Source organism: Anabrus simplex, chromosome X (assembly GCF_040414725.1).
Source record: "Anabrus simplex isolate iqAnaSimp1 chromosome X, ASM4041472v1, whole genome shotgun sequence".
Lineage (NCBI taxonomy): Eukaryota > Metazoa > Arthropoda > Insecta > Orthoptera > Tettigoniidae > Anabrus > Anabrus simplex.
In genome coordinates this window covers 174,603,514-174,675,602 of record NC_090279.1, presented here as the reverse complement: position 1 = coordinate 174,675,602, position 72,089 = coordinate 174,603,514, and the positions used below count along the sequence as shown (strand labels likewise).

The window sequence follows — 72,089 nt, the reverse complement described above, 5'->3', positions numbered from 1 at the left end:
TGTTGTGGTTTTCCTGATACTAAGCCCAAGGTAGGCTGTTTCCCTTTAATTGATTGTACACATCAACACTGGTTCCCTCCTCATGCATCTGAATACGACAGCACTGGAGACGTGGTCAGTCCACAAGATCCGTAACATCCTTCGGAATGTCCACATCTCGAAGGCATTTACTTTCTTAATGATGTTACATTTTAGAGACCATGTTTTAGCGCCATACAGAAGCGCTGTATATACATAGCATCTGACGAGTTATGATGTGTCCCCAACCTTAGGCATCTGCCACACAGTAGATTCCTCCTTTACAGGAAGCTAATACGAGCCAATTCTGTACGTGCACGCGTCTCTAAAACCGGATCTATGTCCTCAGTATTCCAGCTGCCAAGCTGCATAAATTTCCGCAGTAGTTCAACTTGTACCCCATAGATATTCATAAGACTGTGCATGATACCAGTTCTGGAAATTGCCATCACCATGGTCTTGTCGCTATTAATTCTGAGTCCAAGTTTACCCCCTTCGGCTAGGATACCGTCTACCAGACGTTGACGACCTTCGATAACAGTGTCATCTACATACCTCAGATTGTTGGTCAGCCTACAGTTAACTGTTTTCCATCTTACGCCACTTGAAGAGCAGCTCGGAAGTTCTTCTCAGAGTACAGATTAAACAGCAGGAGAAATAATACACATCCTTGCCGTACTCCCTGTTTGATTCTGACAGCGCCTGGCTCGCAGTTTCCGATTCATTCGCAGGCGGCTTAATGTTCATGCAGCTTCGCAGACTTCGTAGGATTTCAGCATGTTTGACACAATCGAATGCTCGGACATAGTCCATGAAGCAGATATATACTGGGCTCTACAACTTTGTAAAAGTGTCAGTCAAGCAGAACAAGGCCTCATATGTTCCAAAGCTCTTACGAAAACCAAATTGTGGTCCAATTCGCATCTTTTATGAATTGTGAAATGTGTTATATTTAGAAAGAATTTTAGAACTTGACTCACGAGGAAAATTAGTCGGTATTGGCTACATCTACTTCCACCATTTAAGCGCTTTATCAAAGTTCCCAGGAAAACTGACTGTCCATTTCACTTTTTAAATTATCTGTTGGTGACCAGAATTGATGAACTCGAAAAACATTTTTGTAGGTGTGAAAATTAATGTATGTTTCTTTTTAGTATCTAGTTTATGTGACGCCTATTCAGACAATTCATAGTGCGACGTACACATTGGGCTGGATAGGAAATGATAGCTATTAAAATGGGAAAACAGGGAGAATCACCTAAACGTCTGCCTATACTGGAGCATCTGCCGAATACAAGCTAACTGTTTCAAAGCTCGATCCACGTAGCCAACACGCTCGGTAATGTGACGTTTATCCTCATTCTTCTGTGTGTCAGTATCAGACTACCGCACTTTGGGTAGCCAGTGAACTGATATTTCTAAAGAATCTTGTCTAAATATTCTTAGTTAAATTTCGCACACAATACATCAATACATCTTCTTGGCAAAAGTTCTGAAATTTCTACCGTTGACTTTGAGGTTACCATAGAATCTGTCTTTGTGAATTTATTCGAAACTAATTCCGTCATTATAATTTCACCTCAATTCATTCAAAAATGTGTGCTAATGTTTCTTATTACTTTTTCACTTAATTTCGTGTTTAATTAGGGGAATAATTTATTCATTTCAAAAAATTAATAAGATGGTCTCGGATGTCTCGAAAATCTTACCCCGTCATCTATCTGTACTAATACATAAAGAGGTAAATTTCGTTTGTATATAATGGCTGATCACCAGAACTACTACATGGATTCTAAAAAATATTTCACTAATAGAAAGATACATTATCCTTCTTGAGTGCTACAGACTGCATTTTATTTTCAAAACAATTCGATGGAGGAGGGGGGTGGCGACGAGGTGAGATATGAAAATACTACGCAAATCTAGGCGGAATATCGGATATGTCGTACAAGGACTAGAAAATATATTCATTTCAAGCCCTTTGACGCAAGGAACAAAACTCGGTAAGCTCTAGGAGCCCGAAGGCCATATTTTAAGACCCTACCAACCGTTATTGAGATATTAGCATCACACTACACTGCTCTAGGAATCGGATAAAGAAATGAACTAGCAGCGTCAACTCCACTATTCTTACAGCTGCGAGATTTTCTACAATGTATCACAAAAGCCTAACATGTTACAGACATGAAAACTGGTATTTGTAATCTCCTTTTAAAATAAAAGAACACAATATTTTTTTTTTCAGAAAATCCACCTAAGGGGTGAACGGGGGAGGAGAGTCAAAAGAAGTGAGGAAGGAGTTGAATTCTTTATATGAGGATACATGTATCTCAGTAACTGAAGATATTACAGACGTTCAAACTGGTACTTGACATTTATTTTAAAAATAAATGAACACACTGTTTTTTTTGGATAATCCACTTAAGGGGATGAAATAATAAAGAAGAAGGTGAATTTTTAAAATGAGTACCCTCTTCTTCTACCGCTTTCCCCGTACCTGTGGGGTCGCGGGTGTGAACTATGACGCACATGTGGATTTGACCCTGTTTTACGGCTGGATAATCTTCCTGACGCCAAGCGCGTGTGTAGAGAGGTAATTAATATTCCATGTTTCTGTTATGGTTGGTAATGTGGTGTGTTGAGTGAATATGAAGAGGAGAGTGTTGGGACAAACACAAAAAACCTGTCCCCGAGACAGATGAATTGATCTCACGCGATTAAAATACCCGACCCAGCCCGGAATCGAACTCGGTACCCTGTGATCCGAAGGCCTCAACGCTGACCAATCAGCCAAGGAGTGGGGTAATTTTTAAAATGAGTATATCTACAGTATATCCATCAATTTAATATTTTGCAGACGTGAAAACTGGTACCTGTAATCACCTTTAAAGATAAAGAAACACGTACTCTTTGTTTTTGGAAGATCATCTTAAGCTGGAGATCGAAAATAAGTTAAGAAGGAGTTGAATTAGAATGGAAATTCTAGGTTCCCTAGGAAGGAATTAGATATTTTTCCACCAATAGAGCATATAAAAAATCAGATCAAAAATTTGATGTATGGCTTTTCAGACGTTTACTATATTAACCAGCGTTTCGCCTTAGGTCTGACACATCCCACTGAAGCTGGGGTGTATGAAGGTGAACTGTGTCTGTCTGTCAAGAAGTTTTCATTCCCCGCCCGTCGGGCGGAGCGGGCCCCCTAGATCGTTACGCGATCTCTCGGGGCGAGGGAAATGAGAAGATATGAGTGGTGTGAGAAATGAAGAAGGTGGGTAATGCGAATCGATATCAGGTGGAGAAGTGATGGGGGTCTCTTTGTTGAGGAGATGTTAGGAGTTAGTTTGGCTGGGGAGATGAAAGGAAGTGGGGATTTATACAGGAGTATCGAGATGGAAGTTGCGAGAGGAAATGAGGTGGTGTAGTGTTGAAGCTATGTGGGAAAGGACAGTCGTGAGTTGTCTTAGATGGTCTAGTATAGGTGGGGGGAGTGAGATATGAACAAAGGGAGTAAGTGGACAGACGTGTTGTCTACGGTGAAAAGGAGGATGATCAAGCCGGGTGGGACGACGAGATGTGGATTGAGGATTTCGAGCGTGGGTAAGAGAACGAGAAGGTTCAACATTGACACCATGGGAGATGAGGTGGTCAACTGCTGCTGCGCTGGTGAGCTGCAGACGGATTAGATAGGTGGGGCCTTGGGTGCTAAAGATGCGAAACGCCCTCCAGATGGGTATGCCTTGACAACGAAGATGATGGTGAACTTCCGTTGGCGAGATGAGGGGATCGACGCCGCGAACGTCGCAGCTGAACAGTACGGGTGGAGTTGATGTCGATGGCGTTCAGCGGTTGGCGGCTGCTGCAATTGGGGTTGAAGATGGTGGTAACAATGTTGATGGCGGTAACGGAGGTTGACGGGCTGTTGCTGGTGACACTGTGGATGGCGGTAACGAAGGTTGACTGGCTGCTGCTGGTGCGGCTGAAGATGGAGTTGGCGTAGACAGTCGGTAGATGCGCTGAGGGTCGTGGAGGAAGGTAGACATAACAAGCGTTGGATGGGAAGATGTAGTAGTGGTGAGGGAATGGGAAGAGTAGGTGTGATAACAGAAGGCTATGGTGGTGGTGATTGTGGTTGTAGGCATGGTGTTAAGGTATTAGGGAGGCTAACATCCAACGAGGAGTCGGCCTATATGCTTTGTTACCTCGGCGCGAGTGAATAGTATAGATGTGTAGCCACCTGGCCGATCAAAAATAGCAGGAGAGTCTTCGGCGACGAGTTGTGTGTCCACTTGAGAGACGTCGATGAAAGACCTCCGAAGGTGAACTTATCAGATGTCCATTATAAGAGGCACAGTCTGATAACTGCATACGGGAGATAAAACTCCACAATGGAATTAATGCCCGCCTAGCAATTCCGAATGGAAATTCTTGATTCCCTTGGAGGGAAATAGATATTTTTCCACCAATAGAGTATATAAAAAATCAGTATGAGGATACTTATATCTCAAAGACCAAGATGTTACAGACGTGAAAATCGGCATTTTTAATCTCCTTTAGAAATAAAGAAACCTTTTCTCCTTTTTCGACTTGAAAGAGGACTGTTTCTCACATTAGAGTTCCTTGTCGCATGTTCCAGATTTAGCTCTGCTCTGCCAGTAGCCTGGACATCTTAGCCCCTAAAGGCAATGCCACAATCGTGGTTTACAAAGAGGTTCTGGGGTAAATGAAATGCAATTTTTCGGTGAGGTTTTATCTTTAGAGATTTCCAGATAATGTCTTAGTGCAGTAAGAGGAACTATTAATTTTTATCAACTTTCCAAATCCTCGCGAGTGAAGTCGCGGGTGACAGCTAGTCTTGAATAAAATATGACCCAATGACAGTTGAATTACTGAATGATTGAGACTGTTTGTTACACAGGTTTGTTTGTCTGGAGTATTAGGATTCATACGTGCTCGAATCCATTTAGAACATACTCTTGAATTAGCTGCGTGTACTATGTCAGCAGCAAACAGCCTCCGATAGTGACACAACTTCATAGTATTTCGCTCAATAATAAACTGTATAAAAAGGCCCGTATTCACGTGATTTCAAAGCATATAATCATAGGTTCGATGTAATTATTTTAACAGAAAGTTGGACAATGAGTAATGTGAATATAAGTAACCATGTCATGTACAAGTTGAATATAATGGGAGGGGGTAGATAAAAGATATGATCGTGTTGTATTATTAGTTTAAAATGGTTAGGACCATGAAATGGTAATTGTTGACTATGATGACTTTAACTTTATCACAGAAGTAAAATTAACTATGATAGCAAGAAAGTAGCTATTACAGGAGTATGTAAATAAAAAACAGCAGCTCCTCGGTGAGTTTTATTATTATATCCTTGCGAGATGCCAAGTTGAAACTGAACTGATAGAAGGGGACACAAAAATAGACCTCGAAAATTCATACGACTGTGAAGAAAATCTCTTAATTTCGCAAGCAAACAATATTCCGTCCTAAATATACCATACCAGCACAGCAACGGTTACAAGTAGAATAATCTGGTCATTTTAATCCTGTCTCCTGCACTCCTTGGCTGAATGGTCAGCGTTGAGGCCTTCGGTTCAGAAGGTCCCGGATTCGATTGCCGGCCGGACGGGTGATTATAATCACGTCTAATTAATTCTTCTGGCTCGGGGACTTGTGTTTGTGTTTGTTCCAACACTTTTCCTTTCATATTCAGACAACACACTACACTTCCAACCACCACATGATCTTGATATAGTGATTACTAGACCTCGGATTTTTAGGTGCTAAAATGTTATTTTAGCTGCCTAAAACAGGCTCTCAAAAAGGCTCTACTGTATTTTTGGGCAGGTACCGTTTATTATTTTAAACACCGTGTTGATTTTGCTAAATTGATAATCATTCGTTATGGGGATATATAAAACATGTTCCACTCACCTCTGTGCTGCAAACGTTGTAGAATATAATTTTACCACCCGATGTGAAACGGGTAAATTCTTGTAAACTGAGGATGAATTGGAACCTGACACTTCAGCTTATTTCACACACTGACAAAATGGGAAAAGGGTATTGTTAAACTACGTCAATCATATTACAATGGTGTACTGTTTCGTACCGTGCTGTAAACAAGGCTCCAGAAATAAAGTTCCTGAAACTAGTTTCCATGAATTCCCTTGCTAAGAGCCAACTAGAGAAGTATGGATTAAAGCAATAGGCAGACAAGGTATGGTACAGTAAATACGCAGACCATGTGACGGCAAAAATTAGGTTACTTACTATTATTGCTCCTGTTCTGATGATAATAATATTATCTTCGATATAAATCTCCTGGCCCGAGAGACGGTGCCACCGTCTAGGAAACCCGCCTCCCTCTTCAAGGCGAGGAATGAAATCATTTACTAGTTACATGATCCGTCATCATTAGCGCATTATTTGGGAAGGTATAAGCAATGCCAGACTCCTTGAGTGCAATGGCAATCGTATTTGGCACAAAAATTGGAGTAGGTACCCCAGGACTTGAAGGCTCTCTCATACTTTCATTATTTCCGTGGTATACTCTACATGAAACTCACATTGAGAATTGCCAGTGTCGAAACTGTGATTTGAACCTTGGAATATTCGAAGAGTGCAGCTGCCCATTCTTATCACGGAGCGTATGTTTAATGTGCTCGTCTATGCAAGAGGAAGAGAGGAATAGTTGTGGAACGTAAAGTGACATAATATGTAAGCAGTTCCATTTTACCTTTCAGTTTTTTTGAAAAATAACCAGAAAGGCATAAGTGGTCTCCTATAAGCATCTAAATGGTATTCTTCTAATTTTTCGGAACAAATTAAATAGAATGTATCTTTCCCAACTTTTGTAACCGTTAGTTAGTGAACAAATCGCACACGCGAATGGACTGGCAGCAACGAATCCTGGATTAGCAAGAAATTTTCAAACACAACTGATAAGGATCGAAAAGGAAGCCGAAGGAGCACGCACCATGGGTTTCGACAGTATATTGAGTGCTGCAATGGCATATATTGAAGGGTATTTGGTAAGAGTTGTCGAAGACCACATGCCATGTCAAGAGTGTGTTGATAAAATGAGAAGTATCCAGAGTCCACCTCCAGTAACGTCATTTATAAAAATCAAAGACAGAGATGATCTCAGGTATTCAAAGCCAAGTTTTGTTTCACTGCTGATGAAACTGGGTCAAGTAACGGACGAAATTAAATCGGTAACGCTGGGCAAACATTAACCGAAATACTGTTGCCACATGTTGCTAAAATCCTATTCTACAGTGTGGGAAAAGTGATCATCCTGTGGAACTAAGCAGAATAATTCTGCAGAATGAAAATTAACAAACAAAATTAGGCCTTTACTGCCTTAAAAAAAATAAAGTATATAACTGAAAGAGTCCAAAGACTTCAATAAAGGTTTGTACAAAATTAGTAGACAGCTGTCTCGCTTATTATTTCACAGAAAATTTGTTTAAGGCTTCATGAATTTATAATAAGCTCAACACGTGGTCAAAGTTGAATTCTGATGAATCTCAGTATTTAAATTAATAACACCAGTAGAAGCTTTAGTGAAAATCGAAATTGATTCCAAAAATGTATTATTATTATTATTATTATTATTATTATTATTATTATTATTATTATTATTATTATTATTAACAATAATCCCTAACCTTGTCTGTGTAACATCTTGCTTTATCATCACACAAACGCATTTTCCAACTAGCGTATTTAACTAAGTAATCCTTATGATAATTATAATTCACATTTAAAAAAATAATTTTTCTTCAATTAATTATTATTACACATTATCACTAGAATTCAAGTCTATTATGTCACTTGTGAACATTTAATTTTATCTTGCATAGCATTCAAAACTTCAAATTATTTTGAAAATATTTCGGAATTTGAATATAATTGTATTGAAAAATTTCTTATCCACGTGTGAGTTAATTGAAAATTAATTTACAAATCGCTTGCCCTTGCGGAAAAATAATGAGACGATCTTTTCCTTAAATCTTAATAAACAGCAAATTAAATTCTATTCTAGTCTTACTTGACTCTAATCTTATTAAACATTTCCTAACGGTGCGCAAAATAAATCTTTATGGGGGCAAACAACGTTGAACAAAATCTGTGCCGTTGCCATAAATGCACGACCAGATTAAATCACATTGAATAATCAAAAGACACGTAAAATATTCATATTTACAACACACACACACACACACACACACACACACACACACGCGCACACACACACACACACACACACACACACACACACACACACACACACACACACACACACACACACACACACACACACACTACATTCATACAAGGTAACGCGTATTTTTTATATACGTTATTTTACAGCGAATCCCGCCCTTTTAACTTTACCCATTATTTTAAGCATGGTCACATCGATGGTTTCCTGAAGACGAATTCGTGTATAAAAATACTCTTTCTCCAATAGTGGCTAGTGATCGAAATTCGTGATATCAGTTAGGTTGAAATATTGCTCAAACAACGATGGAGAATCATTTACATGTCTGAAATTTATTTGAAGATTCCACAATCATCACTATCACATGGGTTACAAGTCGCAACTATCGCGTTCGTGAGCTTCAATCGCATTATTATTATTATTATTCCTTATTCGTGAAATATAAATACACAACGTGTGCTCCACCAATAATAAATCTCATTGTGCTCCCAAAAACACAACAACAAGTTATTCACCAATAATAAATTTTCCACTTAATAAATTACTTAATTATCATCCCGCAGGATAGCCGTATTGCAGGCACATCATGAACTGAGCACATTAAATCTCACACATGAGGAATCTAAGGTAATGTATAGCTCACGACCGTTTAATTCCATTTTAACCCGATCTTTACTTGATTTTATTATTATTCAAGTGATTATTATATCTGTCAATCCTCATGAAATATCGTGAAATTAGATGACTCGATCCTAAAGAATACAAGTGATCTTAAAATGACACTAGGTTCGATCCTATCTCACAAATTTTACACGTCCTTTCAATCCAGATTAATACCAGTATTACAGGTAAATAACTAAAGTTTATCGCATGGTCGGTCATTTTAGATATAAAACTCCTATGTATGGGAACTCCCTCAAAGATAGACTACACATCTAATCTAATAGGTTCCAAATTTCTGTCACACACACGCATGTAACTCGACTACCATGACACCTCAAGAAAATTAAAATGAAATGCTTCTATCTACAACAACTAATAGAGCTACGATTTAAAAATCCTCTAGTTTTACAAAGATGAGAAAGAAAATAAACTTTTAGATGGTATTCACGATGTTGGAGCAACAAGTACACCCCTCCACTGCGCAACGCATAAATATAAAATTTCTTGCTCATGAAGGAGTTACAGCGGCGGAAATTTGCCAGAGATTGACTGCACAGTTCGGTGATCAAACATTTCAAGGACACATGTGTTTACCTGGCATAAAAAGTTTAAGGAAGGACGAGAACATGTGGAAAATCAGCAACAGGATCGCCGTCCTTGGACCAGCGTTACAGACGAAAAAATTCGTGCGGTTGGAGACATTATTGACGCACAATCAATGCTGCTTACTATTGCGAGCTCTTGAACAAGGCGAGGGTTACATATCGCCGCAAAAGCGAAACCAACCGATTCGAAAGGTCAACATCCTCCACGACAATGCGCGGCCCCATACTGCAGCTCTAACTGTCTCCAAGCCACAGGAAACGCACTGGAATACACTTGATCATCCTCCTTACAGCCCTGGCTTATCGCCCTGTGATTCCCATTTGTTCGGACCGCTTAAAAAAGCTCTAGGAGGGCAACGATTTGAAGATGACGAGAATGTGGAAGACGTCGTGCGCAACTGGCTGGTGACACGACCCTGTTCTTTTTACGACGAGGGCATCAAAAAGCTGCTCATACGCTGGGATAAATGCATATCCAAAACAAGAAAATGTGAAGAAAAAAAATTGTAATTGCCATGTGTTTTCCAATAAATAAATTTCAATAAAAATAATATCCCGTTTATATTTGAATCCATCCCACCCCTCGTAATTGACGACCATCGGAAACACGCCCTTCTTCCGCTCCATCCAGTTCTGTAACGTCTCGGGATTCGATTACAGGAATGAGGGATACCGCACAATGGACATCTCACGTCGACGCGAGTGAGTTTCGTTGTATCACCGGTGGATTTGAACGTAGCGAACAAACAAAAGGACACGCATAATCTGCATCGCCATGTAATGGATATGCTCGGGCTTCACTCCGCGTCTGAGTCGTCAACGAATTTCAATCGTAGCCATCATAAACGGAGCTCCGTGCTCGGTCGTGAACGTACGCGGTTCATCGAGGTGGGTACTTGGGAATGAATGCTATTCCGCACCGTTCGTCGTCAACACACTGATCGCTTTACCATGCCGGGTTCGAGTTCTGAATAATTCTCTTCCATCCACAACGGAGTGTTTTCTTTGCGAGAAACAATTTGCGTAGAATTTCGCTGTCGTAGAATTTTGCCTTCTTATAGAAGCGTATATATGGCGCTCCTAACAAGTTGTACTTGGACGACGACAACCGGTTGGCGTGGTTTCAATGGCCTTTGGAAAGCTGACGCCACTACTTCCAGATAGAACCCCAGTCCAGGGGCTTGTCTAAGTTAGAACTCTCCACGTGCCAATTAAACAGAGGAAAAATAATTAACTACATGTTCAAGCAATTTCCTAATCTTTTCTTTTTCTTTCAGCCTTATCGACATATTTGCATGTGCGCCTCTATTAACACTGCACGGACTCGATAACAAGTCTCATGTTGCAATACACATTCAGGAATATATTAATCAGGGGGAGCACCAAGCATCGTCAGAATACGCCTTGTATCAGTATGAGGATCATCGTTGCCTTCTGTGTCCTACTGCTCGTGGTGGTAAGATTTTTAACTTAGTTCCTTGTTTTTCAATTTTCTGGACACTTTTCATAATTTTGCACTGTACTAGCTCCAGTACCCAGTTAACTCCCAAGCTAATTTCGGCCAATATTCAGGCGGGTTGTTTTACTCATCTATAGGAGATGAGTGGCAGCAGAAGAGACAAATCACAACTCAACAAACAATGGTCAATATAAAACTACTGTTGATCAGTTTTATGATATTTCGATATTTTAACCCTAATTCCATTTCACTAGAGCCAAGAAGGGCCTTGGCCTATCAAGCGACCGCTGTTCAGCCCGAAGGCCTGCAGATTACAAGGTGTTGTGTGGTCAGCACGACGAATCATGTTGGCCGTTATTCCTGTCTTTCTAGACTGGGGCCGCCATCTCACCCTCAGATAGCTCCTCAATTCTAATCACGGGAATGGCCGGGAATCAACCCCAGGGCCACCGGCTAAGAGGCAGGCACACTACAACTACACCATGGGGCCGGCTTTCGATATTTTCGGCCTTCACATTTCGTTTCCTTACGACTCCGTGACATTAGGGCTTCTAATACAAAGCGAATCCGTCCTTCATTCATGACTCCCTCCTTGTCTGGTCTTCTCAAGCGATCGTTCCTTTTACGATTTTTTCTCACTTTGTATAATCATATTCACAATTTTCCTTGTCGATACCGACCGATGACCAAACAGTTTTGCACACAATTGAACAGTATTTCGCTGTTGTCCGGCCCCGTGGTGTAGAGGCAACGGGTACTCCTCTCGCTCGGCGGCCCCGGGCTCGACTCCCGGGCGGGTCAGGAGTTTTTAATTGTAAATGATTAATATCCCTGGCCTGGGGACTGGGTGTTTGTGTCGTCCTAAACGGTCCTTTCCTCACATTCAACACTTTACACGTCCGCTATTTCCAAATACACGCAGTTTCCTCACATATGGTGCAGGTAGGGGCAAAAGATGTTTCTAGCATTAAAAAGAAAGCTCGGTGATGATATAGATTGTCGTACGGTAAAAACTGTATAAGTCATAAATGATAAGAAACTTTATTCTCGATACGATGTTCGATACGACCAATAACAAATGTATTCAAAAGATAAATTTTATGGACCCTCCCCTAAACTACCATTTTAGCCAGCGAGTATATAATTATTAATAGCCTAGACTGTACTGCCTTATGCCCCGACTTAACATGCCCATTTTCATTAAATACTGTCCTCACATTTTCTCATAGTTCGGCGGTGATATGGACTTAGTGTCTGACTCGTTGGCTGAACGGTCAGCGTGCTGGCCTTCGGTTCAGAGGGTCCCGGGTTCGATTCGCGGCCGGGTCGGGGATTTGAACTTGAACCTTAATTGGTTAATTCCAATGGCACGGGGGCTGGATGTATCTGTTGTTTTCATCATAATTTCATCCTCATCACGACGCGCAGGTCGCCTGCGGGAGTCAAATAGAAAGATCTGCACCTGGCGAGCCGAACCTGTCCTGGGATATCCCGGCACTAAAAGCCATACGTCATTTCATTTCATGGACTTAGCAACGAAAATTGAATTTTATGAACATCTCTGTTATCATAGACAAAACCGTAAAACTGTATAAGACATAAGTGGTCGAAAGTTTTATTTATTTATTTTTTTATTTATTTATTTATTTATTTATTTATTTTTCATTAGTCTGTACAGAGATTCTCCTCCATATTCAACATACACTATGCGTGTGGCTACATGAATGCATGAATGAGTTAATTAATGAATGATTCCATGACTGAATTGTCATGCATGAATGAATGAATGAATGAACACTTCACGCAGGCACGGATAACCACCAACTGAGGAGAGAGCTTTCGAATCGATGGGTAAATGCATGGGTGGATTTATGACTAAATGCATGAATAACTCTAAAATCTACCTTAGTATGTGACTCCTCATACGGGCGGAAAACTATTCCACACGGAAGGGTCACACCTATAACTACAAGAACTTACCATTTTATGGCTTCATGAATTAATGACGAAAGTTTAATTCTATATAATTAATGTAGTATTTTTCGATAGGATCATTAATAATATAGATATTTGGGAATTACATTTTAGGCCTTTCTCTCAACGATCACTTCACTCAGCCTGAATAAAATTATTTATGGACTAGATTGTAGAGCCTAATTTCCCGATTATACATAACGATCTTCTTCAAATTCTCTTGAGCCATTTTCTCACGATGCGCGTACATATATCCGTACACACAGACAGACAGACAGACAGACATGAAGGAAAATTAAAAAGTGCATTTCCTTGTTACTGTGGACACGACCGATACAGAAATAATAACATTCTTTATAAATTCTGAGCAGTGTACAAACTAAATGTTATTATACATAATTATAAAGATTCATGAGCTCTACCAGTAGAAATGCTGACGAGTCGATAATTTTCCTTGTTATATGAATTCCTCTAGCGGCTAGTTAACGAGTACTGTCTCACTGCAATGCGATTTTGAGTGTTCAAGCACTGAAGAGCTTGTCGATACTTAGAAAACGATTTAACTCCTACAATCGTGTGTTTTAGTTATGTTCTAAATATGGCTATGACAGTATGAACGTTTTCAGGTAGGGGTGGTCTTGAGCAGAACTACGCATTAGTGCTGCAATAGCACTTCTGATCAAGTGAGGAAGCAAAGGGAAACTCTCCTATACCTCATCTTGCCTAGAATACCTCATAGCATAGCCTTAAGAGGTGCTACTTGAGGATCCCCCAGCTACCAGGCTAATAACCTGACAGACACAAAGCTATCAGCAGCTAGTTTAATTTAATACATTACTTAAAGGGAAGGCATCGAATCTAACGCAGCCGAATCTTGAAGCAAATTGCGTTTTGTTATACCCAAAGAGCCAGAGAAAATGGAGAGAGAGCATCCTCCCCTTATAACCAAAAACGATGTAGTTAGAAATAGATCATATTGAAAAATCCAAATACCGCCTAATACTCCCAATAGTAATGATAGCGGGTGAGTTGGCCTTGCGGTTAGGGCTTCGCGGCTGTGAGCTTGCATCCGGGAGGTAGTGGATTCGAACCCCACTGTCGACAACCCTGAAGATGTTTGTCCGTGTTTTCCTATTTTCACACAAGGCAAATGCTGGCGTTATACATTAATTAAGGCCAAGGCCGCTTCCTTCCCGTTTCGATGCTTTACCTATCCCATCGTCGCCATAAGACTTATCTGTGTCCGTGAGACATAAATAAATTTCAATAATAATAATAACAATTTTAATGATAATAATAATAATTATATTACAGTTACTCCAAACGATGTTGTTGGCTATGTTTCTTGAAGCAGAATCCTATTGCGTAGACACAGTCTCGGTCACAAGCAAAATGTGACCGAGAAGGGTCGCAGGTAGTTCTCTGGAAAAGAAAAAAGACACACACTCCACTGACTTCTACGTCTGAATGTGCTATTGCTAACATACCGATGCCTGATGAGGAACGGAAAGGTGTTTCACTTCATTCATTAGAAGAAAGACTTTGCTGAGAAAAGCAATGACAACTGAGAAGTAAGGACGCGCTGTCTGTGACCGAGGGGCAAGTCCACTCAAAAATCAAAACAGAAATCAAAAGTAACTCTGTTTCGCGCTAATCAAACGTCGCGCTGCACGAACAAGTCAAGCTAATTGCTAAATAATGCTGGTGTAACTTTAAAGCATCTCAGTCTATCGAAAATAATTATGTAACATACCCGTAACTAATGCACGCTATTAAAACAAAAGTGACATGTTTCGTCCTAGAACAGCATTCTCAAAATATATCAGATCATATGTATGTATATACACTATTGTATACGTTGGGCGCCTCTACCTCTCAGTTGTTATTACAGCTTCCTCTGTGGATCAGCGGTAGAGTGTCGGCCTCCGCATCCCAAGATGGCGGGTTCAAACCCGGCAGAGATAGTCGGATTTTTGAAGGGCGGAAAAAAAGTCCATTCAACACTTCATGTTGTACGATGTCAGTATGTAAAAGATCTCTGGTGACACATTTGGTGTTTACCCGACAAAATTCATTAAATCTCAGCCACAGACGCCCAGGAGAGCTTCGGTTTACTCCGTCTGCCATCTAGTGGGCCTAGAGTAATACGGAACGTCAAATTGACGAGCAGAGAGCCAGATGGCGTCAAATTGAAATGTCTGCGCACGGTAGCTGAGGCCATACGATTATTATTAAGTTGTCATTGCATTTCTCAGAAAAGTCTTCATTCTATTTAGTGATGAGAAACACCTTTCTCGTTCCTCAGTAGCACGTTGTGTAGATTTGGTGAAATTTTGAGCAAGTAACTGCAACTGTAGAACGGACGCAGTTGCTCAAGGTTACGGACGATTGATCAGCAGCTTGGACAAGAATAGAAGCTTTTCTGTATATAATAAGGTGACAATCTTCTTTTATTATTTATTCATAATATCTTCAACTCTCAATCATTAACAATTTTACGGAACGTACACACACACACACACACACACACACACACGTATATACATGCTAGATTTAAAATGATTTGAAAGAATATGACGACGCTCTAGTGGATGAGACATGCCATTCTTTTAGACATGATACTGTATAGGCGTTTGGGCTTATGCCGTGTCAAGAAATAAGGTGAAATTCTTTGCGTTTCGCAGAGAACTGTGCTCTGCGTCATCAGAAGAAAATCTCGATTGTCCACAAGAAAGGCTTCATAAACATAGTTCTCTGCGAAACGAAAAGAAATTCACCTTATTTTCTTGACAGCCATAAGCCCAAACGCCTATACAGTGTCATGTCTATAAGTACGGGCCGTGAAAGCTGCAATGCAACATGCCATTCTTAGTTTATTAGTGTGTATTTTTACAAGTTTATTATAGTGTTGTATGTGTTACAATGTATTAATTTTTTGTCACAGCCTGAAAACATGTAAAATAACTCTTACAAAGTCGAACTGGAAAATATAGCTTCCTTCTTAACAAAATAATGCTAGAATAATTAAAATGTTCGAAAGGAATTATCGTATCAAAATGTATCGAATTGCAAACACAAAATTGCTAGTGATTCCCATGTCACAGTGGACATTCCTCAAATAAAATACTTACAGCACGTATATATACATACAGAGTAAGTTAGGAGAAGGAAAGCGGCAATGGTACTGTCGTTCATATTTCGAAATTTTTATACCTCTTTTGCTGCCGGTCACTTCAGTTCCAGTTTGCTGGTTTGAACAGATTCTGTCTTAATCGTCTGTTCTTCCAGTCAAGTCGTCTCTTTATTTCTTGGTTTGAAAGATTATTTGTAGTATCTTGTCACTGCAAAATTATTACAAATATTTCTTTGTTTTGATGTTTCAAGCAGTTGCCACGCAGCAGAGTTATGCAAAGCCGGTAAGTACAGTTCCTCAATTATGACAGAAATCGACACATTTCTCAAGCTTTAGTCTATGACACACAATGAACGAAGATCAGATGTGAAGCAGAATATTACCAATGCATGAGGTCAGCTTGTACATACATATTGAAATGCATATACAATGTGAATGTACTTCTGTCAGGACTTATAGCGGTGTTCAGTAGATATTTTCTTAAATATGAACTACGCCCAGAAACGAACTGATCCCATTTCAAGGAACAAACCACTATGTGTTTAAATATATCCCGTCTGCACCATCCATGAGCAGTCCTTCTGCGTCCAGTTACAGGAACATTTTTGCATGGAGACCACCAACTGTACCTACTTGTAGTACCTCGGCACACTCACTGAGAAACACCTGTAATTCCAATATCCGCAACTGCCACAACCCACACTGAGCGTGTAATACTCCGGCACACACATTGAGAAACACCTGTTACTCCAATACCTGACGCTGGCACAACCCACACAGGGCGTGTAATACTCCGGCACACTCACTGAGAAACACCTGTTAGTCCAATATCCACCGGTGCCACAACCGACAAAGGGCGTGTAATACTCCGGCACACTCACTGAGAAACACCTGTTAGTCCAATATCCAGCGGTGCCACAGCCGACAAAGGGCGTGTAATACTCCGGCACACTCACTGAGAAACACCTGTTAGTCCAATATCCACCGGTGCCACAACCCACACAGGGCGTGTAATACTCCGGCATACTCACTGAGAAACCCCTGTTACTCAAACATCCGCCGCTGTCACAACCCACACAGGGTGTGCAATACCCCAGCACACTCGCTGAGAAACACCTGTTACTCCAACATCCGCCACTGCCATAAGTCACACAGGCCGTGTAATAATCCGGCACACTCACTGAGAAAAGCCTGTTACTCCAACATTCGCCACTTCACAACCCACACAGGGTGTATAATACTCCGGCACACTCACTGAGAAACACCTGTTACTCCAACATTTGCCGCTGTCACAACCCACACAGGGGGAACTTCCTCTCCCTCCAGGACGGGAGGTAGACACATGACGTCAGAAGTTGTCTGCTCTACTCACTAAGGCAGAAGACGGGGGATTTTTAGACGTGTGGGTCTGATTCTTTGGTAGCGGCGGTGTGGTACGTTTCATGGTAAGTGCTCGTGGTCAATGAAGTATCTACTCTGTCTTCCGATAAAAATTTAAATTGTGTAATAGGAATTTTAGGGCGTACCTCATATAATTGTAAGGAATGCCACTAAGGATATTCTGAAAGACATAGAGAATATTTGTTTGTAGCAGCGATAACATATGTCTCTTTTAATGAAAATAAGAACATTGGTCCTCAGAGTCGTCCCCTTAAAGTAATAATCAACTTTATTCACCTATTTCTAGGAGGGATGGGTGTTACTTTTGATCTGTGTGCAAATTGCTTCGTTATTCTTCTGTAAATCATTATATCTAATGCTTCCAGTTGCTGTCTTCCATGTTTCTCCGGCGTGCAACTTTAATATCCATGTGAAAGTACGCCCCAAATACAGTATCTACTGTACTTGTTTTAATCTTTAGGTATTTGCCGCCTTGTACATGTTTCCTTGGTTATGGAGGCTTTCTTTTTCTCACTTCATGGATACTTCTGCTGTCAATGGTCAAGGCACTTCCAAGATAATTAAGTTCGCTATCCTGTTCATTTCTCTCATTGCCGTTTTTTACTTGAGTTACATATAACATTGCTTTAGTGTTTACTTTGAGGTTAGAATTAGGGAGGATTTCACCCAATACTCTCTTCATTGCGTTTACATTGTCAGCAACTGTTACAATTTAATTTACTTATCGAAGGCAATCCTCCTGTTTCCCATTCATTTTGTAACTAATTGTATTTTCCACTTCTTGGGTTAGTCCCTCCTGATGCTATAGGATCCTCGCATTTTTATTATTAAATTATCATCAAAATATAAGTCACCTCTCATGTGGATACCAGCCCAGTGGATACGCACAACAAACTTTATATTTACAGGTTCAACTTATACTACAACGTGCGCTAATTAACTTACTGAGCAACTGTACGCTACAACTACTAGCTGCAAAACAATCATATAGAATTTGCAATGTTATTTAAATCCCCACAGCTACTTTCCACCAATATTCAGGCATGTTATTTTACTCGACCCACAGCAGCAATCCCATCTATCGGAGATGAGTGGCAGCAGAAGAGACAAATCGCATCACCACAGTGGTCATTGACATATTACTGTCGATCTGTTTTATGAGCTCTCGTTAACATTTCGTTTTCTTTTGACTGTGTTATATTAGGGCATCTAATGTAAAGGCTGTCCTTCCTTCTTTGACGACTCTCTCTTGTATTATTCTTCAAGCGATCGTTCCGTTACTATTTTTCTCATTTTAATATTCATTTTCACACTTTCCCTTGTCTACACTATACGGACCGATGACCAAGCGGTTTTACGCCTTAAGATAATCACGACAAAGATCATCGCCAATTAACATGACTGAACAATATTTCCATGTTAGCAATGCTCGGAGCTGATACGGACTAACCAACAAACGTCTAAATTCATTGTATTATCATAGTTGGTATATTAAAACTGTACGAGATATAAATGATCGGAACATAATATATTCTCTAGAACTTTTGTTACGGTAGTAATACCTTTCAATAGGACCAATAGCATACGTTTAAAAAAATTAAATTTTAGGCACCTTCCCCTAAATTACTTTTTCACCCGGCGTAAATAAAATTATTTATAGCCTAAACTCTAGTACCTTATTTCAAGGCTTTACATCCCAAATTTCATTAAATTCTATTCTCCCTTTTTTCTCGTGGTTCGTCCTTGATATGGACTTAGAAACAAATAAATAAATTCATTAATATCTCTGTTATCATAGCCGGTATGTATAAGACATAAATGATCAGAAATATAATTATAGGTAACCGTAGTAAATTAATATTTACTGATAGGCCCACTAATAACATAAATATTTGAGAATTACATTTTAGGCATTTACCTAAATTACCATTTCACTCAGCATGAATAACATTACTTTTATCGTATATTCCAGTGCATAATTTTCCGACTTTAGATACCGATTTTCATTACAATTCCCTTCACCCATTTTCGCATGATATCCGAACATACATACATACGTACAGACAGACATATGACGGAAAATTAAAAAGTGCATTTCCTTGTTAATGCGTACACGGTCGATACAGCAATTTTGATTAATGTACAGAAACAGATTTTATTTTATATTTATAAGGAATTAAGGTGACAGCCTTCCGGAGTATCCTTGTTTTGGTACGTTCTTTGCATCAGATATTTTTAGTTTCAGTTTTCTGTTGTTTGCACGCATTCAGTACAAATCATCTGTCCTTCAAGCCCGAAGCTATCATTTTGATGTTTTGAAAAAAATCTTACAACCTGTGACAATAAAATTCGGTGAAGGGGAAGTCAGAACGGTCGATTCGGCAACACTGGAGACACACAACGCTGCACCTGCGTAGCAGCAAGTTTTGATCACCTGCTCACAACGTTGTTCCTTTGAGCCTCATGTGTGCCGTGTATGACCTGTTTGACACAGTGTGTGTTTAGTGCGTTGGTTCTGAACTGCGAACACGAACATGAACGACCAAAAGATCAATGTACAGTATAGTTTTAAGTTTGGCAAGGCACCGAAAGAAACGCATGCGATGCTGGTACGTATTTATGAAGATAAACACTGTACTTGAAGTGTGTGTACATATGGTTCGCCCGTTTTTGAGGAGGCTGGGAAAGTGTTTCTGACAACCCCCGTAGCGGAAGACCGGCGACCGCCTTCAGTGACGAAAACATTGAGAAGGTGAGGATATTAATCACGAAGATCGGCGATTAACTATGCTGTCGTCTTGTACCACATCACTTGACTGACGATCAGAAGCAGGCACGTTTAGAGGCTTCACAGGCTATCTTCCTATTCCCACGACACAAACTCGCTTTGAAAATAAACAGATTTGACGATATTCCTGACATCCGACAAAATGTGACGAGGCTTTTGAACACCATCCCGAAGGGAGCCTTCTTGCAAAGTTTCCAGGACATGTATCGCCGATCTCAGCAGTGCATACTTATGGGAGGGGACTATTTCGAAGGACAGTAAGGTCACTGTCGTGCATTGTTCATCTATGTTGATAGTACAGGACTATTCACCGAACTTTATTGTCACAGGTCGTACAACCCAACGTCAGTATGAAATTTAGAAATAAAATGTTTGTTTGTTTTAATGTTTCAGGAAAAGTCCGAGAATTCTGATGGCAACGTAAGTACAGTGCAACAATTACAATAAAAATCGTACTGTATAGTAAACAGAGCGCTATTCCCATAAGTTAAGGTTTGACACCCAAAAAACTAGCTTCAGAACTGAACCACAATATTGCCAATACATTATAGGGCATTTATTAGAGTCATACATTTTTGGCACTAGACGTGTATAAGGATAGGCACGTGGCAAATGCCACACATGAATCCACACAAAATTTACATTTATTAAATAACAAAGCAATACCATTGCTTAATTACAAATTAATGGCTGTTAATTAACTTTTTGTCTTTGAAATCACACGTGTACAAATTTTTCATTTATGTTGTCGACGATTTATTTCCCCTGAAGTTCCATGCGAGAGATTTACGAACTGGAATTCAAAATAAAATGACATTTGCTGGATAATAACACAAATAACAGATTAAATTTTCTTAAGATTCTAAATGCTCCTGATTTTATCAAAATTCGTTATCATTCTCAGAAATAATGTTTCAATTCCTTACAGCCTAATGCCTGACTGTATCAGAACTAATAAACTAATTATATGAATACGTTTGAGTGGTGTCTTTAAAAGTAGGAATATGTGGAATTTCTCAACTTCGCATGTTCTGACAATGTGCAAGATTTCAGATCATGTTGAAGATAGGAATTTTTGGCAGAGGAAAGAATTTATTGCATTCCAATGATGAACAATGCATTGCTACACTGATGGAGAGTTTAGAGATGTAAGGTTTAGATCAATCATTTGAATACCATGTTACACTGTAGTGAAAACAAAGGTGAAGGCAATGAAAAATGAGAAAAATTCAAACTTCTGTGGTCGCAAAGGAAAATTTAAATTAATAACCACGTGTTATTTAAACCAGGACATCGGTATTAAGCAATGATAATTTGAGACGATATTCCTATGAGAATAAAATGAAGTGAAGGTAATGAGAAGCCTGTATTAAATTTTGGTGGCGATGATTTTTAACATAAATTTTTATTCATCGAAATAAGTTTAATAATCAAGCCAAGAATATTAGAGAGATTAATAATCAATTAAGATAAATTAGGCTGATACAATTTGTTGAACTAATAATTCTTAACTGTTTATTGTGATAATAAACACCGATAATTAACTATTGACGAAAATATAATAAATATGAGACTGTTTAATTGATAATCATATAATATAAAACTAATAAGAAATTGGCATTAGTAATTAATTAATTGAAAATGAATTTACAGACTATATTCAAAATCCATGAATGTTCTAAAAATGAGTGATGATGTTAATCGTTAAGGACGATTTATTAAATGAGCAATTTTGAAAATATGTGAACTTATATCATTAATAATATGTATGCATGTTCAGTCCGTCAGCGCTAACGCTGGTTGGATGCTCAACAGCTACGCCATCAGCAGTCATAGATGGCCTAGGCATCACTTAAGAGGCATAATAGGGAAATGAGGAGTGAGGTAGTTTCCCGTTGCTTTCCTCACCGAGCCAGAGTTGCTATTACATATCAGTCTGCAGAGCCTACTGAAATATATACACCAACCGACCTTACGAGCAACATTTTCACACCATACATAGCCAAAGTTTACAACATTTTTGTAACGCTACTCTTTTGTCGGAAATCACCCAGAACAAATCGAACTGCTTTTCTTTGCATGTTTTCCAGTTCTGGAATCAAGTAACCCCGGTGAGGATCCCATACACTGGAACCGTACTCTAGTTGGGGTCTTACCAGAGACTTATATGCCCTCTCCTTTACATCCTTACAACAACTCCTAAATACCCTCATAACCCAGTGCAGAGATCTGTAACCTTTATTAACAATCATATTTATGTCATCACACCAATGGAGATCTTTCCTTATATTAAAACCTAGATACTTACAATGATTCTCAAAGGGAACTTCCACCCCATCAATGTGGTAATTACAATTGAAAAACTCACAAATTGACTTTTAATCCCCTTTATCGTCATACCATTGCCCACTGTCCTTCCCACAACATAATCGACGTCATTTTGCAGTTGCTCACAATCTTGTTATTTATTAATCTCTACAGAATAAGATGAATCTGCAAAAAGCCTTATCTCTGATTCCACTTCTTTACACATACCATTGATTTATATGTATAAGAAAACATGAAGGTCCAAAAAATAGCCTAGAAGAACTCCCATCTTAATTATTACAGGTTCAAATAAAGCTTCGCCTACTCTAAATCTCTGAGATCTATTTACTAGAAATAGCCACCCATTCAGTCACTTTTTATCAAGTCCAATTACACTCATTTTTGCCAGTAGTCTCCCATGATATACCCTATCATATGCCTTAGATATGTCAATCGCGATACAGTCCATTTGACCTCCTGAATCCAGAATATCTGCTATACCTTACTGGAATCCTGCAAGTTGAGCTTCAGTAGAATAACCTTTCCTAAACCCAGACTGTCTTCTATCAAACCAGTTATTAATTTCGCAAACATGTCTAATATAATCAGAAAGAATGCTTTCCCAAAGCTACGTGCAATGCATGTCAAACTGACTGGCCTGTAATTTTCAGCTTTATGTCTTTCACCCTTTCCTTTATACACAGGGGCTACCATGGCAACTCTCCATTCATTTGGTATAGTTCCTTCATGCAAACAATAACCAGATAAGTACTTATATATGGCATATATCCCAACCCATTGTCTGCAGTATATCTCCCGAAAACTTATCAATTCCAGCTGCTTTTCTAGTTTTCAATTTTTGTAGCTTACTGTAAATGACATAATTAATTTTAATGTGATAATTTGTATCGACCTAAAATAATTCCTTTGTCCAAGTTATGTCCAAAATATTTGCTTCTACTTTACTGCGGTGTTCACAGCCATGTGTCCTTAATATGTATTCAGAATTATATTTAAGTATTATCAAAATCTAATTTACCTCTCATTCAGATACAAACAACAAACATTATATTATAGGTCCACTTGTTCCTTATACAACGTATACAACAAAATGCCCTCATTAACGTATTGTGCGATTATATACTGTATATACGTATATATTGAAAATATAAGGTGAGAGATTTCTGGCCTGTCCTTATTTTGTTTCTATAGCTACTAGTCATTTGGCATTCCATGCATGTGCTACATTGTTTTGGTTTGAAAGGGTATTTTGGTGCCCGCCGTCAGAACAAAAATGTATAAATAAAACACTTCTCTCTTTCTTGTTTCAGATACCAGAGGGTCTTTACTATGTACCGGTAAGTACAGTACGCCAATATCATATCATAAAATGCATAGAGTGACTTTCTTGTAAGTTATGACACCACACCCAAGAAACAAGACTCAGAATATAAATAGAATATTACCAGTACTCTGTTACTTTTAAAATAAAGCTAATTTTTTTCATGCTAAGCAACGTTATCATATTCGTCCATGTCGCTTTATGTTATTAATCATATGCTGTATACAAACATCTTTAAACACAGATATGCATCTCGTGAGCACAGAGAATTTGGAGACTGAAAGTAAATCTTTACACTTTATAAATACTTCAGAAAGTATATTCAGAGAATTTAACACACACACTGAAACAGACTTCAGTGGTCCAGCAAGAAAACATTTTTTCACTGGAATCAATATATTTTTCAATGAAGTCTCCTCCTTAAGCGGTCACCTCACACCGCGGTCAGCGGTCAGAGACATTTCACAAAATGAGCTGAATTAAGCCGCCGTTCACGACCGCCCCGAACACATTGTTCAGTCCTGAGACAGACTATTACAGTCAACTCTTTTCACATTTACCCATCAAAGCAGTATGCAGTTCTCTTTTCTGGTCCATTAGAAATACTTTCCTCGGCTTTATCCTACGTTCTCCATAGCCCAGCAATAAACAATGCTGTAAATTGAGCGGGACCGAATGGGTGCCCTTCTTGATGAAAGATCTCAAAAGCGAACAAATTTAAAGATAATTTGTTTGGAATAATATTTGAAAAATTAAGGCCCGTACCTTTCATCGCTAGTACGAAGAGAATACAAACTCGCATCTGAATAAACGTTTGTCATTGTTTGAAACTTGTGCCACTAAAAAGAAACTAGAAAATACTGCAATAGAAACCACACTAAATATAGTCCAGTATAGCTCGAATATACCTAGAGTACAGTATCGGCACACACCGGGTTTTACCGTAATTTATATCTATTAAACATTATGCTTATTTTATTGTACGGTAGGCCCTACTATTTATGTATTTCATTAGTTATTAATTAGTTCATTTATCTACTCATTAGTTATTTAATGATTACTGATTTATTTATTTATTTATTCACTTATTTAATAATATTCTCACTGTTCTTCTTTCTAGGGTGGGTATTTACCCAACTAAATCTAAATGATCCAGTACTCTTGCAAGTATCGAAGTGTCTAAAGAATGATCCACTACTTTCGAAGAACTTTCCTGTACCTACCAACATCATGATTTACGTTGATTGTTCGCACTGGAGAAGAGCTTTGCTTGTATAGCTCTTCAGTATAAAAGAAAATTGTGCTTATCTTAACAGAAAATAAACAAGAATTTAAAAATTATCTATGTTCATATAATACCCCTATTTACCTTGTTAACCTAACACCACGTGATAAAGCAAGCGCTTGGAAAAATTACTGTGCCTTTATTGTCACCCAGATCCACTGTCTGCCATTGCGGTGCTCAGAAATGTAATTAAACGCCACAAACCTACAATGAGCTGCAGCTACCACTGAACTCTTCGTTGTCTGCTTATTACATTATATATATAATTAATGTTTATATTTGTAAAAATATAATGAATTGATTACCTTAAATTAATCAGTATATGGTCCCTATACTGAAAGGCTTGCACTTAATTAGAGTCATGAATTATTCTGGCGATCATTTCGCTTTTGTGTTTAATGCACGGAGACGAAATGTTACAGACATGTAAACGTGTGGACACAGATTATTCGCACAAGTTCTTGCCAGCTTACAGTGTCTATGATCCCCTTCAAGAAATATTCAGTTACAGATAACAATTTATGTAAGTATTCGCTTGTTTAACAACTCAAAATATTCGTTTCTGGAACATTATAAAAAGCATTGTTGTTCTGCACACATAGAGGACTCTAGAAATTTCTCACAGCCTGTTGTGAGAAATGCCATTCTCCTTCTTATTCTTCTTCTTGTAGTGCTTTCTCCATTACTGAGGGTTGTCCGCAATCAGTGAAGTCTGTACGATGTTCGGCTGTCCTCATCAGTCTAGTCGAATCTAGTCCAGGACAATCTCGTACGTTCTTCAGACAAGTGTGTTTCCGTCGATCGCGATCCCCACGTTCATCCGTTTTACCCTGCATAATCTATATAAACACAGTTAGAGGAAGAACAATATGGCTTTAGACCGAATAGATATTTACAGTGCGAACGATAATGGAAAAGTATCTGGAGAGGAACAACGAAATCATCTTCTTATCTTTGGATTTAGAAAAAGCTTATGATACAGTTAAGAGAAAACATGTATGGGAATGCCTACTGAAAAGGAGTTGTATCATGAGAGTAAAAGCAGTGTACAAGCGGTGAGTGATGACTCTGAAACAGTTTATACAATAAAAGTTCTCAAGCAAGGAAGTGCACTGCCGCCATTATTGTTTATGATATTGTTGGACGAAATCATAAAACGTTAAACAGAGTATCAGTAGTGATGAAGTGAATGCTTTGGCGTTTGCAGATGATGTGGGGATTTGGTGAAAGGGAGAAAAGGAAGTACAAAGGAGACTGAACATTTGGAATGACAATCTAAAGGAGTTTGGAATGGTAATTATAAAAAAATGCGAGTTCGATAGCTCAGTCGCTTATGTGTGACCAGTATCCAGTAATGGGAAGATGGTGGGTTCGAGCCCCACTGTCGGCAGCCCCGAAGATGGTTTTCCGTACTTCACATTTTCACACCAGGCAAATGACTTGGATAGATAGATAGACATGATTTATTTTAACTGGCAAACTTAGGGACACGTCTCCCTATCTTACACTTAACCAGTGAAATACATAATTAACATAAAATATATATAACATACTGAATAAATGAAAAAAGCGACTGAAACAAATTACTACGGTACTATGCTATTCTGCTGTACATAAAAATAACTATTATAATACACAAATATAAATTAACATATTGCTTCCTGTGAAGAAATTAACGTACAACAAAGAACGAATTACAATTTCAATAATAAGAAGAATAATAATAATAAAAATAAAAGTGAACTCGTATCCTCATCCCGAGGTGGTGCAGCGCTTTTCAGGCACACCCCCATTGGAGTTGAGCTGCATGTACCATTTCAACCACATACCAGCCCTCCTCCCATTCTTAAATTCCTGGCAGTACCGGGAATCGAACCCGGGCCCCCAAGGACGGCAGCCAATAACACTAACCGTTACGCTACGGAGGCGGAAATAATAATAATAATAATAATAATAATAATAATAATAATAATAATAATAATAATAATAATAATAATAATAATAATAATAATAATAATAATAATATAGATAAACCTACTAATATTTACAATTAATTTGTCCAATTCCAGAAGTATATCACATTGACGAATGTTCAGCTTTCATAATTTTACTGTGGGTGAATAACATTGCAAAATGGGGATAGGGATAAGGATAACTATGCAGGAAAACCACAGCTGAGTACTTTCTAACACTACTGATGAATAATAATAATAATAATAATAACAACAACAACAATAATAATAATAATAATAATGATAATAAGAAGAGGAAGAAGAAGAAGGACCCTGGGGAGAAGAAGAAGAAGAAGAAGAAGAAGAAGAAAAAGACTGTCGCACTACGAGATCGTTTCATAGAGATATTTTGAACACATACTTTTAAATCTTCCGTGGTTTGATATCCCTCTGACCTGCGGAAGGAAGTTCCATTCACGGCTGGCCACAGCAGTGAAGGAATTGTTGTAGGTTGACGATTTATGCTTAGGAATAGTGAGCAGTGTCGAGCTCAGCGCTCTGGTGTTTTTATCATGGTGTTCAGAAAGGCTATGAAATCGTTCATACAGGTAAGATGGGGATTGTAAGGTAAGGATTCGGTGCAATGAAGTCAGGGTATGCAGCTTGCGTCTGTCTTCAAGGCGTAGCCATCCGAGGTCGACGTAAGACTGGGTAATATGATCTGAACATTTCAGATTACATATAAATCTTACACAGGCATTCTGTGCACGTTGTAGTTTATCTCGAAGCTCGGTTTTCACATCTTTGTAAACTACGTCACAATAATCGAATATTGGAAGAACAGGGTTTCAAGTAGTTTCTTCTTTAAACTGAACTTAACTTGTTTCGATAGCAATGAAGCGTCGAAATTTTCTTCTTTATCTTGCATCTCTTCTTGAGATGTTTGCACTGCGACAGAACGTGTAATAGGCTTAGAAATTGAAGTAAAATCATCAAGTTCTTCTTCTCTTCTACTTTCCATTTACTACTGTTTTGATCAACATCATTATCCTTATTATCATAATCATGATCTTGCCTCTCTTTATCTTGAAGTTTGTGCTTAGTAACTTCATGAAGCCGCGTGTAATGTAACTTCATCGAGAACAAAATACTAAGAGCTCGACCGTATTCAAGCGAACACTGATTTATTTAAAAAAAGTATACCTCTGCGGGAGATTTTTAATTCTCCCTTGTTGTCTAGGCCTGCTGCAAGTTCTGTTACTAAGCACAAACTTCAAGATAAAGAGAGGCAGGATCATGATTATGATAATAAGGATAATGATGTTGATCAAAACAGTAGTAAAGGGAAAGTAGAAGAAGAATAAGAAAACGAAGATCTCATTGTTTCATTGCCATTGCAGCTTGATGATTTTACTTCATTTTCTAAGTGCAAACATCTCAAGAAGAGATGCAAGATAAAGAAGAAAATTTCAACGCTTCATTGCTATAGAAACAAGTTAAGAGTGCACCTAGAAACGCTACTGCTAAAGCACGTATTGCATCAAAACAAGTCCCCACACATCAACTGTCTGCATATAGGTTCAAAGTTCATAACAAGCCTCTGTTACCCTATGTACACATAAGATATTGTAAAGACCCCAACGTACTCGTAAAACGTTTGCCACTGCTAAGAGCCTATCATGATGCTGGTTACACAGAGTACGAAGCAGATATTCTTGAAATAGAGCATGAATTACGTAGTGTAGGTATTATTAAGCAATAGCTCTCTCTCGACAGTACAACAGCTTAAACACCTTCCTACAATCCCAGCGCTTACCCTCACCTAAGTCATCCTTCTGTAGTATATAGTCGATCGAGTAGCTATATTCGTATAGATTATTTTCCAAAATTCTCCCTTCCTTAGGGTGCTAACTCCGCCTCTAGATGTAGAGCCGGTCTCAAGCCCGGATAGAGAGAGGAGAGGCACCCTAGCCCATTAGCCCTTTAGCCCTTTAGCTCCTTTAGCCCTTTTGCCCATTAGCCCTTTAGCCTATTAGCCTATTAGCCCTTTAGCCTTACAAGGAATGTGCTGCAATCTGATCTTAGAACAAAGGTATCCCTGGCATGTACTAAACACGTGTTGTGTCGAGTGCAGTGTTCGATTCTAATCTTGTTATTACTTATTTAGTGATCTGAACACATCAAACAATGTTCTAAGCGCATGTTGAAGTTAACAACATCGAGTACAGTGTTCGATTCTAGTTTTGTTATGTTTCATTCACTTCTTTTGTAATCTGCAAATGTAAACGTGCACAACTATGATGATGTCATCGCTGCAGCACATGCACACTCTCTCTTTAATGATGCATACTTATTGCATTCCTTTGCCTCCTTACTTTTGAGAAAACGATCAAGTCTAAACACGTACAATAACGTCATTACTGCAGCATGTGCTCACTCTAGCCTTCGCGATGCATGTTTAAACTTGTACTTTAAGAGAAGAGAAGGTCATAATAGCAGCCACCATCTTGTGTAGTGACCTCTAAGTGCTAATTAGCGTCGGGAACGGTATCTTGTCGTAAACTAAAGATAGTCTCCTTCAAGATGGTAGATGAGAGGTTAGGTTCACGTATGCACTAAAGTTAATGAGAGCGAACGGATTTTTTCAAATTACCCGCCACCACATTTCAAAGGTATGTAGCTAAAGATAGCAGCACGGTGCCCTGTTGGTTAATGATGGCAGCTGGATACAATTTTAAATTGCCGCCACCACATTTCAAAGGTAGTAGCAAAAGATGGCAGCACGATGCTCTGTCGATTAAAGATGGCTGCTGTCAGCTTGTCAAAAAAGCACGTAGGTGTTTCCAAACAAGAGCACGTAGAAATTGCCGCCACCACATTTCGAAAGTAGTAGCTTAATATAGCAGCACGGTGCTCTGTTGATTAAAGATGATTGCTGTAAAAAAGATGTGGAATTTTTCCAAATTGTCCGCCACCACATTTCAAAGCTAAGTAGCTAAAGAGTGCAGCACTAAGGTTAGCGATGCAAGATGTCGGATGACAGCTGTCACGTATAAATTGCCCAGTACTACGATAAAGATAGCAGCACGGTGCTCTGTTGATTAAAGATGGCAGCTTGTCAAAAAGAACGTAGCTTTAAAGAGCACGTGCAATTTCAAATTGCCCTCTACCGCATACATAACAGCAGCCGCCATCTTGCGCATTAGCCTCTAAGCTAGCTTACTTCATAAGAGCCTGTGTATAACAACCATTTTGTGCGAGCACCCCTAGGCCGTCTCATAAGGAGCTGTGTATAGCCGCCATCTTGTCGCAGCCATCTTGCGCAAGCATCCCTAGGGCGTCTCATAAGAGCAGCAGTCATCTTGTGGAAGCACCGTTAAGCAGTCTCATAAGAAGCTATGTATAGCCGCCATTTTGTGTCCGCAATCTTGCGCAAGCATTCCTAGGGCGTTTCATAAAAGCAGCAGCCATCTTGAGCAAGCACCCTTAAGCATTCTCATAAGAAGCTATGTATAGCAGTCATCTTGAAGAATTAGATAGCTGTCAATGCCCAAGGGCCTAAGTAGGAACCGAACCGTTGATCTCATCATTAGACTACTTTTTTCTTATTCTATCATGTTCCTGATACTGCGAACCTGCGTATTAGGCAGAAAACGTTTGTCCGTTTTGCTCTACGACGCACCGTTTTCGAGATATTTAACATTTTGCATTTAAGCCCCAAATTTAATGAATCGAACCAGCACGGCACGTTAGCCTCTAAGCTAGCTTTCTTGATAAGAGCAGCAGTCATCTTGCGGAAGCACCGTTTAGGTGTCTCGTAAGGAGCCGTGTATAGCCGCCATCTTGTGTCCGCCATCTTGCGCAAGCATCCTTAGGGCGTCTCAAGCCATCTTGTGCAAGCACCCTTAAGCCGTCTCATAAGAGCAGCTGCCATCTTGCGTAAGCGCCCTTAAGGCGTCTCATAAGGAGCCATGTATAGCCGCCATTTTGTAGGCGCCATCTTGCGCAAGCATCCCAAGGGAGTCTCATAAGAGCCCTTGTATAGCAGCCATCTGCAGCTACCATCTTGCTCATGCACCCTTAAGGCGTCTCATAAGGAGTCATGTATAGCCGCCATCTTGTGCAATTGACGTCGGGAAGGGCATCCAGCCGTAAAACTGAGGTCAATCCCCTCCATGAGGTTAGGCTTGCTGTCTTGTGTTAGGTTAAGCCCCTCTAAGATAGCGGATGTGAGGTTAGGCGCTGTCCCATAAGGAGCCATGTATAGCCGCCATCTTGTGCAATTGGCATCGGGAAGGGCATCCATCGTAAAACTGAGGTTAGGCCCTTCCATGTGGTTAGGCTTGCTGTCTTGTGCGTCGAAAGTTAGGTTAAGCCCCTCCAAAATAGCAGATGTAAGGTTAAGCTCACTCTCTTAGGCGTCAGGAAAGGCAGCCGGCCGTAAAACTGAGGTTAAGCCTCTCCGTGAGATTAGGCTAGGTCTCTTACGCATAAAAAGTTAGGTTAAGCCCCTCCAAGATGGCGGAAGTGAGGTTAGGATCGCGCTCTTAGCCAGCGTGAGGAGGAGGCCACTCCCGCGAGCGTGTGGTGGTGGTGGAGGAGGAGGGCTCTCCCGAAAACGTGAGGAGGTGGTGGCGGAGAAGGCCTCTGCGGAGGAGGCCTCTGCGGAGGGCCTGTAGAAGTGGAGGCCGCCGAACCCGCCACTTATACTACTGTTACTTATATTTATATTGCTCAGTGACCAACATTCTGTTGTAAATTACGACGTCGAACATTTGATCACATGCTTTATAAACAAGTGTATCGGAAACCATTCACACAGTTAATTATTGAGCGAATTTTTATGAAGTGGTGTCGCTATCAAAGGCGCTGTTTGCTGCCGACATAGTACACGCAGGTCATCCAAGAGGTCCTAAATGGATGCAAGCACACTTGAAACCTACTACTCCAGAAATCAATCAATCAATCAATCAATCAATCAATCAATCAATCAATCAATCAATCAATCAATCAATCAATCAATCAATCAATCAATCAATCAATCAATCAATCAATCAATCAATCAATCAATCAATCAATCAATCAATCAATCAATCAATCAATCAATCCTGATCTGCATTTAGGGCAGTCGCCCAGGTGGCAGATTCCCTATCTGTTGTTTTCCTAGCTTCCAAAGCTGTGTGACATTTAATCACAATCAGTCACTAATTCAACTGACACTGGGTCATTCCGAGACCACCGGAATCACGTTTTTTGAAAATGAATACATTGTTCTACTAATTAAACAGAAAATTGACAAAAAAAAAGCTATAAGGAACTTATCACACACTATCAAGCAATTGAGGAAGGAAAATTCACAAGGATACTTTCTATGGTAACCTCAAAATCAATGGTGGACGTTTGAGAATTTTTGGCAGGAAGATGCGGTATTGATGTGCAATTTGTGAAATTTAACTGAGGATTCTATAGAAATATCCGTTCATCGGTTACCGAAAATCTGGCATTCTGATATTGATACACGGAAGAATGAGGATATACATCACATTACCCAGCGTGTTTGCTATGTGGATCGAGCTTTGAAACTGTTAGCTTGTATTCGGCCGATAGCAGATTCGAGCCCCAGTGTTTCCCCCTCTGTTTCCCATTTTCAGAGCTATCGTTTCCTACATTGTCCTAGCCCCGTCCTTTGTCTACGTCGCCGTAAGAACTGGCTGAATAGGTGTGACATAAACCAGATACTAAAAAGAAACTTACATTACTATCCACAGCTTCAAAAATGCTTCTCGAGCTTACAAATTCTTGTCAACAGATAATTTAAATTGTAAAGTGGGCAGTCAGTTTTCATGGGAAATGTGATTAAGCTCTTAAACATACTGCATGACGGATGTAGATGTAGCCAGTACCTATTAATTAGTCTCATGAGTCAAGTTCTTAAATTGATTCTGAAGAATATAGATTTCAGAAGCCATTAAAAAAAGGCAAACTGGACATATGTGACGCACAATTTGGCTTCCATAAGTGTTTCTGGACCCATGGGGCCTTGTTCTCCCCTACGACACATTTACAGCATTATAGAGAGCAGTCTAAGGATGTATATCTGCTTCATTGATTACGCCCAAGCATTCAATTTTGTAAAACAATCCCAACTCCTGCGAATCCTGAACACAAGAGTAATAGATAACGAAGATCTTGATTTGTCAACAAAAGTGGATGGCCATCTAGAAGCTTCCGTAAGAATCCGAAACTCCATAACTCTCGCTACTAATATAAACATGCAATACGGCAAGTATGTGTATTATCTCCCCTGCTGTTTAATCTGTACTCTGAGCAAAATTTCCGAGCTACGCCTCAAGAAGCGGAAGGTGGAGTAAAAGTTAACGGTAGGCTGATCAACAATCTGAGGTATGCAGATGACACTAAAGGTCTTCAGCGTCTGGTAGACAGAATCGTAGCAGAAGGGGATAAATTTGGACCTAAAATTAACACCGGCAAGACCAAACTGATGGTCATTTCCAGAACTCGTAACACGCACAGTCTTATGAACATTTATAGGGAACAAGTAGAACAAGTGCGGAGGTTTAAGCACCTTGGCAGCTGGATTATTGAGTACTTAGGCCTGGATTTAGAGATCCGTGTACAAATAGAAATGGCTCGTACTTGCGTTCTGAAAATGAGGAATCTGCTGTGTGACTGATGCCTCAGCTTGCAGACAGGTCACAACTTCGTCTGATGCTATGTACATACAGCGCTTTTGTACGGCGCTGAAACACGGACTCTGAAATGTAAAACCGTTATAAGAATACATGCTTTCGAGATGTTGGTGTTCCGAGGGATGTTACGGATCTCGAGGACTGACCACGTATCCAGTGCTATCTTACTCCGACGCAAGAGAAGGGAACGAATGTTTATGTGTCCGATGAAGAGCATGAAGGGTAAAAGTGATGGATGTAGGGATTGCAGTCGAAGAAAACACTGTTGGCAGAGGAACTTACGGGATTAGACGGGACTAGATTCGAATTGACTGATGAGGACAGCCGAACATCGTACCGACTTCGCTGTGATTGTGGCCAACTTTCAGTAATGGAGAAGGGACGATAAGAAGAAGAAGAAGAAGAAGAAGAAGAAGAAGATGAAGAAGAATGGGATTTGTGACAAAAGGCTCTAGAAAATGGGTATGCAGATGTCCTCTACCCCCCTGACACAACGCATTTTCTCATATTCCAGAAACGATTTTATTGAGTTGTTACACAAAGAATGCTTCTATAAATTGGTATCGGTAACTGAAACTTTCTTGAAGGGGAGCATAGACAGGGTACGCTGGCAAGTGTGTGCGAAGAAACTGTGTCCCAACTTCTATAAAACTATAGTCTTACGTCTCCATGCATTAAACACAAAGACGAAGCAATCGCCAGAATAACTCATTACTGTAATTATAGCGCGTGAGACAATTATGCTAACAGTCTACTCCAAAATGTGAATTAAGGTCACGGCAAAGTCCAAGTCTTTCAGACTGGGGATTATATCCTGATTAATATAAGGTAAGCACTTCATTATATTGTTACAAATAATATAAGCGGTCATTGTTATTTTATGCAACAAGCAGGCAGAGAAAACTATAACGAAACTTGAGTGGTAGCAGTAGCTCATTGAGGCCTGTACCATTGCGTTTAAGTGCCGCATGTCAGACAAGGGAACTGGGTGACATTATATTTACTGCAAATGCTCCAAGCGCTCGATTTATCGCCTATCCCCTAACACCGTAGTATTAGGTAAACAAGGAAAATAAGGTAATAATATGATCATAGATATTTTTTAAATTCTTGTTTATTCTTGGTGAATGTAAGCAAACTTTTCTGTAATATTGAACAGTTATACAAGCAGTGCTTCTATCCAGTGCGAATATAAAATGTAAATCATTATGTTGATAGGTATAGAAATGTTGTGCGAAATTAGTAGATCATTCTTTAAATCATTCTGTTTCTTACAAGAGCACTGGATCAATTCTCGCTACCCACCCTAGAAAGGAGAACAATTATAATATTAATAAATTGTAAATAAATAAATAAATAAATGAGTAAATAAGTAAATCATTAAATAACTCTTAAGTAAATGAATTAATAAATTAATAACTAATTATACAATTACATAAATTAATTAATAGTAGAGCATACCGTATATTAAAATCAGCATTATGTTTAATAGATGTAAATTACAATAAAACCCCGGTGTGCGCCTATACTGAACAATAAGGATACAGTACTCTACTGGGTATATTAGTACTGTACTGGACAATATCACCTACATTTTAGTGTGGTTTGTATTGTAGTATTATCAAATATCTTTTCAGTCCACAAGTCTCAAACGATAATAACATTTTATTCAGATGCGAGGTCCTGTGGCGTATGCTAGGATAAAAATGTGACCTACCACTAGGCTTATGCTACCCGTTCTCGAAGGTTGGTTTAGTGGCGTTAATCCTTAGCGTTTTGAGCTGCAGCCAATAGCAACGCAGAAGACTGCTGTGTTGTCAAGGCTGCTTCACAAGCTACTGCCATGGATAGAATGCTTGTCTTTAGTCCGATTCTCAGAATCTACAACCCTCTGTACTGTTAATTCCCCTGACATTGGGACTATATGAGGCGTCCAGATGCAAAATGCAGTTAATTCACTTTCTCCCAAAAATGAGTTGTTGCCACCAGTTTGTTCTCTATGCTGTCGTCTGTTGATTAGGTCCTTATAACTCAAGTAAAACTGCTTTAATCTGCTTTAAATCGCTCCTCAAAACAGCCTACAGGTGCAAAAGTGTGTGCATTCACTTTCGTTTGCAAAGCAAAACTGAGTTATTCCATTTCATTATAAAGAAGCAGAACTTGGTGTATCCTTGGTGTAGCCATTACTTGAGTTGGTTTTCAGGTGCAAAACTAACTTAATACACACTGTGCCCTACGTTTGAATAATGCTATTTTCCAAGCTTTTTTCTCCATGGACGGTAGTCCTGAGCTTGTGTCAAGTTAGCCCTACTGCACACAGTCGTGAAACAAGAAGACACAGTCCAGTTGTTAACGAGTGAATTTGCCGCGACTTTTTCTTGGCTTGTTTGTGAATGGATTAAGAAAGTTTGCGGTGTTTTTGAGTCATCATTTCCTCCATAATATTGGATGTTACTGACGGAACACGTGTACAAGCAATTCGAAGAGGGAAAACTGTAAGCAAATCCTACTGACTGAAAGAGAAACAAAGAAAAACGTATGAGGTAAGGTTAAATCATCAATTGCAGTATTTGGTGCTATTCCACTGCTTCGAAATATTGAGAACTCCATTTATCAGAGTTATCTGTTAACTTCATATTAAATCAAGCATTTGGTAATCATGTGTTTCGGAAAATGTTGTACATGAATATCTGAATTAACTATCTAGGTTTTCTCCTTATTGGAACTGCTCTTTTCTAGACATTCTTCAAGTGGGTTTCCGGTTTGATCTCACTGCAAGCATGGGGCTTCATAAGCATACCAGTGTGAACATTATCAATGCATGATATAAGCAGAGCACATCAAGCCTTTTATAAAGTCCCGGACAAAATTCAACAGGACACGTTGCAGTTGAATCACCGACGCGGCGTCGGGTAGAAACAGCGGACTCCAGGAGAAACATAAGTACTTCCATTAGGTACCACATCTGAAAGTAGCTAACTAAACTGGGCAATTGCGTGTGTGCCAGAAGATGTTCATCAGTGTTCTCGGTGTATCAACAGCAAGATTACAGAGAGTTTGTAAGCAGTACTTAGAGACAGGAGATGTTCCAGTTGACAGAAGAGGTGGAGACAGAGTGAGGGGAGCTGTCGAGGAGTTTATCGAGAGGCTGAAACCAGTTCAGTCACACTATTGCCGTGGACTGTTTACGTCCAGTCAATGATCGATTTCAAAACTCTGGAAAATATTTCATTAAGTTCCAGAGAAAACTGTGGATAACGTTACGTACGAGGTTTTAGATCTATCTTTGTATCTGATTATAGTATTAGTTTATCTTCCCCAGCAACTCATTGCTGCTCAGTGTGCATCAGTTTAGAGTAACAACAAATACGATCAGGTGGAGATGAGGTGAAGAAACAGGAACTGACAACACAACTTGCTTTACACAAAGCTAAGGCAAAAGCTGTTTATGATGAACTGAAAGTTGAGGTCAATGGTGAAATAACCTCTACATTTGATTACCAGAAAAACTTCAGATTGCCTAAGATCAATGTGCTCATTATACACGTCAAATGTGTGTGTACAATTTTACGATCTGCCATGGCTCATCAGGTGCGCGGCAAAACCAGGGAAATACGCATATTTACACGTCGGAAGGAATCGATTTTACAAAGGGATCTAATGAAATTGTGTCCTGTGTGCATCACAGGTTAACATCAACAGATCTGAATGGCATCCTCACCATCCGCCTAATGTCGGACAGCTGTGGGGGGCAAATCAAGAACCAGACAATGTTGGGTATGCTGTACTTTTGGCTAGCACAAGAAGCTCCTGTCAGTGTGACACGGGCGGAAATCTTCTATCCAATGGTTGGACATTCTTGGTCGAATAGAAAAAGTTCTCAGGTCGAAATTTACGGTTATATTACCGAATGAGTACCATGAAGTATTCAAGGACTGCGGAATAGTTTTCCAACTGGGAACAGATGTCGAAAATCTGTGTTTGGAATACGCTGTTGCTGATATCATCGAGCACTGTGGTCAGTGGCACTTCAAATTTGATCTTATAAAAATGTTCTGATCACCGTGAATAAACACGGAAACGCACTATTAAGAGGTGAAGTGGCCTACAGAATGTACGTTGGTGAATGGAGACGAGGCAAAGCCTACTCGTCTATGAAGCTGAATGTTATCCAAATTGGAAGAGCCTTAAAGGAAGTGAAAGTTGGAGACATTGATTTTATGCTTAGAAAACATTTATGGGAGACTTGGGAAGACAACGAAGATCTTGCTGTCTTTAAAAATCTGATAGATTCTCAAACAGCTGTGAACAATGCAGGGGAGGATTCAAGAGTTTGAAATTCATCCAGAAGACAATGAGTTGCCTGTGTAATTTCGATGGAACAGTACAGGTCTTGCAAGGTTGCGGCCTATTTACTTCTTGCAGACTTTCATTTCATGTCATATACTTTTTAATCATACTTACTTGTAGTCACTGAATAATTTCTTTTTTCCTTTGAACCAGCATTAAGGCATCTTCTTTCCAGTTATGTTATGATAATATCTCTTCAGAAGCAAACCTATCTAATCCATGAAACAGGAGCAAAACTCGGTGAATCCAAACCATTTTAGGTAATAACTAAAAAAAGTAATTTTAAAGATTGTCAGAAAAATAGCCCGTAAGTGAATGTAAATCTATGATGAAAAGGAGTTTTGAATATCTGCCAGCCAAATGAAGTGAAACGTTTTTCGTGTTTCCTGAAAAAAAAAAAAAAAAAACTGTTTCTGTGCACTCACAGAGCTTTGCTTCTTGCTGCCTAATGTATTTACGTCTTCGCCATTCACTTAATCCTCATTAGTTCACCACCAAGCCTATACAGATGCCATATACTGTTATTATTATTATTGTTATTATTATTATTATTATTATTATTATTATTATTATTATTATTATTATTAATGATAAATACACAATTTCAAATTTACAGCGGTCATGCTCATTGTTCGCTGGTTCATATCCTCTCTGCGCAGATCAATGGTGATGTCCTACCCATGATCATGGGTTCGATTCTAACCAACCAACAAATGAGGACACTAAACATGATATATTGCATTTAATTTTAGCAGATCTATCTACAGAAAGAATACTATATAGCTCCAATAACAGCAGCCCTGCAGTGTCTAACTACAAGGATGTACAGTAGAAGTAAACGGGAGTGAAATACTAGCACTCTATTATCTACAATGACGGAAAAAATATCCGAACACGTTGATGTAAGGAATGTAGAGTACGGAAATTTTGGCAATATATTTGTCGACGCAATATATTTAATTCAGCTTCACCAAAAGCCGCAGTAGCCTCAGTATACGCCATTGGCGTGGTCGTATTCTCGCAATACTGGAGAAAAGAGATACTGTAAGAGAACTACAGTTTTCCAAACATTATCCTAACCAAAAGTATCTTTATATGTGTTCGCTATTGCGGGCTTTTTCAAGTAAAGTACCTCATTTATTGTCCCACTCAAGTTACAACATTGTTTATTGCTGTGCTATAATGAAGGTGGAACAAGACCGAAGTAAAGTATTTATATTACAGCATACAGCTTTGATGGGCAGATGAGAAAACGGTCCGATATAATACTGTGTCTGTCTCAGGACTGAAAAAAGAGCGTTATAATTCAGGTCAATTTGTGAAATGCGTCTGGTCGCTGACCGCGGTGTGAGGTGGCCGCTGAAGGGGGGATAAGACTTTATGGGAAAATCATTTGAATCCAGAGAAAATTTATCGTCTTGATGGACCATTGATGTAGGTTTCATTGTGTCTTAAATTTCTATGAAAATATTGCATGATGTAAGGCTTAAGGGAAAAGATTTTCTTAGAGTCTCCATCTTCAATGAGCTTATGAGATTCATGTCTACATCTTGTTAAAAGGATTTTATACACAGTATATCGCCAATTGCATAAAGCGACATAAGCGACTATAGTAACGTGGTATGGCATACAAAAATTGGCTTGTGTACATTTTAGTTCATTGGCCGTGCTCCAGGTGTGACGATTCCATTCCAGGTGGGTACTGTTTCCTATGTGAACCTAGCGTACCCGGGCGAGAAATCTCGCATGTGGAAATCCGCCTCCCCACTCCCCCCTTCAATTTCTCCCCACATCCACATCAGGGGTGAATTTATTTCTGATTTATTAAGCTCCTTTGCATACGATATATGATGTAGTATCATTGGTATCAAGTACCATTTAATCGTAAATATCCCGGTGTATTGTGCATGCCTTATACGTTAAAAAATTATGAGTTCTTATTTCCATAAGAACGTCAAACCGCACCAAACGAAGCATCGGCCAAATATTCCCGGACACTCAATCACAGGTCAGTAAATAAGACGAACCACGGATTGTCATACCCCTCTCCCCAAGACAGCCCCTCTTAACCTATCTGGCTAAGTTTTGAAGCGCTCACTACGTTACCTTACTGCTGATTACACTCAACACAACACGATAGACCAGGCCAAGCTCGGTCGTACAACTGTTACGACTTGATGGCAAACGTATGCTTGAGCATACACGCATTCACACGTAATCTTGGTCATATTGGACATTCCGACTGGGCTGATCTATAAATTAAACGTTATCCAGATTGTCACATTTCCTCTCGAGGACCTTGGAAACTATGGATTCGACATTAATATCTGGGTGCTAGAAGTTTCTTGCCCCCAAAAGTCACTTGTTGTTTCAGATAGTTATTCGTATGTGTACCAAATTTGATTAAGAGTTATGCTGGTACATATATATATATATACTGTACTTTCAACAGTAATCTCGATCATTTTGGATATATTCTTATTCTCCCCTTCTCACCGCCGTGCCAATGGCGCTGATCCTGGACTTAAATTATATCTGGAGTGTGAGTACACACCTCAGCGACCCCAAAATCTATGGATTCTGTATTAATATAGGTCGTTTCCTATTACTTTTATACTTCACCCCCTATCCAACCCCGCCTAGAGGAGTCCTATGAGTGTCTTACACAACAGTTTATTTTTCCCAGATTGTAAGTCATATGTGTACCAATTTTGGTTGGCAGCTATGCCCAAACGTACATCATAATTTCGCTACTGTTGAATCTTAGAGCTGACGTTGCCATGGTTACGGCAGTTCATTTCTTTATCGTATTCCTAGAGCAGGGGTAGTGTGGTGCCAATACATCCCTAACGGCTGGTTTTATGGCCTTAAAAATGGTTGTCGGGCCCGCAGATTTTACCGAGTTTTGTTCTTTGTGTCATTGAGCTTAAAATGAGATTTGTCTCGTCCTTGTACGACAAAATCGATACTTCACCAATATTAGCCTAGCATTTTTATATATATCCCCCACAGCCTCCCTCTAATTGGTTTGAAAATTAAATACAGCCCATATCCCTCAGGGATAATGTGCATTTACATTTAAAATTATTTAGTATCAGTGCAGTAGTTCCTGCGATTACCCTCCAGATATACACAAACTCACAAAATTCGCACTCTCTCTTTATTATATTAGTATAGATGCATTATATAAAATAAATATATTTCCGTTCGCTTATCAATAAATGCAAGATCTTTCCTGTACAACTGAGACGATTGGAAGATTTTGGTACAAACCTCACATTTAAATCCGTCTGGTTTAAGGGCTGGGGTTTTGTGAAACATACACATTAGTGTTTTATGAATATAGACGTTTTGCTCCCCAGGAAAATGGGTGAAAATGTCCACCTACAGTATACGGTAACAGAACAAAAAGAAACAATTTTCTAATGGGTAGCTGAATTCCTTGAGAATAAAACTAAGGGTATGAGAATAGGTGAAGCTTGATTTGATCCTGTAAAGGCAAAAGGGGTGTTGTGAGGTATAGCGATGACTGGGTAAGTGGATATCTATTTTTTTTACTAATACATAAATGTCTAGACAACCAAATGGTATGTTTCAGACCGCCAGTGGGTATATGCGTTTAGTGATGTTAGTAAACGAATAAGCTTGAGTTGAGGTTTCGAAAGTGGGAAAGTCATAAAATTTGGATAAATTTGAAACTGAAGAGGAATAACAGGGGCACGTATTCGGTCTCAGAAAGGGAAATTATGGATTGGAATAATTTACACCGTGGGGTACTCGAACCATACATTTCCAAGCACTTTAAAATTATGTAAGAAAAGACTACGTAAATGCATAAGGTCGAGCATGCTTAAGCATACGTGTAGGAAGCACAGGTGAATAATAATTATTCATAGCTGAGTAACCTGTCGTAATCGAATGTATCTAGGACCATAAACTTGTATAATTACTGTTAAGGCCAGTTAAATTGTGTGCAATAAGCATTGTGTACAGCTGAACGTTCCATGGTATTTGTTCTTATACCACTGTCATCGGGCACTTACTGAATGTACCTTGTTGGTTAGACCTCGGTTCCCCAGCATTCCTATCAATCCTTAAGATCTGAAGCTGCTCTGTCTAAGCCCTAAGCAGAATTTAACTGCCTGTCGTTTATTTTTATAAGGAACAGAGTACTGTTGACATTCTGATTCCATTCTGAATATTGTTTCTTGCGTGTCCTGCCATATATTCTATGAATATGTGATGCCTGTAGTTTTTATTGTAATTGGCGTTGTATACTTACGTAGTCAAATTCCCACGGTCCCTGAAACAATAAAGAAATATATTTATAACTCTTGTGACGGTGTGCTGGAAAATACTCTTTCAAACCGTAAAAATATAGCACATGAATGGAAGCACAAGATGGGTAGGACCAAGTACCAAAGTAAGGAGAGGCTAGAAATATGTCGCCGTACATTTTCTATATATATATAATCGCACAATGCGTTAATGAGCGCGTTGTATCAGGATCAAGTGAACCTCTAAATATTATTTTTGTTGTGCGTATCCACATGGGATGTGAATTAGATTTTGATGATAATTGCATATATATATATTTATTGAACGAATCAACGACTTCCCGCAATTACGGGTTGCCACAATGGACAAAGTAAAGCATATCAGGATAGAGAAAGTTTTTATCACATAGAAATATAGTGATAATAAGGATTTCTTAGATTATGGAGGTCCGAACAGGTGAGATTTCAGGATTTGTACAGATCCACGTATGGTGGTAACTATTCTTTCAATGCTGTTGATGGGCAGGTCGAACTTTTTCCAGAATTCTACGAACAAGGCAGGTATTGTGCCACGAGCACCAATCATTAGGCCGATAATCTCTACTTCATTCAGCTGGTATTTATTTTTGTAGAACGGAATGGTGGGCGCGTAGATGTTCTGTTTTTCAAGATGAACTTCAGTAGACTGGCCGACATGGTGCTCGAATCGGATAGTCGGATCGATAATGAAGCCTTTCGTGTCGTTATCTTTAAAGGCAATTATGTCAATTCGTCTTGTGCTCCCTGTCGTAGACAAACCGTGGAGTTCTTCATATACACGGAAGTTTTTGCTACGGAGTTCTTCTGCGATCAGTGATCCTATCTTGTGGTGACGTGAGTTTCTCAGTACTTCGCTGTAGGGGCAAGAACCCAGGACGTGAGCCAGTGTTTCTTTCTCTCTGACGCATCTGCGACAGAGGTTTCCGTCCTGAGTTCTGCCCGGGATAGTTCGTACTGCAGAAACATTCGATGTCATCTTGATTGCCTCTCGCCATTCGCTACAAGAAAGTCCCTGGTGATGCCTAATCCAATTATTGGCCGGTGTGTACTCTTTATACAACTCTACACCGATCCCCTTCTGAGGCAAAGAGCACCAAGTTGCCATTTCACGACTTCTTAGTTCTTGGCGTATTTTTCTTGGATTTGGAAGGTCACTGCCTTTATTGGAGAATCGGTTAATATCTGTGATGTTGAGGGCCTGTAGACAATGCGTCGTTTCGGATGTCAGATCACGCATCTTCAAAACGTAGCTATTCCTGGCTCGGCGAAGAGCGTTGCATGCGCTTATTTGTTGCAGGTGTACTTCCCAGGTTGCTTTGAAAAGTCCGAGGCCTTTGAATCTTAAATCAGAATACAGAGAACTATCGGGTGTATCCGTGGGTAATTGCAAAATTTCCTTTAGGGAGCTCTTTACCATTTTGTCGGCGGTTTTCAGGAAGCTAAGCGGTACTTTTCTAATTTCAGCGGTCTGAAAAGCATACACGAGAGTGGGACTGACTGCTTTGTTCACAGTAAATTAGTAGAAAATCACAACATTTGACATAATATTTCGGACAGAAGTAATTATTTCAGGTCGACAAAAATTATCATGTGCAAATAATCAACGTTGTATACTGTTTTAGCTTATTAGTTACTGGTTATACTTCATGACAAATTCTTCTTTGCAATGTTGACTGTGACTGAAAATTCATTCCAAGCTAATGGTAAATTCTGAAACTACTCCACTGACATGACTATTTTTTACAGATACTATTCATATCATGTAAGTTCAAAGTGGACTACAGTCGTTACATATGTTAAAATATTTTTTAAAGAAAAGTTAAAATATTGTTAGAGAAATATTCATAATTTTTGTCGAAAGTTTTGTATCACTTACTTACCTAAATAAAGAGCTATATTCAAACATAGAAAATAGAAATCTAAAGCAGTGCTCCGAATTTCGTTTACCTGTGATTAATGGCTACAGTGACAGCAAACTTTATATTCTAAAAAAATATGCACATTTACAGAAGAGCAATATAAAGCAAATAATATAAGTCCTGTATCTCACCAGCTACTAATGAGAGACCTTTGTATTTTGGCACACTATTTTGATGTGTAATTGTCTTAATCGTGAACTAAAATCAGGAATGCAGCTCTTTATTTATGAAAAATAGGCCATGAAATATCCAAACAAATTTCAGAAAATTTGAATAGCCGAATTTGAAATTTCCCTACAAAAAGCACTTTAAAAATATCATGATTGTAGTCTATTTTGTACCTACAATCTGTGCGTAGTAGCTTTCAAAATATCATTCATGTTTCACATGAGAATTACAGTTCACTCTTTGCGATGTTTTGAAGCTTCAGCGAACTTAATATTTTATTTAATTAATTATCCAATTAATGGCACTTTAATTTGATTTTCAGTTCGTAATATGTGCCTGGAATTCCAGAGGGAAGCAATCGTCGTTCTTTTTCACATCATAAATTAAAAATGTGTACAAGTGAGATTTCAAAGACAAGAAATTAATTAACAGCCATGACATTTTAATTAAGCAATGGTAACTCTTTGTGATATAATAAATGTAAATTTTGTGTGGATTCATGTGCCATTTGCCATGTGCCTATCTTTATACTGCCAAAAATGTGAGACTCTAATAAATGTCCTATAATGTCATGCCTGTACACATGAATGGATACCTCATGTGTACCGACTGAGACCCCTTTAAAAAGGGGGAATATTGTATATAAATATTAATTTGTAGAGTAAGTATAAGTTGATCTGATGTATTGGTAACCTTATGATTCAGCTCAGAAATCAGTTTCTTTGGTGGCATACCTTAACTTATTGTGTAGTCTATGACTTTTATTGTAATTGGTGAATTGTACTTACTGTATATGGACGGCTATCATCTGCCTGAAACAGTAAAAGAAGGAAACATTTTATTTATACATTTTTGCACTGACTGTGGATTAGAAGATTCTCTTTGAAATTGAAGGGATCAGAGGCTAAGAAAGTACTAAAACAAGTAAGGTCCTGTAAGCTTTCACTTTACTTATTCAATACGTACAGGAGTTCAATAATTTAATGAACGCACGTTGTACAGGGTGCGCCATAAGTAACGATCGAAAGTATTTCAAATAACTTAAAATAACGATAATAACATAACAGGAAGAGAAAGAAGTGTGGACGTGTTCTTGCTGCTTGAAAATAATTAAGAGCTCAGAGTTATGAAACTGGTGAGGAATGAGGCTGCGAAGTAAGTTACAAGCTTGTGACATACAGAGAACTATTCGTGATTTAAATGAGTTGGATGACTGGAATACACAAACAGACGTGCCTGATTGCAGTTCAGTGGATAACACGACGAAGGAGTAGGAAGAACGAGGATGAAGCAGAATGCCACGATGCTGATGTTTAGAGGTATGTCAGAAAGCCTTATTATTCCTTCACGGAATAAAGAAAAAACGATGCAAACTATTCAGCATTCTTTGAAATTTAATGGGTTAACACCTAAGGATGGCAAAGGCAAGTAGAGAAATCGACCACATAAATTTCAGCGGACATTCATGACATACTTTGCGAGCATGTCAAGTCCTTCAAGGGCCTAAAAAGCCACTACTCAGCTGATGAAACATCTAAAGTTTACTTTCTTCATTATCTTAATATAAATAAAATATATGAAATGTATTGCGAGATGTTCAATGAGAATCGAGTGAGTTAGGAAACCTACAGAACTATATTTTATACTGACTTTATTACATCATTTGGCTACTCAAGATCGGACACATGCAGTACCTGCGACGAGTATGAAGTAAAATTAAAAGCATTAAGCACTTAATTAAACAACCTTTCATTGGAACAGGTGGACAAGAAGACTGAAATTGAAAGGAAATTTAAATGTTTAGAAGTCGACCAAAAAGTACATCTTATAAAAGTATCTACAGATATCTTATCAGCGAAAATGCAAATCCAAAATCTGAGGCAGGAAGTCGGAAGAGATGAGAGATTAGTGATGGACTACCAGAAGAATCTTCCTTAGCTGAACATTTCATCTTATATAGTGTACTAAAAGCGCAAGTTGTCATTCTACTGATTCAATACTCACCGGCTCTCGGATTCAAAATCAGTTTTCTACACGTACACAGAAGTTACAGCTAGAAAAGATGCTAACGAAGTAGTATAATTTTTGGACCACTATCTTCAAGTTGAATTATCTGCTTATGTTAAACACCGTGAACTGTTTTGTGACTCGTGCAGTGGCCAAAACAAGAATTACACCTTGATAAGATCTCTCCATCACATGGTGCATGAAAAGAAGAGGATAAAGTCTGTTCGTGTTCGCGTCACATTCCCGATTCGAAGTCATTCCTACCTGTAATGTGATAAAAATATGAGACTAATAAACACAAAAACACAAACCGAAATGCCTGAAGACTGGAACATGTAATCAGGAGTTCACGATCAAAACCAACACCATTTCGAGTTAATGAAATTGACTATTCGATGGTACGAGACTGGACCATATTCCTAGAATCATTCTACCTGAAAAAGTGCTCCATTCAATCAAGGTCCATCAGGGAGTTGCGAATAGAGAAGAACCATCAAGGAATGATATTTCATAGGGACACTTACAATGGTCCCTGGTACTCTCCTGTGATACATTCCCTGTGAAGGAAGCGCACTATGAATGCACAACTATCAGGGGGAGAATTCCTGTACCCTGACAGAGCATATAATGGTAAGGCTGTCCCTTTATTGTACGTTGTAAGTTCATATGACCTTCAGGCACGACTTTGCATTTTTGTTACATTTTAGGTGATTTGCCAATTACACAAGAGAAGTGACGAGATTGGCGGGCTTTAATGGTTTTGTGGAGCTGAACCCCAGACGTTCTACGCAGAATTGACAAGAAAGTGAATCTTCATGAAATGAGGCATTCGAAAAGACAACCATTATTTATTTCTGTGAAAAGCTGTTGTATAAAGTAGATAATTTTGTGATTTCAGGAGTAATGTTGAGATGTGATTTGTTTTGTAATAATTTATGTAATACTAGCAAATGTGCCCGTGCTTCGCTACGGTTGTTTTTAGATCGTATACGGATTTCGAAATAAATTACTTTACACGCCGTAATTGAGATTTCATTAAATTGATTAAAGTGCAGACCTCCACTTCTAGATTCACTACTCCGGCACGGTACATTATCTTAACAGATGGTTTGCGCTATTACACGCCCTTTTTATCCTTCTACATGTTTTGTTCTAAAGTATTTACTCGTATCTCCCATATTTATGGGTCGAATTGAGCTCGAAACTTTGAATAGGGTGAAATTTGAGTACATTTTTAATATTTTAATAATTTTTTGAATACTTATGTATAAGTTAGAATCATGAAATTTAGTCCACATATGGTCATTGATCGTGCCAAGGTACGGACAAAACTTGATGATACTGTCTTTCCGATAAGTGTGTCAAACAATGAAATATACGAGTAAAAATTACCAAATTTACGAACAATCCAGAAATACAGCCAAATCTAACGTATAAGCGAGAGAGATACGACAATAAGTCATAGGACCAAAGTTGTAGATCACTCTAAATTGAACGAGACTGTGCCATCCGTTTTATGATACGACTTATCGTTTAGCCAACAAATACCTCAAAAGGAATGTCTGCACAGTCATTAAAAATGCTTCCATATTTCGATATATTTGGGGGTAAAAAGTGAAACTTTTGAACATCTTGGAATTTCTCCGTCGGTTAGACTAAAAGCTATAATTCCACAAATTTCAATTTTCTACCTCGTCTGGCAGGTTGTGCCGCCATCCTGATTTGGGGGGACGGGTGATAAAAGTTAGAAAATTCCTGAAAATTATTTAAGCCCACGAAACGTATAGGTTGTTGCTTTTAATAAATTATACGACCATGTTGTTATGCTGAGCCAAAAATTCGAAGCCCCCGGCGTTCCCCTTCAGGGAATTTTGCGAATTTTCGATTTTTCTAGGGATCCTGGGGTCATCAGATTCTCCGGTACCAAGTTTCAAATATCTGAGATTTCTGCAAGTGCCTCATTAATTCACGTCTATTTTCATTTTTATACCTTTACATATATATAGATCGCTGCAGACCGACTTGCTTTTATATATATATATATATAGACTAGGTCATGTTCTATAGGCGGTTCTTTGAGTGTTTCATATTTTTTAGTACAGTAAGCCCCGTTTATTCATTGTTGGTCTTATAAAAGACCCGTTTTTCCCCTGTAGAGTGAAACGTTAAGTGAATTTTCCAACAAATGCTCTTCTAATAAGCTATTATTGTCCTTGCAACTATCTACCATAGTTTAGTATATTACAGTTCATACACAGAACAAATATGAGGTACTGTTCTTGACTAGCTTCCTAATTATATAGTTTTTAATTTTTTTACAACCATTTCCTGAGAAAAGATCCAAAGTGGACATCGCCCCCATTTCTCCAGGGCTCTTCATATAGTTTCACGGTTATATTGATCTGGAAAAGTGTTCTACTTTTAGAATAATGTTCATCCCTGCCTGAAGTACGTCTTCCTTCTGGTAGTGGTCACTGAAAATGCACCAACACTGGTGATAATTGCTATGCGTCACTCCATGTGACAGGGGAATCCTACTACCAAATGACATCTCAGTGGCTGTTCCATGAACTCGACAAAATTGGCCTGCTGAAGGAAGTAGTTATGCAACAGGATGGTGCGCCAGGACACTACTGGTTTCGTGTTCTTGACTGGTTGAACAACAATTTTCCGTTATGGATTGGACGTGGGGGGCCTCATGTATGGCCACCCAGAAGCTCGCATTTTAAAACGAGCATTAATTGGCTGTGGTCCTTTGTCTTATTCCATTTTATCATGTATATTTTTCTGGATTTTTTTTTGCCTTTCATGTTGCTTCTTGTTTCAGTACATTAACCCTTGTCTAGTAGCGCGAAAATTATTACGTTACTAGTCGCGCACGGAGGTAACCTCCGGGGTGAAAATTGCGCGTCATTTTTTTCCTTTGAGATGTTGTTTTGGCATGTTCATTTGCAGTATTCTTCGGTGTAATTAAAAGAAACCCTTTTAAGTACTTGTAGGTTATTTTTACACAGTTTGTTTGATCTAAAAGCAGAATACTGTAGACCTTATCTATGTCGAATGACCATATGATATTAAATTCGTGAAACTCACCATTACCTACGACGACCACTTCATATGAAATATGAAATAATATTTTTCTAAAATAAGTTTAGAAGAACATAACAACAAGGTCATCGAACTCTAAAATAAATAAAAAATATGCACAAAAATAGAAGGTAATTTACTTAATCGCTCACGTAGGAAACGTGCAGGCGATGTCACTCGTCTAAACAATGATCCCACACTCGCACACAGGATGCACGATCGCGCCGAAATGCTGACAGGACGAGTCAAAATGAACAAGTTCAATTGGAGGTTCAGTACCGTACAAAATGTAATCGGCCCGGAGGAAATCTCCGTGAGCGATTAATTAGGGGTTAACATTAAACATCCGATCGTGACTTCTGGCCCACCCTGCAGTATAAGCTGTATCAATAACAAGTGAACCTGTAAATATAACGTCTGTTGTGTGTATCCATAGGGCTGGTATCCACATGGGACTGATTTAGATTTTGCTGATAATTAAATTAATTTCTGATAAAATAAAAATGCAAGGCGACTATAACTAGAAGAGGAAACTGCAGTGTTGAAATTAGAAAGCAATTAGTAATAAAATGGATGGGAAACGGGTGAGTTGCCTAAGATAAGCAAATGAAACTGTAATAGTTGCTGACAATGCAAACGCAATGCATAGAGTATTGGATGAAATCATATCTAAGTGGAACCTGAAAGTAATCACTAAAGGAATGGTGGTTGTATGTATCTCAAGTAAAAACCGGCAATGCGAAAAATAAACAGTTTAGCCAAATTTAATACGTCTGAGGCACCTTAACAAGTGACAATGGAAGTACCCGTGGTGTGAGAGATAGAAAGCCTTCAGAAACAAGGAAACATGTACAAAGCGGCAAATACCTAAACATTGAAACAAGTAGACTTTTGGAGTGTACTTCCATGTGAGTGTTAAAGCTGAACATCTGGGAAACAAGGAAGACAGCGATTGGAAGCAACAGAGATGCGGATGTAGAGCAAAATGTTCGGAGCAATTTGGACACAGATCAAAAGCTTCTCCAAGAAATAGATGAATAAAAGTGAATCTGCTTTAAGAGTATGACTCTGAGGAACAATGGCTTTATTTTCTTTATTTTCTCTAAAAGAGACATATCTTATCGCTAGTACAAGAAAACGAACAATAACTATGCCTTTAAGGAATGTGCTGCGGCATTCGTTAAAATTATTTCAGGTACGCCTTATGTGGGTCTAAATTACACACCTTAAAGTCTTATAGGAAGACCGAGTAGATACTACATTGACCAGGAGCACTTATTAGAAAACGTACCATTTCCCGCTACAAAAGAATCACCACCACACGTCTAAATATCCTCCGTCTTCTGCCTCAGTGAGCAGAGCAAACAACTCCTGATGTCACGTGTCTGCTTTCCGTCCTGGAGGCTTGAGGCAGCGGTGGATGTTGGACTAACCCGTGTTTCTCAGTGAATGTGGCGAGGCGTTACACGCAGGTACATGTTATTGTAACTGGACGCAGAATAACTGCACATGGACGGTGCAAATTCGATATATTTAAACACGTAGAGGTTTCTTTCTTGAAACGGGAACATTACGTTTCTGGACATAGTGCATATTTAATAAAATATATACACTGTATATGAATTTCGTTCCTTGTGCTTTATATACTAACTTTTGAAAATTGCAATGTATAATTAATTATTTCAGTTGTAATTGTTGAACTGTACTTACTGGCTTTGCATAACTCTGGTGCGTGGCGATTGCCTGGAATAATGAAACAAAGAAATACATATAATATTTTTGCACTGACAAGATACTACAAATTTCTCTTTCAAACCAAAAAATAAAGAGAGGACTTGACTGGACGAACAGACGATTAAGAGAGAATCTGATCAAAAGAGCAACTGGAACTGATGTGGTCGGAAACAAAGCAGGTGGAGAAAAACGGAAATGTGTTGGACAGTGTACACTGCCTGACAAAAAAAAAGTGAAGCACCCAGAAGGAGTTGTTGAAAGTGAATGAAACTACACATGCTGAAAGACCATGTGCCTTTATTGAACTGATTACAAGTGGGAAGAAAGAGACAAGGCCGTTGACAGTTACAGGTGGAATGTTGGCGCCAGGTCAGTAGGGTGTTGCACCCCACCTGGCTACAATGCATGCCCTTGTGCGGTTCGTAATGATGTCAAACAGCATGTCCAGAGTTCATGCAGCCATCCCTCCAGCTCCTGCAGGTTGTTACTAGTAGAAAGTCCCCTTCCAATGTCACCCCACACGTGTTCAATAACGGAGAGGTCCGGGGAACTTGTTGGTCATGGGTTAACCTCAACATTCTCTTGGCAGTCCCTAGACACACGTACTGTGTGTGGACGTGTATTATCTTGTTGGAACACTGTCCCACGGTGCTGTGACATAACGGATAGCACGTGCGGACGCAGAAAGTCTGTGACGTATCGCTGTGCCGTCAAAGTCTGCCGAGGCACTATTAAAGATGACTTGAACGTATTTTCTATGGCTCCCCACACCATGATGCCAGAGATTACGCTTGTGTATCTTTCAACAATAATGGCAAGATAAGCCCTCAGAGCTCGACGCCTCCAAACCTGCACACAACGGTCATCGGAAATTATGCAGACGTGGGATTCATCACTGAACATGATGCAACACCAGTCGTCCTCTGTCCAAGCCTCCCGTTGAAGGCACCTCTTCAAAGGCAGGCATTGGTATTCCGGTGTCAATGGCAACCACCGCCTCAAGCTCTAGGATCCCAAGACGGCGGATGCGAGTCATAGAGACACTGTGCGGGAAATCATAGGATGATTTAGAGTCTCCAGTACATGTTCGCGGATTCCGTGTGCCGAAGTTAGAGGATCCCGCAATGCTTGGCGCACCATACGACGGTCCTACCTCTAGGTGATGGTTCTTGGTTGACCAGAACCTGCGCAACGTGATAGGATGCCCCCATGTACTCACTGAGTCCATCATTAAGCCACTGTGACATCTGAATGCCTCACATGTCTGGCAATTGTACGATACGAACAACCAGCCTCTTGCAGTCCCAAAATGCGGCGTCTATCAAATGCTGTCAGTTGGAGGATAAGCTGTCTAACGCGTCTGCGAGACATCGCGGGTGCTTTGTACTGTACGTAGTCCTCTCTGGACGTCTTGCTTAACTGTCTGACTCATAGCAGTTGACTGGTAACAACTTATAAACAACAGGACGGTGCCATTACGAATGCACCCTGGTGGGCGTTCTGCCATTACAGATCCTTGTAAATCTAGTAATTTACGCACACATCAATGGTATGTGTACCTAAATGGTATAATAACGAACCACTCCTTCTGCGTGCTTAATGTTTTGTCAGGCATTGTGTATATACATGCTGTAAACTATTTTGAGGATCTCCGCTGTGACAGGGAAATCACTAGCAATTATGAGTTTGCATTTCAAAATATTTTGTTACAACAATGCCTCACGAACAGTTGAATTATCCTAGCATTATTTTGTTAAGAAGGAATTTACGAGGAATGTTCTTTACTTTTACAAGTTGACGTCAGTTGCAGCTGTGTAGCTAAACTGTACGCTGAACTGTGCACCTATAAATTGTTCAGGATTATTGAATAGCCCACCACGCGTGAGATTCTGTCAGTAAAAGTTTTGGAGTGCAAGAAACATTTCGACTGCAGACGTCTCTGTCGGCTTTGTGCAGTGAAAGGGGTTAACGCAGTCAGCGAAGTTACAGTGTGAAAATAGGTAAGGGAGTTCAAAAGTGGTCGTTACAGTGTTCTTGACGAAGGTTAATCATCTGAGAAGACAGAACATTTGCTGACTGAAATAGGCACGAAAATTCATGAAGACAGAAGATTCTCGATAACCACTCTCTCATAGGATTTTCCTCACGTGTCTTGGTCTCCGCCGTGCGATTCAGAACAAACGGTGAGGCATGCTGACAAAGGGAATTCTGCACCTTCACGATAATGCAACGCCTCACACTGTCGTCCAGACTCGGGAAATGGTTGACTCTTTCAGGAAGTAAGTTGTGATTTACCCATCGTATAGCCCTGAACTTGCACCGAGCAATTTTTACTTTCTTGGCAGCTGAAACGGTTTCTTGGCGGCAAGTCTTTCAGCGATGATGAAGAAGGGAAAACGGCCGTGAATTCTTGGCTGTCAGAACAGGCGTCAGACTTCTTTGAAGAGGGATTACAAATTTAGCTTGACTGTACGACAAGTGCCTATATACACAAGGCAACTACGTAGAAAAATAGAAAAATGTATGTAAAAGCCTGAAATAAATGTGAGTTTAAAATAAAATGTTGGTTATTTCATTTTAAAAGGTGGCCTTCAATTAAAAACAGCCTTCGCATATTTTCCAGACCGACTTAGTAAGCGTAACATTAGCTTTCCATCTGCGACATAAAGCATTGTTTAACGTCAAAAACTTCATAATGGTCCGTATTGAAAAAAGATTTACATTCACAAACAGAGGTAAGGTTACCCACCTGTTCAATACTACTTACAATGTGTTATCAGTAAAATATCACATTTTATTATTCCATGGAAAGGTTATCCACCTGTTCAATACTACTTACAATGTGTTATCATTAAAATATTGTAAGTAGTATTGAACACGTGGATAACCTTACCTCTGTTTTTGAATATAAAGCATTGTAACATATAACAATATAACATACCAGTAAACGTACACACTATTAAATAAACAATGGCAAGTTCCATGCCACTAGAATATCATCAGATTCTTACAAATCAGTTTAAATCATGCGTATACATATTGAAACAGAAGAGTGTCCTGTACAGCTCATTGGCAGTTTCTGCATCTTTCCATTCCATTTCAGATTTGCATACTCAAGCTGACACGTACATTAGTATTAAGATATGATATATTCAAGAAAGAAGAGTCTGCCTGAGATAAAGTGATAAGAACTTGTGATTATTTAGGGGAAAATGTTAGAAACAATATGCAAATTTCCCTTGATTTTTGGTTTTAGTAGAATGTGTCTGGAGTGGTTCTTTTTGTGCGAAATCAGTGTGAAATGTTGTGGTACCGATAGTTTGAGAGAGTGATCAGAATGTTTAGGGTGAACGAAGAGAAATATGAAGGGTTGAGAAAGGAATTATGCTAGCCCATAAGCCAAGGAATTACGACAGGTGACGTGAAAAAAACGGCGAGAATGAGGAGCACACAATTTTACTGCTATGCGATACGGAAAAGTGAATTAGAATATGATAATGCCCAAGATAATTTACTTAATGAATGAGTAAATGATGGATCAGTGAATGATATTCCTTGGGGCGTCTACGAGAGAAACAAATTGATAGTATGATAAGAAGTTTGTCTTGGGGAGGCAATTGGTATTCGTAGTTCCGACGGGCTGAACCTATGGCTGTCGAGGAATAGACAGGAGCTGTTAATTGATAGACTATGTGCACGAATAAGAACCTTTTCTTGTTCCGTTCCCTCGCACGGAGGAGACTCCCCGGACACGTGAGTAATAGCCTTGCCTAAACAGACTTCACACTGCGTTTGTTTTAAGAGTTCGCCTACGAGCATGTGATTTAAAATCAAAATATGGTAGTCATAAAAGATGATAATTAAGATATTTCCATGTGTGTATCTCTCAGTCAGAAGGAGACCGGCTTGAACACCGTGGGAAGCCGGTCTGCGCAAGCTTGTGTTAAGCTTGATTAAACTCTCCACCGGGCCAGAGGAAGCGTGTGTCTAGGATTTTCTTCCAGCAGTGTCCTTTTGTACAAATGATTTGTTCAGTACATTATTTCTTTGAGTTCAAACAGAACAGGGTATACGATGAGTCCGGAGAATTTTGCTCATTGTGTATTTGATATAAATATTGTGTGTGTACTCATGTAACGTAAAGATCCGGTTGTACATGCTAAGAATAGAATGTATTACGTAGGGGACATCTGCTAAATGATATGATGGAGCCGATACTTCATGCCAAATGTAGTCTGCGATGAGCTGAGATCATTAAACCCCCTTCAGGCGAGTCAATTTATTTCGCGTAATACCTTTTTTCTGGTGTGGAGATTTCATAATGATAGCGATGTTTATCTTTATGTCGCAATTCAGAAATTAATTTACATTCCTGACCCCATTACCCGATTCTTGTCATTCCTAGTCGTGCTAAGCAGTATCCAGTAACTAGGTGAGTCCAAAATTCCTACTTTCACATTAGACAAAACTCAATCTTAAAGATTTAACTTATTTATTTTTCGATCGTTTCACACTCTCGCCACCTCCCACAATTGCGCTCGAGCAATACCGAGGCTCGTCAAGAAAGTAGGAGAAGGATGATCCAAAGCCCGTGTTGGCGGTTCTGGCCGCTCTTCGATACAGTCTCTTCCGTAGTTTTTCCTCAGGTTACACAGGCATATTATTATGCCTGGGTCTCCTAGTGAAACCCAGTGAAGGCTATGTGCAACATTGCTTAAGTTGCGTAAACCTGTTAATGATTGAGAGTTGGTGATATTTTTAATAAGTAATAACAAATAATAATTGCAGTACTCTTCAACTGTCACCTTATTGAATTATAGAAATGTGTTTGTACTTATGTCATCCGTCACCTTCAGCAACTGCGTCCAGACTGCAATTGCAGTTGTGAGAGTCTGAAAAGATTTAAAGTAACACCAGCAATATTTACCAACCAGCTCAATTTGTTCACGTACCGCGCCGTTTGATCACCGAGGAATTGTGATTCTTTCGTTTTCCGTTGTGAACATTCAGTGGACTTGCCTCTTGATCATAGCCAGTGCGTTCTTACCTCTCAGTCGTCATTGCTTATCTCAGCAATGTCTTTGTTCTATTTTATGAAGTGAAATAATTTTCTCGTTCCCCAGTAGACATTAGTTTTGTTTTAGTGAAAATGTTAGCAATAACAAATTCGGGCATACTAGTCAGTGAAGTGTGTAGTTTTCTTCTCTTTTTCTTTTCAGAGAACTGTCTGCTATCCTTCTCGGTCACAGACTGTTTGTGACCGAAGCTCTCTCGATACAGCAGGTGCCTTCTCCACGAATCGTAGCCAAGAGCAACGTTCGATATTACAGAATGTTAGAATCATCATCATCATCATCACCACCACCACCACCACCACCATTCTTCTTCTTCTTCTTCTTCTCATTATTATTGTGTTTCTATAATGATTGGAATTTTTAAATTCGATTTTTTCTTATTGTATCGTTGTTGATTATAAGGAGAGTCTGGTTTCTCTCCATATTCCCCGGCTCCTTGGGGATAATTAAACGCAACTTGCTGCTGGATACGGCTTCGTTATCTACGCTCTCTGCCTTTTAAGTAGTATATTACATTCAAAAGGTATATCTACTTTCATTTCTTGGGAATGTTTCTGGCCTCTCCTCTTCACTCAAAGTCTTCCTGCTGGTGGTTTTGTTTCTGTGATGTTATTAGCCTGCATCTGGGGAATTCTCAAATAGCACCACCGAACGCTATGTCGGTACAGAGAATCCACAAAACCGGCGGAGGTGCCAAATTTAGGATTACTAGGCACCACGAGAAGTATGAGAGTTTGCCATTGCTTTCCTCACTTAATCAGAAAGTTCTGAAGCACGAGTGTGTAGTCCAACTCAAGACAACCCCTACTTCAAACACGTTCATACTATCAGAGTCATAATTATGACGTTAATAAAATTCACGATTGTGGGAGATAAATAATTTTCTAAGCATCGACAGATGGCACTTCAGTGGTACTTGTGTCTGGACACTCAAATTCTTCCGGCATGAGACTGTACTCGTTAACTAGCCGTTAGATGATTATCAAATTGGTCGAATAGCTTACATTGTCTACCCCTGTATTAGTGCATATGAATACATACGTACATACATACATTATCATTAAATACTGTTCTGTCTTTCAGCGTTCAGTCTGCAAGCCTCTGTGAATTTACTAAACGTCACCACAATCCTCGATTTGCAACTAGTGTTGTGGCCTCATTTAGTTCTATACCTCTTATCTTTAAATCGTTAGAAACTGAGTCTAACCATCGTCGTCTTGTTCTACCTCTACTTCTCTTACCCTCCACAACAGAGTCCATTATTCTTCTACGTAACCTATTCTCTTCCATTCGCGTCACATGACCCCACCACCGAAGCCGGTTTATGCGTACAGCTTCATCCATCGAATTCATTCCTAAATTAGCCTTTATCTCCTCATTCCTAGTATCCTCCTGCCAATTGTTCCCACCTGTTTGTACCAGCAATCATTCTTGCTACTTTCATGACTGTTACTTCTAACTTATGAATAAGATATCCTGAGCCCACCCAGCTTTCGCTCCCGTAAAGCAAAGTTGGTCTGAAAGCAGACCGATGTAAAGATAGTTTCGTCCTGAGAGCTGACTTCCTTCTTATAGAATACCGGTACTGTTGATCGCAACTGCGAGCTCACTGCGTTAGATTTACTACACCTTGATTCAATCTCACTTAATAAATTGAACCTTTGAACTTACCATTCCATCGTTGGTCGGCCACTGCTACTGCAATAGAGCAATATCGAACTCTTACATCTTGGGGTCGTAGCGAGTATATTTCGATCACGATCTTGACCAAACGATGGGGTTCAGAAGAAAGCCTAACTACTTGAAATGAGGAGCAAATATGTGCTTACTAACTTCTATTGAATTGTCAAAATGAAAAAAAAAAAAAAAAAAAAAATGTTATAAAATTATTCATCAGAAAAGAAAATTTTAATTATTTAACATTTAAGCGCAGTCACATTGCATTGCGTGAGTGTGATCCCTTTTACATTTATGAAAGAACTTTCTTCGGAGGAAAGTAGAAAATATCACAAATTAGTGGACAGCGAAAACTAGAAAAACGAAAATAAAACCTGAAAATCGGGCACCTTTTTGATCCAAGCGATAACTGAGAATTAATCCACACGATCCGTGGAAAATCTGACCTTCAACAAGTAGAATTTCAGATTTACATTTAATTAAGGTTATCCACCAGTCAAATATCCTGTCGGATATGGGATCACCGGCCGAATGGACCCTTAATCGAACCAAATTGACTATCAGTTGCTTTGGATAGGTAGCGAAATACTGCTGGAAAGCATGGTGTTCACTACCAGTTAACAGCAGTGCAGTCATTATTAAAAATAAAATTCCACCATATATTGTGATCTCGTGACACCCTTAAGTTACGGAACAATCCCGATGCTGAAACGTGCATCACCCAAACAGCTGTTCAGAAGAAACCAAGAACAACTCGATCCGAGAGGATCTTACGTTACGTCGTTCTGAAGGAACAAAACTGCGAAATGCATGAAACACTTATTCATCATGCATTTAGAAAAAAATGCTAAACACTGAAGTTAAAGAAACAAGTGATAACTCACTTGAAAAATATTCTTACAAAATCAGCTTTCAGGTTATGAACGGTTATGTTGAGTTTAATAAACTTACAAGTCCACATGATAAAATAAAAGACGAAAATACCAAAATAATCTATGGAATTATCTCCATTTTACAAATTATGACTACCCTTACAAGTCCGCCTACTTATGTTTGTCCCAATAAACTAACTACAAGATATTGACAGATCAAAGTCATACCTATTATAAAATGAAAGAACGAAAATTGAAAATAAAATATATTCATAAGTGGCGAATCGAAACCGCATTCTTAACTCAAGTCGCACAGAAATAAGCTAAGTGTCCACAAGCACACTTTCAAAGCAATCGGACGTCTGAACGACAAAATAATTAAGTCCGGAAATAAATGAAAAATACTAAAGTTGAATGAACTCAAACGCGCGTAGCAAACATCAGTAATAATCAATCACCGTTAGCTCAGTATCCAATGCTGGACAACCCTCATGTTATGCCTCTGGTAGTTCCATAATCTTAGGTAAACACCTTCCAGCTGGTAAGGATTGCGCCGAAACATGGCCTCAATATTACCTTGCTAACACTCTTCGCACTACATACACTACTGCAGACATTACCATCGTTCAAGTCACTTCCAAAAAACACCTAACCTAAGACTTGACTATATACAGACGACACCCTAATTCTGTCGTCGCCGGGCTGAGTGGCTGAGATGGTTAAGGCGCTGGCCTTCTAACCCCAACTTGGCAGGTTCGATCCTGGCTCAGTCCGGTGGTATTTGAAGGTGCTCAAATACGACAGCCTCGTGTCGGTAGATTTCCTGGCACGTAAAAGAACTCCTGCGGGACTAAATTCCGGCACCTCGGCGTCTCCGAAGACCATAAAAGTAGTTAGTGGGACGTAAAGCAAATAACATTAATTATTATTAATCCTGTCGTCGAGCCTACAGTGTCTACATACCCTAACAATAACATCTATATACACACACAGCATCCTAAACCTATCGTTGAGCATAAATGGGGATGTCTACTCATCAGTATACTCCTATGATACGCGTAACGTCCTAAATCTATTGTCGAGAGGAAAATGGGATGTCTACTCATCCTCTAAAATGTCAGGCGAAATCGTAACTTCAAACATAATTACTGTTATTTAGCTTGAAACCTTGACGAAACTATAGCACACAATGAAACGAACAGATTGAACGCAAGTTTGGAAATGCAACTAAGACCCTATCTCGTCAATAAAATGTAAAATGAAAATTAATAACACGTCGCTACTCAATCCACTACTCAAACACGATCTCGCCGCACGCAGTGAAGTTTGGAAGAATAATAATAAATTTCAGCACACGTCTAACATTACGTGAATATCGCCAAAAACAGTGATCATCACCATCACAAAATCCACACTGTAATTCTAGGGTGAGGACCAAAAATCGCTTACCATCTCACTGTTCCAAACATTCATATCCACGAAATATCCAGTGAAGCGAAAATCAATGAACCTACACAGCCAAACCATCACTTTGATAACGTCCAATATCTCATCCCACAATGTTTCCGATTTAATGATAATCTCGTCTCATAATATAAAAATACACCAACCGTATTTTCAGAATGCCCTTCTATTCTTGAGGTCGCGTACTATAACATTCACTATGCTGACGTTACATATATCGTCATTGGACTTAACTGCCAAGAGCTACAATCTTCTACAGAAATTGTTTTTCATGGGGAGTTCTTGACTTGAAATCATAATGTGCGTCACAAAGCACTCACTTCAACTTTGACCACCATTCAAACGATCAACTGTTCCGGATTGATATCGGAATCTCAATACAACCTGCCACAGAAATATCACATTTAATACACAGCCTGTCTCAAAAATTCTTCGCTATCGGCAAATATAGCCTGTCTCAAAAAATCATCTTCATCGCCTATCATCATGGCGGCATTACTCATGAAATACAGGCTTCCTATGGCTTCAACATCTACACAACTATTATCTCAACATATTATTCCGACACAATCCATTTCTTTCAGTTTCAAAACCTTTCAAACCTTGATACTCCCATGACGAACAATTTTATAAGAATATTTTCATTCATTTCATTACAACTTTTCTCGGACCTCAAGGACAAAATAACATGCCGTGATTTCCCATATCACAAGATACACGGTGTTACAAAAATTAACTTCCCACGAATAAATATAACTTTTTCAGACTTCACTGGATTTCGACACGAACGCAAATCTTACTCAACATTACTGTTAAATACATGTTTAACATAGAAAATTTGCCCTGCTGTAAATATTATTATTATTATTGTTATTATTATTATTATTATTATTATTATTATTATTATTTCGACTAAATTTTCTGAACTCATAGGATATTCGAAATTATCATGTTCGCTGCGACTATATTATCGTTATCACCTTCCTAACTTTACTCAGTTTGAACACTATCTCAAATAATTTTAACACATTATTTAAATTTCGCATTTTACAGTTTCTCAACGTGATTTTTACTGCCCTGAAGAGTTCCACACGATGACCAGAAATATAACAATTTCGCCTGATCATTATTAAATACTAATTCGACACACGCAATGGATTTTTTGGGACAGACAAAATAAAGACAGACCTGTAAGTAGTCATCTTGGAGATTCCGGCTACATTTAACCAGCTGACCTCGGATTTAGCCATTCGTGGCTGCAGAATACATCATCTTCTTATAAATTACTTAAAATACACAGATTTTACACTCGCTATTGATTAACAACACAAAATGACGCGCTTTCCTCGCTTTACTCATACAACGAACTTCCCTCTCTGCTGTCGACTACGACTGTCTCCCAGGACTCTGTCCCCGTTCACCCTAATAATAACAGGTGTTCCAAAAAAACGAAGTCAGACATTCTCTGACTAGCCTCCAAACCCCCTTTGACAATATCAAACACACACAATGTAATAAGATGAAATCAGATATGTATTTTAAGCAGATATCTATGCCTTCATAGTTTTCGTCGGCGGAAGCTCAGAAAAACTTCTATCACCTTCAGTTAAATACTCTACATAAACCATTCCCATGAATAGACAATATAAGTTAATTTTAAGACACAAATCCCGCACTTTCTTGTAGACGAGCGACGTAGGTTCCACCGTCCAGACCTTCAGACAGAATGTATGTAAATGTAGGTGGAGGGGATTTCTTTTATACCCTCTGAGAGGACGCTACCCTCACCATGAAGCTTGGTGTTGCAATCTCCTTATACCACATCCGCTGGGCCAATTTTCTTGAAATTTATTACACAAATTCAGACAGAATTATAATTCACTATGGTGTTAATTTTATATTTTTCCCATGCTTGCGATGGGCGTAATAAATTTATTTCTAACATGTAACTTTGCGGGCTTTCTTCAGAGATGACCTCGGCACGTGTCGCAAATCCGCGAGTAGGGACGCCAACTTTCCTCCAGGCTTAATTGCATTTATATTCACCCTGTGGATTCTGCCTCTATGTAATGTTTATTAATGATTTCGATCCTTTATTCCTGGATTAACCATGTTGCCAAAATCTCTCGTTGTGAAGGATTTTCCAAAATTTCTAAATTAGTCAGTACTCGATATCAACCAAAGTGTCCCGGCATTTCACGAGAGGGTGGCTCGCTCGTCACGGTGAGTGCTGTTCCCATGGAAAGCGAGACTCTTGAGATAAAACATGGCTACTCTCAAAAAAGTTATTTGTAGCTGAAAAAAATATCTGCAATTATTTTTCATCGTAGAATTATGGGTTCAATATTACCATCCTGGGAGAACACGAAACCTAAATACTTGAAGTTATCGGCCCGTTCTAGCTTTATATCACCAATATGACGTTACATTCTATTGAATTTCTTACCTACTGACATCAATTTAGTCTTTGAGAGGCTAATTTTCATACCATACTCACTGCACCTATTTTCAAGTTCCAAGATATTAGACTGCAGGCTTTCGGCACAATCTGCCATTAAGACCAAGTCGTCAGCATAGGCCAGACTGCTTACTATATTTCCGCCTAACTGAATACCTCCCTGCCATTTTGTACCTTTCAGGAGATGATCCATGTAAACTACGAATAGCAAAGGTGAAAGAATACAGCCTTGTCATACCCCTGTAAGTACCCTGTACCAGGAACTCATTCTACCATCAATTCTCACTGAAGCCCAATTGACAACATAAATGCCTTTGATTGATTTTAATAATCTACCTTTAATTCCATAGTTCCCCCCGTATCCCGAACATCTTTTCCCTCGGTACCCTGTCATTTGTTTTCTCTAGATCTACGAAACATAAACACAACTGCCTATTCCTCACATAGCATTTTTCAATAAGCTGGCGCGTGCTGAAAATCTGATCCTGACAGCCTTTCTGTGGTCTAAACCACACTGGTTTTCATCCAACTTCCTCTCAACTACTGATCGCATCCTCCCTTTCGGGATACCAGTGAATACTTTGCCTGGTATATAAATGAATGAGATACCTCGATAGTTGTTGCAATTCTTCCTGTTCCCTTGTTTATAGATAGGTGCAATTACTGCTTTTGTCCAATCTGAAGGTACCTTACCAACACTACATGCTAATCTTACTACTCTATGAAGCCATTTCATCCCTGCCTCCCAACTATACTTCACCATTTCAGGTCTAATTTCATCTATTCCTTCTGCTTTATGACAATGGAGTTTATTTACCACCCTTTCCACTTCCTAAAGCTAATTTCACCAAAATCATTTTCCTCCTCCCCATGAGCTCGGCTGTTCGCAACACCACCAGGAATATTTCCTTTTACGTTGAGAAGATGTTCAAAATATTCCCTCCACCTGTCCAGTGATTCCGTGGGATCTATAATGAGTTCACCTGAATTACTCAAAACACTGCTCATTTCCTTTTTCCCTCCCTTCCTAAGATTCTTTATTACTGTCCAGAAAGGCTTTCCTGCTGCTTGACCTAGCCTTTCCAGGTTATTACAAAAATCTTCCCACGACTTCTTTTTGGATTCAACAACTATTTGTTTCGTTCCTTTTCTTTCATTTACGTACACATCCCTGTCTGCCTAGGCCCTTGTTTGGAGTCATTTCTGATAAGCCTTCTTTTTAGGTTTACAAGCTTCTCTCACTTCATCATTCCACCAAGATATTCGCCTTTTCCCATCTTTACACGCAGTTGTTCCTAGGCATTCCATTGCTATTTTTACTACAGCATCCCTATATGCTGCCCATTCTCTTTCTGTATCGTGAACCTTCTTGCTGTCTACTGTTCAAAACTTCTCACTAATCATATCCATGTACTTCTAATTTCCTCGTACTGGAGATTTTCTACCCTTATTCGTTTGCAGACAGATTTCACTTCCTCTACCCTAGGCCTAGCGATACTTAATTCACTACAGATCAGATAGTGGTCTCTATCATCGAAAAATCCCCGGAAGACTCGTACATTCCTAACAGATTTCCTGAATTAGAAGTCGGTTAAGATATAGTATAGTATGGATCTGGTACTCCTAGCCTCCCATGAATACAGAAGAAAATAATGAAAATTGGCCCGAAAATTGAAAAATCTCACAAGTATTTGAAAGCGAAGAATCAGGTTAAAAAGCTTACCATCACGAGTAGTAAGACGCAGAAGACAATTATATTCTTCATATTGGTGAAGGGCGTATTCTGACAATGTTCGGTACTTGCGTTGATGAATATATACCCGAAGGTGTATTGCAACGTGATATGTGTTATCGAGTACTTACAATATTATCTGTCAATGTTCTCTCGGAAAACCATAAAAGTATATAGTGGGGTGTACAAGAAGTACCATATATTTCAAATGTGTCACTGAGGTTGAATGATAAAGGAGTGTACATGGTAATAAGGTGCTGGTTTTTACTGCCTAGTGTTTATTTTTACTGTTTTACGAGACACAGGAAAGTACAGTCATAAATTACATAAACATGGCGTTCAATATTTTATTTCATGTTGTGACGTAAATGTCCTCTTCCCGTAATCAAAAAGTTGCGATAAAGACACTTGACGTACTGGCCCTGTTCCCGTAATTTCACTTGCGAGGCGGCAATGCGTTGTGTGAGCCTACCGTGTGATTCCTTCTCTCAATACATAATATGTGGATTCCTATCTTCTCTGAATTTAGTGTTTGCCGTTATAATAATGATGAAATTAAATTCCGCGTGGCCTTCGGAGAGAACTGGTGCAGGCCTTTTGATTTGACACTCGTAGGCAACTTGCGAGTCGTGATGAGGATGAAATGATGTTGAAGACGACACATACACCCAATCCCCGTGCCACGGCATTTAACCAATTTTGGTTAAAATTTGCGACCCTATGGCCAAATACCAGCACACTAACCACTTAGCCATGGAGCCGGATAACTCGTGTCACCATCCCGAGGTGGTGCAGCTCTTTTCACGCACACTCCCATTGGAGGTGAGCTGCACGTACCATTTCAACCACATACCAGCCCTCGTGGCATCTTAAATTTCCGGCAGTATCGGGAATCGAACCCGGGCCCCCGAGGGCGGCAGCTAATAATAATAATAATAATAATAATAATAATAATAATAATAATAATAATAATAATTGTACCGGGGGTACACAATCTCCGGCCAGTTAAAATGTGCGCTTTCTATAAGGCCATATATGTAATCTAACTTGACCTGATGTGTTACTAGATACTTTGGGTTTCAACTGTTAGATGTCTCTATCATCGGTCTTAGTGCCCCTCCTGCGTGATCAACGATAATTAATTCTTAAAGGAAAGTTTATTTTTAGGTTATTTATTTATTTATTTATTTATTTATTTATTTATTTATTTATTTATTTATTTATTTATTTATTAGTGTATTTTTTTAGTGGCAAAGTTAGGACTCGAGGCCCTCTCTAACACTTAACCATATTCTACTCATAATCTTAAATAAAATACTAAGATACTTAATATAGTTAAAACTACAAACATTAATAGAAATGAAAATGAATTAAATAAAATACTAACTAAATTAATATTAAAACTAATTAATATTAACAACTCTTCAAAATGACTAATCCTCAGGCACGCACACATTCATACTTCAACCATTCAGTCATCTGTCCTCAGCAGGTAGTCTCGGCAGGCGACCTTAAGTCTTGACAAAGCGCTAGTTTCTCTGGCCTGAGCTGGCAGGGAATTCCATAGTCTGGCACCGGTCACCACAAATGATCTATTAATTTTATTTGTGCGGTGCACTGGAATAGAAAGAAACGATCTCCAACGTGTATTTAAGTTGTGAAATGATGATAGAAAGGTGAATTTAGAAGAAATATACATTGGCTGGTTTTCAGCTAACACTCTAAACACCATCGTTAACATGTGTAGCTGCCGACGTTTATCAGGCTTCAGCCATGAGAGAGCCTTATAGTATGGGGTGATATGAACATCGTACCCGATATTGTAAATAAATCGCAGACAGGAATTCAGTGCTCGTTGAAGTTTGAGTGTTTCTTCTCTCGTCATGTCAACTAAAACAACGTCACAATAATCAAGAATAGGGAGAACCAGTGTCTGTATTATTTTGGCATTTAGCTCAAATGGAAATACATCCCTCTGGCGTTTAAGAGGGTGAAGCACTCCAAAAATCTTTTTACGTATTTCTTTCTTGTGATCAGATCAATCAAGTGTTTCATTCATAATTATTCCGAGATGTTTAACCGTTTTACTGTAGGGAATAATGTTACCATTCAGTAGGATAGGCGGGATTGCGACATTGTTTGAGCAGCTCAATAATTTTCGTGATCCAATTATGATTGCCTGAGATTTTGTGGAGTTTAGTACAAGAGAATTTCGTTGTGCATTTATACTGAGTCGTCGGGGGTCATTGTTTATATCTTGTATTGTTTCATCTAAGTCTGAAGTCTTGCAGTGTCGATAAATTTGTAGATCGTCAGCATAGAGGTGGTGTGTGTTATTTCCTATCACTGATGGTATGTCATTGATATAAATACAGAGAAGTAAGGGCCCTAGAATACTGCCCTCTGGGGCACCACTAAGTTTCATTTTCCATTTAGAGGCCTTGTCGTTTACTGTTACACGCTGTTGACGGTTACTCAAATAAGAACTAAAAAACTTAAGCGCAGCCAGGTCGAAATTTAGCAGTTTCATTTTCTTTATCATAGTCTGAATTTCTATAGTGTGAAAGGCGCTACTGAAGTCAAGAAGGATAAAATAGTGAGCAGTCGTTTGTCCATAGCGTTTCTAACGTCTTCACTAACTTTCAAACTTGCTGTCGCAATACTGTGGCCCTTCTTAAATCCAGATTGCATAGGGTCCAGAAGAGCATTTTTATTTAGATATTCCAGAACTTGCTCATATACTAAACGTTCAAAGGCTTTAGAAAGCGCAGGGAGTATGGACACAGGACGATAGTCAGTGGGTGATTGTGAGTCTAAATTCTTAGGTACCGGTATAATATTGGCTGTTTTCCATACAGTAGAGAAAGTTCCGTTTAGTAAACAGTAATTTAGTATGTGCATCAGTATAGACAGGGCAGCACCCATAATCTTATATATAAAAGTAATAGGGATATCATCCACACCTAGAGCCTTTGATTTAATAGAGTGCAAAGCGTTTTTAAGCTGGTTTTCTGTGACACTGTGAAAGGTGAATGGTGAATTGGCTGGAGGGGAGGGCGGTGAGTCTGTACAGTTAATTAGGGTTGGTTGAATATTTATTCTACTAAAGTAATCGTTCAGTTCGTCAAGTGGAATGTCACGATTGTCTGTCTGAGTTGAAGTTTTCCTATCCACAGAGATCTAAGTTGGTCCCATGCACGATTAGAATTTAGGTTGTTAGCTAAATTTCGGAAATATCTATATTTTATTTTTTTCTGATCAACTGCTTTGTGCGATTTCTTTAGATGCGGTAAGATTCGAAGTCTGTGTCATCTAGGGTTTGTTCATAATGTCGAAATAACGGGTCGCGATGGGCCATCATTCTCTTGGTTTCATCATCTAGTCATGGACAAGAAGGACGAGAAACAAGGAGACAGCGAAAAGTACAATCAAGGTTGAGTGGTAGCAGTAGCTCATTGAAGGATTGTGCCGTTCCATTTAAGTGCCGCAAAGGCAGACAAGGGAACTAGGTGACATTAAATGTACTGTACATGTTCCAAGCGCTCGCTTTATCACGTATCCTGCTAACACCGTGGTATTAGGTAAACAAGGAGAAGAGGGAAATTATATGATCATAGATATTTTTTAATTCTTGTTTTTCGTTATGAATATAAGCACAATTTTCTATAATATTGCTTCTCTCCAGTGCAAATATGCATCGTAAATCATGATGCTGTTAGGTATAGAAAAGTTGTACGAAATTATTGGATGATTCTTTAGACAATTCTGTTTCTTGCAAGGGTACTGGATCCGTTCATTTTTGTAGAGAACCTCGCTACCCAAACTAGAAAGAAGAGAAAACAACAGTGAGAATATAAATAAATAAATAAATAAATAAATAAATAAATAAATAAATAAATAAATAAATAAATAAATAAATAAATAAATAAATAAATAAATAAATAATAAACTAATAAATTAATGACTAATTATATAATTACATAAATGAGTTAATAGTAGGCCTAACGTATATTAAAACCAGCATTATGTTTAATAGATGTAAATTACAGTAATACACCGATGTGCACCTGTACTGAACAATGAGTGTAGAGTACTATACTAGGTATATTAGTACTATACTGGGCAATATTCACTTACATTTTACTGTGGTTTTTATAGTAGTAATTTCAAATCTCTTTTCAGTGCACAAGTTTCAAACGATAATAAATGTTTATTGAGATGCGAGGTCCAGTGGCGTATGCTGGGATCAAAACGTGAGCTACCACTAGCCCCTGGCTACACATTTTCGATGGTTGGTTTAGTGACGTTACGCCTTAAGCGTTTTGAGCTGCAACCAATTGCCAACGCAGAAGTCTGCTTTGTTGTCATGGCTTTTCCACAAGCTACTATCCTGGCCTCTGCTACTGTCAATACTCAACACCAGATCATTGGAGATGGTAGCCTAAGGTTTAGCAAATCAATGTCTTTAGCAAAATAAAGTCCAGCTTTGTGGTTAAATGGACAGAATGCTTGTCTTTGTACCGATGGCCCCGGTTCAATTCTTAGAATCTACAACACTCTGTCATGCACTATTATTATTATTATTATTATTATTATTATTATTATTATTATTATTATTATTATTATTATTATTATTATTATTATTATTATTATTATTATTATTATTATTATTAAATAAAAGATTTCAATTTCACGGCGGTCATACTCACCGTTCACTGCTTGATTAGCTTCCTCGGGAGATCATTGATAATGTCTGACCCATGATCACGGGTGCGATTGCAACCAACCAACACAGGAGAATACTAAACATTAAAGACTACATTTCCAGTTAGCAGATCTACCTATAAAAGAATGCTATATTACTCCAAAAAACAGCAGCCCTGCAGCGTCTTCCTACAAGGATGTAGATACCAGGTGGCTCTCGAACGCCGTACTTTCTACTTATAAATGCCCCGCATGCACAAATGATGAATGGGATGTCTACCAACTAATTTTCACAGGGGAACTACTGCCAGCGGGCAGGTTATGTCAGAATATGAAGCGATAAGAAACGGAGTGTCACTCGCAGCGTATTACTCAGCTTTACTGGTCTAATGCACCCCTTGCATTAGTAAACATCGCTTTCGACCGCATAGTTCTGGGCTGGTGTATGGTACAGCTGCACTATATTTGCTGTCTGCATATCGGCAATGGCTAGTGTGATCAGCAGCGGTGAATACACAGACATTACTTTAAGCTGGACAATCTGGTCGGAGTGCAACAGAAGCTCCAAACAGACGTACGCTTTTTACATCCATATTTCGCCGAACAGTATTAGTTTTTGTTCCATACAATCAACTCTTTTATCGAGTTGAATGTCTACACGTGTATACATTAATAAGTTATTAGATTTCATTTACTGCATCTTTGGCGTGTCTACAAACAGTAGCGGCGGTTAGGGGGTGGGGTGAGGCGGGACAGCCTATCCCACTCCCACTTTGTAGAGTAAATATTACATTTTATTCCACTTTAGCCAGCTGGAAGTAGGATTCTTTTTACAAAAGCTATTTGTACAAGCCTTGTTGTCTTATATGCTCAATCTTTCCTTTATTGTATAGCGCTATGGCTAGTAGTGGACTTTGCATTGCTGTGAGGAAGGGTACATATTTTTTGCCGAGGTCGTGGCCACTGAGTTATAATTCACCCGCTTGCCGCGCGCATTCGTCAGTCTGGCAGTCTCTTTATTGTCTGTTAGTTTCATAGTGTGTATTCAAATACTAAATTATTTTTAATCGCATAATCATGCCGTACATCTATGTAATTGTGCCGGGCGAGCTGGCCGTGGGGTTACGGGCGCGCAGCTGTGAGCTTGCACTCGGGAGACAGTGGCTTCGAATCCCACTGTCGACAGCCCTGAAGATGGTTTTCCCTGGTTTCCCGTTTTCATACCAGGCAAATGCTGAGGCTATACCTTAATTAAGGCAGCGGCCGCTTCCTTCCCATAAGTTCTATCTGTGTCGGTGCGACGTAAAGTCAATTGTAAGAAATGATATATTTAATTGTAATTGAGACAGAATACCAACTTTCTTTCTTTTTTCTTTCTTAATCTGTTTACCCTCCAGGGCTGGCTTTTCCCTCGGACTCAGCGAGGGATCCCACCTCTACCGCGTCAAGGGCAGTGTCCTGTAGCGTGAGACATTGGGTCTGGGGATACAACTGGGGAGGATGCCAAGTACCTCGCCCAGGCGGCCTCACCTGCTGTGCTGAACAGGGGCCTTGGTGGGGGATGGGAAGTGTGGAAGGAACAGACAAGGAAGAGGGAAGGAAGTGGCCGTACCATCCCGGCATTTGCTTGGAGGAGAAGTGGGAAAGCACGGAAAACCACTTCCAGGATCTCTGAGGTGGGAATCGAACCCACCTGTCCTCAGTTGATCTCCCGAAGCTGAGTGGACCCCGTTCCAGCCCTCGTACCACTTTTCAAATTTCATGGCAGAGCCGGCAATCGAATCCGGGCCTCCAGGGGTGGCAGCTAATCACACTAACCACTACACCACAGAGGCGGACAACTTTACTTTCACCGGTATAAATTATTTCGTTTGTATTATGTTATTTTATATGTGACTGTAATTAATCTGCCCCGGGTATTATTCGTAATAACAGTTTTTTTTGTTGAGATTTTTATTCAATGCTGTATAATAAAATTTTCACCAGGTCTCACAAACATACTACGGGGCATTTACTTAATAAATAACACAACACAAAGAAATAATTTAGGAACGTTGGTATTAGCTCCCGTTGAAATACGATTACAACTGAATATATTTTTTTTTTTTACAATTGGCTTTACGTCGCACCGACATAGATAGGATTTATGGCGACGATGAGACAGGAAAGGGCTACGCGTGGAAAGGAAGCGACGGTGGCTTTAAATTAGGTACTGCACCAGCACTTGCCTGGTTGGAAATGGAAAACCACGGAAAATCATCTTCAGGGCTGCTGACAGTGTGATTCGAAACTACTATCTCCCAAGTGTAAGCTCACAGCTGCGCGCCCGTAACCCCACGGCCACCTCGCCCGGTATAATTAAATAGAAGTTAAAAATCATTTAGTATTTGAATACTCACTAAGAAACTAACAGACACAAAAGAGACTGCCATACTGATGAATGCGCGCGGCAAGTGAGTGAATTATAACATAGTGGCCACGACCTCGGCAAAAAATATGTACCCCTACTACCCTTCCTCACAGCACATGAAAAGTCCACTACTTGCCATAGCGCTACACAAATTGGTTAACTGCGACGAACAGCATTTGGTGCGTATTTCCGTCAATAATTATGTTAATAATTAAAGAAAATAAACGAAGGAAT

The 72,089-nt window shown here is 39.1% G+C and overlaps 2 long non-coding RNA genes across 2 annotated transcripts; one reads left to right on the top strand and one right to left on the bottom strand.

Moving 5' to 3' along the window:
• The first annotated feature begins 16,347 nt into the window (after nucleotides 1-16,347).
• Nucleotides 16,348-25,276, top strand: LOC137503111 (uncharacterized). The gene is made up of 4 exons (XR_011019055.1): nucleotides 16,348-16,380; nucleotides 20,680-20,706; nucleotides 23,925-23,951; nucleotides 25,056-25,276. It is a non-coding gene; the product is annotated as an uncharacterized lncRNA (long non-coding RNA).
• A 9,702-nt stretch (nucleotides 25,277-34,978) lies between these two features.
• Nucleotides 34,979-64,809, bottom strand: LOC136886375 (uncharacterized). Its single transcript, XR_010861784.2, has 5 exons — nucleotides 64,733-64,809; nucleotides 51,440-51,472; nucleotides 45,424-45,447; nucleotides 42,515-42,535; nucleotides 34,979-35,188 (listed from the first exon to the last, which is right to left on the bottom strand). It is a non-coding gene; the product is annotated as an uncharacterized lncRNA (long non-coding RNA).
• Between the last annotated feature and the right edge of the window lie 7,280 nt (nucleotides 64,810-72,089).